We start from the raw sequence: 72,089 nt of genomic DNA on the forward strand, positions 1-72,089 counted from the left end.
CTCGTTAAAAGGTACTCTTCTGAAATACAGGACACATGCGAGAAGTGAAGTTTGATTAATGCTAACAAAATAAAACAAAAAAGGATGAAAATATAATAGTTTATGAACAAATTTGGCTATATATTTGCACATTAGGGGGGAGGGGGTAAAGCATAGCATATATTAAATACGTAACCTAACCTAATCAACCCAACTACCTCTAGCCTAACGTAACCTAAGCTACCTCTTAGTCCCCCTAAACCCCCAAAAAACTAAAGCTTAAATCTTTATCACGGACTGAGTAATGTCTCACTATGCAGCGGAAACCTGTTTATCAATACCGGCTTTGAGATTTCAATGTGGTCTTCCTTTCGTGTGTCCTGTTTTTCAGAAGAGTACCCGTTAAAATAAAACAGAAGAGAAACAATCCTGTTTCCAGTTTTTCTCCTCTCCTGTAAAATTCACGTTGTGTAATAACAGCCTTTTGAATCACAGCAGCCGATTAGACCTATCCGACTTTAAATAACTGAAATCTTTTAAAAGAGATCATATTGCATAACACTATAAAATTACATCCTTTAAAACTATCTGAAAAAAAAGTATTTTATTCATTATATCCTCGGGCCTATTCGATTTTTCTATAGCCTTAATCCAATAAAATTTGTCTTCGTGCTTATGGACTTCCTTCATGGAACAAAGCAAATACTGAGAAAGAGGGATGACATAGATTTTAAGACTCTTGAAGTTGACCCAGTTTGGTTTTTGAAATTTTTTGTAAGAATATCAGAGTGTCGAAGGACACAGGAAGTTTGAAAACGTTATGCAAGTAGCCTAGGCTGATATTATTTTGCTTACCATATTGTCAAAAGACTTCAGTTTTTTCAAGGGGATCAAAATTGAAATCCTCATTTGGAAGTGAATGTTTCTATTTCTCATAACATAAAAAATAAAAAAAGCAATGTTGTAATTAAGACTACTAAGAAAAACAACAAATGAATTAGGATTGAAAGTTTAATGTGCATATACTGATATTTATTCCTTAAAGTCTTATAATTTTGGGTTTAGTAAAGCTAGAAAAGTGAAAAAACATTGAAAAAACATATAAAACATTTAAAATGTATCTTGTTATCAGCAATGTGCATTTTATATTTTGGTCTTCAGAAGGCATGGGGGATCGTCAGTCGTACTCATCTTACTTTCTGCTCGCCATGAGTTTGAATCAGTTATTTATTGTAATTTCTGTTAGTTTGGGTTTCATTTGTTTATTGATGGAGATTTGTGGTAGTTTTACGCTTAAAAAATTATCTGACTTTATTTTGGTCTTTTTTGGTGGCTCAGTTTTGGGCTAATGTAGCTCTTTACCATTTTTGAAAATTTTATTTCGTAGAAAAAGTTTTTAAATTAATTTCTGTTCATTTTTATTGACAGAGTCCTTTTCATCAGAAAAGAAAACAATGTTTTAAATCTTGTCGGTTATTTTTTCTATAAGAATCAATAGTTTGGCGTACTGTTCATATTTTGGAAAAAATAATTTTCAACAATTTTTAATAGCATGCGCCCTTTCAAAAATCTGGACACACACAGTACTGTTTAATTTAGTTTTAAACCTCGTCAAGTTTCCCTGAATAACAAAACTTACTACCATTCGCAAATCTATGCTATTTGACAACCATTACACTGCCATTTCAATTACACTCATTTAAAATATAATTGTAAGATTGTAAGATTAGTTTAATTGTAAGAGCAGAAGTAGTATTAGTAGTAGCCCTGAAAGTTTCAATTTTAAACCCTCAGTAGTTCTTGAGATATCGCTGAGACATCTTATTGACAACCAGCATACACACTGGGCTTCACGATAGTTTCTACTTTACACCCTATTCTAGGGTATACCCAATGCATTTTGTACTCTATATTCTAGCAGAACTAATAGTAGTAGCAATAGGAGTAGTATTATTAATAGCACTAGCAGTATTAGTAGTAAGAGGTAATAGTATTCCTAATAGTAAGAACTATAGAATATAGTAAGAACACAGAATAGAATATAGTAAGAATATAAAATAGAATAATAGTAAGAACTTTTGATTTCCGATCGAACGAGCTCCTTTAAAAGTTTTTATGATACTGCTGGACTGTATATGATAATGCTTATATGTCCTTTTGAAACCTGCATTCATGTTGATTTTTTTGTTTAATTGAAAATCCCCCATAAATCTTCCCTTAAAGTTTCACCTTAATACCCTTAGCCTCACTAGTTATAGCAATTGTAGTAACAATATTAGTAGTATGCATATAGTGCCTTTTGGTTAGTTCAAAATCTGCCACACCATACCTTGAAACTTCCAATTTAATAAGATAAGCCATTACTGGGGTACTGTTGTTGCACTCTTTTGATAATTTACATCCTCAGATCTCGTTTTGATTTTATTCAATATATGCCTAAACAATCCTTGAAAGCTTCGCCTTATTACCCTTAATTTTAGTAGTAGCAATTGCTGCAGTAGTAGTAATATTAGTAGCAGTATGCACATAGCACCTTCTGTTTTTTCAACATTCCCCTCAACACACTCTGAAAGTTTCAACTTAATACCAAAAACAGTTCCTGAGGTATTACTGATACATTTTCTTGACAACCTGTATGCAGAAAGTGTGTTCCGGTTTAGTTCAACACTGTTTCAACATTCCCCAAAATTTTAACCTTAATATCCTTAGCTTTAGTAGTAGTTGGCGTACAAGTAGTAATCCTAGTAGTAGTAACAGTAGTAGCAGTAGAATTAGTAGCAGTAAGCAGTAGTAATAGTAGTAGAAGAGGTAGTAGTAGGATGCAAATATTGCCTTTTGCTTAATTCAACATCCCCCCCCCCCCCAAGAAGCCCTATAATTTTCAATTTCACACACCAAGCCGTTCCTAAGAAACTGTTAATACACTCTTTTGACAACCTGAACACAGACGGCGGGTTGTGAGGCAGTTCAGCTCACCCCCCCCCCTCAATGTTCCCAGAAAATTTCACCTTCATACCCTTAACCATCGTTGTAATAGTAGTCGCAGTAATAGTAGTAGTAGGAGGAGTACTAGTAGTACTAGTCATAGGACTAACAGTAATAACATTAGTACTAGTAGCAGCAGTAGTATTACATATTGCCTTTTGGTCAGTTGAACTTCCCCTCGTCAAGCACTGGAAGTTTAAATTTAATACAATTAGCCGTTGTTATGATATTGCCGACCTGTATGTTTATATTGTGTATTAATTTAGTTCATTTTCTCGCTCATGACTTCCTGAGAAATTTTCTTTCGACCCCTCCACGCACGATATTTTTTCCCGAAGGGAAAAAAATCTGAAATCTTGTTCGGTTAATGATACATAGCTAAAATACAAGGGGCAAAAGTTTGTAGCTGAACCTGTGATGGCAAACCTGATTTTTGCGGTGTTCTCAGTCGAGGACACTCTGCTTCGCTTGATCAAAATCGGCTATATTTTAAATAAAAAAAGTACAAAAAGCAAGTGCTGAATAAGCATACAACTAATCACTTAGCGTGAAATTCACCAAAAGAATCACGCCCATTGAGATTACACAGATGGATTTTGCATTTGAACACATTGTGCGAGTCTTCATAACGCATGGTGAATTCTTACAACGATTCTGCTTGCCGGTCTTTTCTGGCCAATGAGCCGTCTGGTCAAACCGAGCGCTCCGTCCGGGGCGCACAAAAATCCTGTTCCTTTTCATAGGCAGCTCGCTAAGACTTTCCTCTGTTTCGTCAGAATCCAAGTCATATGAAGTCCTTGGCCTGCCTCGCTTCTAGCCTGGATCAGCAGCGTGGGTGAGAGCCTGTGCAACGTCAAGACGAAAGGAAAGTAGGTCAAGGTGACTTTTGTTGCTTATTTTCAGTCGATCAGAGTCACTTGTGTATTCTAGCCATGAGTTACAAACAGCAAGATCCAGCATGTGGAAAATCATTCTGAGGGTCCACTTTTTTGATCGGATGAATATTCTGTAACAAGACAAAAGCTGGTCTATTTTGTGAACTCCACCCATACTTCTGTTGTTCTCCTTTATAATCTGTGGTCGTGCGATTTCTATCTTTTTCATTGCAGTCGTTGACCATCTGTCGACTTTACTGACCTCACCTCCACCCACATATGTTGAAGCTAGCTGCACGCTGTTGTTATCCAACCAGCGTACCAAGACAAATTCATCTTGACCCCCAACTACTTCAGAAAAGCTGCCCCTTCGTGTTCTCTTCGGGTCTTTCTCGGTTTCGAGTGGCAAACTTCGGATCCCATCCGCCGGTATAGTACCCGTGCAAAGTACTCCTTTTTATTTCAACTCTAGAAGAAGGTGGATTGAAGTAAAGAAATTGTCACAATACACTTCTGTGTATGGCGAGGGATTGATCGCATTCACCAGCTGGAGGACTATACCAGCTCCCACACCATACTTTCTAAAGTCTTCCAAGATTTGTGTGTTCTTCCCTTGGGGAACTTCAAAATTTAGCACGGTACCATCCGAAGTATATAAGAGAAAGACCTTGATGCCCTATGGACAAGGTTTACCTCTTATATATTGTTTTATTTCAAGATTGCCTGTATATGGTACCATCTGCTCGTCCACTGAAAGGTTTTCTGTTTTAATACTCTAAGCATTCGTAATAGTTGCAATAAAAGTAGTAGTTGAAGTAGTAGCAGTAACAGCGGTAGTGGTAATAGTACTAGCCTGCACATTGCCTTTTGGTCAATTGATCTTTCCGTTTAAGTATCAAACAATTAGTGGTAAAGAACTGTATAGTAATATTCCCTGAAAGCTCAAGTTTAATACCCTAATCCATTCTTGAGATACGCCCTTTTTGCAATCTGTAAGAGTAGTTACCTATATGCTGGTCCAAACCCTACAAGCCTGAAGCATGGATATGTGTGCAGTTTCAACGGTACATGCCTTACCACGGGCAGGCATCTATTACTACGAACGGTATATGCCTTACCCGACAGGTTTCTGAGGCAATCCTATTTTCTGAGACAATCAGAGATGTTTCTACTAACGGTACTCCATATACGATAACTTGATTAGTATAGTAATTGAATTCAAATATAAGGAGCGATTTTCAATGTAATTCATGTTAGTAAGAGAATTGAATTCAGAGAGAGAACATTTTATTATTATTTGAGAGGATATAGCAAAGAAAATGAGCAGTACGTTTACACTATTGGAGCTTGATGGTGGAGCAAGTAGCAGCAATGATTCAAGGGTGAGAGTAGCAAATGTGTCAGTGGAAATTTAACGAGGATGTAGACTAGGCCTTGAATGGGACGATATGTATGAAAGATATGTGATATCATTGAGCAAATTTAAATTGGAGGAGCAATTAAGCTTTGCAGCGAAGCTGAACATTGTAGGCATAAATAGACTTCAAGCTTTATTAGATACACTAGTGAAATATATCGAGGAAAATAAATTGAATCAGTGATTATTATTGTTGTAATTATATTCAATAAAATTGTTTCTAAATCGAAGATATTTTTCTCTAGTAGGTTATCGTATATTTTTAAAGTAGAAAAAGAATCCTGGTTAGTCTGAAGTTGGTTTTGAGAGTGTTTGGACTATAAAAAATGGACAGATTTGAGAAAAGAAAATCATAGGGAGTCTTGTGTTTACGGAAAAACGTTTGATTCTAGATGAGGATTTTCTAAAGTTATCAGTTCAAAGGAAAATATTTTCTGAGTGAATGCTTGTCAATGTAATGTAGACTGATTCTCCGTCATTAGACTATTCCATGAAGCTTTTACGTCGGGGTCCAAAGGCATTTACACAATTTATTGACATATTAATCACGACAAGACAAAATGAAATAGTGGAATTGCTTTTAAACACACACTAGCTTAGGCATTTAAGACTATAATTGTTTCACGAGAAAGATATTGTTCAAGGAGGCTTTACTCCTCTCTCTCTATCTCTATCCCACTCAATTTGTTGATCGTAGCTCAGTTTCATTTTGGCGGTGAGAGTGTCAACATATGAAAAAATATTCCATACATACCCACTATGCATGTATACACTGGGCAGCTGGTCATCATGTGAGAATTGTACAATAATTGATGAGTATGATGAAACATGCAGATTATGCAACCCGTGTAAATTGCATAGAGGATAAGCCGTACAAATTAAAGGTTGAAATTCCTGTTTTGAAGGGGTGTGTGACTCTCATCCTAGAGGACACCTATGCTCTAATTGCCAGTGATAAATGTAATCAGTGGGAGAATAAATATCCTGGTATGATTGGGAAGAATCCTAAACGTAATTTTAGTTTATTGCTAAGAGATTGGTATTGTCGTGGCCTTAGTTTGTTTTGGGATGAGGAGCCAAGTCTACGATTCAACTATTGGAACAGCCAAAGAATTAGGTTTCTACGTCATCGTTGTGAAGACAATGGCTACTATGATTATAAGCCTACTGATTTCTATTTGGCAGTTACGGAATGTGATTCACCACTTGACGACACTGCATGTGACATTGCTTCAAATAAGCAAATTGAAACAGGTAAATTCTACAAAATGCAAGAAAATAGTATCATCGACTATACAAAGAGATGTTAATGAATTAGATTACATTACAGTATAGGAAGCGTGTCCCGGACAACGCAGCATATTAGGTTCAGTTTACTAAGAATTCCGATGATCTACCCGCATTAGTTTTTCTTGAGAAATACACATACATAGCAAAAGAAGAAATCTATAGAGTCGAAGAGTTATGTTGATCATGTATATGCATTATCTTTATTAATAAACAATTTTACATAAATTTTTCGAACATTTTATTCGTAGGGCACTAAAATCAATATTAAACACACTTGAAAGTATATTTTCCACTGGAAATAGTCTTCATTGAAAAACATCTGAAAGTGTGTATTTTCCGAGAGGGGTTGTTGAGGACGAAATTGTTCATAGTAGCCATACTTGACACTGACATCAAAATTTTCAGCATTGAATAGATTCAATGAGGATCTGATTGATGGATGCGATTGTTTGTGGGGGAAATAGGTCATATTAAGAGAAGAAATCCTTCTTATATCTAGCAATCTTTTTCTTCTTCTTCTACTTATTGGTCTTCTTCGTTTAATTCCTCAAAGTCCATGTGGACATCCTTCGCTTCTTGCCTCGGTAGAGACTGATGAGAGAATGATGACCAAGCACCCTTTTTAACCCTTGCCCATTTTGCTGAAATTTTAATTGCTCGAGAACACCTCTTGCTGAAGATCTAATATTTTCCTTAACACTCTTGTTGAAATTGTTACCCGACCCCCAGTCCTGTAGTGTTGAGGAAGCAAAATTTGATGCAACAGGTACAAGATATTTTATGGCAAGGGGTAGTGCAGAACGAGATAGCCTAGCAAACCAGCTACCAAGATCATAGCCAGACATTGTAGTACGCCCCTTGTAATAATCCAATCCATCTATTTGACGAGGACTCAGAACACCAACATATCAGTCGATATCACCACAGACACATGGAATTCTTCTATTGTTCATCTTGGGCAGTGACGATGAGTCGAAAATGACATGTAATCACAGTCCAATCTTTTGATATTGCTAGAGGATCACCTAATTCAGTTCTTAGTGTTAACTGACAGAGTTCCAAATGTGGAGTGTTTACGGGGATATAGTGAAGGTGCTTTATATTGTAATGATGAATATGATCTTGATTGGTTTTTCGTTCAAGAACTCGTAGGAGAGGGACATAGCTATTGCCAACTCTGGATGTTTCAACAAATGCGGCATAGAGAAATATACAAGTGTCCGAGGAGAAGGCTGGTGGATACTCAGCAAAAACAAAATTAGTATTTCCGGCACTTTTACCACGGATCATATTGATTTTAATGCGAAGTATATATTGTAGAGTTTCATTGAGAATAATATTTTCATTGACACTGGGTGAACTAATGTATATCTTCCCCTCTTCCTTTGAATAGTTGAAATGAAAGGCTCCTTTTTTTGCGAGCGAAACTCGTTTATGGATAGAACGACATAAATCATTCATACAAGTGAATTCCTCGTATGGTAATTTAACATATGGATAATCCAACCAATTGATCTTTTGAATTTTATGTTGTTCGCACCGTCGAATTTTCAATTTGATAGATTTCACTATTATTTTAAAATTTTTTAGTTCATAGTCATAAAAGCCACCGAGAATCTCTTCATCTTTGGTGTCTCGTAGAGGACAAGTTATGGGTTTGGTGTCTAGGATTTTTGCCACTTTAAAAAGTTCAGTGGACCACAAGTTATTACCCTTTTCAAAAACATTAGTTGTTCTATTAATTCGAACAGTATCACCAACATTGATTTTTTTATTCACAATCATTTCATTGGAATACTGGTTAAGAAAAGTATCAAATGTATTATGATCAGAATGAGGGATTGTTGGGGTTGAGTTGGACAATGATTGATGGGGTCTTTGAATATAAATCAACATGATTCTGTGAAAAACATTAATAAACGCAGGTGTATTTTTCAATGTACAATATCTTGAAATTAAAAGTCGAATAGTTCTTATCAATCGTTCGGCCAATGCAGCCTTTCTAGGACTATGACTATGATAGAGCATTGTATTACATTTCATTAGTACTTTTTCCATATGTGGATTAACAAATTCACTACCCCGATCCGTTTGAATTTTTTTATATGAATCTTGTTCGAGAATACTTTCTATAGTCTGAGCAACTTCAACACCTCTCTTTGTCCAAAATGGAATGGCATACGCATAGTGACTATAAACACTGATTGCATGTAGTACATATAGACATGGTACATTGTGATGTATTTAGATCTCGTCTAGAATTATAAGATCGTCTTGCAGTATGTGTAGGGGGAAAAAGGCTTTAGTTTTTTAATAATGATTAGCACCAAGTCTATGATTTCTAAGTAGTGTGTAACTTGTTTCATTTTCTAGATAGTCTTGTACACCTTTAGTGTGAACACCAGTGACTTTGGAAAGTGGTGGGAGATCTTGAACTTCCCACTTCACCAATATTTTCATAAATACGTTTCAGAACTTCAGCCATTTTAAACGTAAACACGTAGTGTAACGTCCAACACCCTTTCGTATACTAGCGGGTGGTAGTGGTGGTGACGTTGAGTTGATATCAATACGTCTTCGCTTTTTTCTAGCTATCAGCGGTGTGCTCCTCCTCATCGTCAAATCAATGTTTCCACTAGGTTGGCTAGTATTTTCAAAGACTGATTTAAAATCTGCATCTTCTTCTTCGTCTTCATGTTTTAATATTGATGATGATGAGGAAGGACCATTTTCATTTATTTTTTTTAGAATTTGCCTATTTCTAATATGGTTTTTGGGGAAGTTTTATGTATTTAAAAAGTTGTCCAGATAATTTTCAAATGATATAAGTCTTTTACGAATTGTAACCAAATCTTAAATTAAATTAAGTGGATTATAGCTCTTCCCTTGAACTATAATTCGTTTCCCATTACTATAAACTTGAATATGGTCATGACCACTTTCCATGAGATATGTCATGACTCTTTTACTTTTTTCACGATTTGAGTGTGGCATTAGATTTCCAATGCTCGACACTATTTACTCCAAATCCTCCGTCTTTAATTGTGTTCCAGCAGCAGCAGCAGAAGTATCCTGAGATGCTCCTTTTTTATAATCAATGACACTCACATTGACTGGTCTTGCACGATAGGGCTTATGTTTGTCCACTCGGAGAAGTGCATCTTGAAGTAAAAGTAGTTTTTTTTATCATCGTCAATATTATCATAGTCAATGAATTAACTCAGATTGTCCTCAAAGTGTTCCACGGGTGAAAGAAAGAGTTCTATTGGGGTCAATTTATAGGCTCTAGCCATGTAGAGCAAACTGTTTACAAGTCCTGCAATTATTGGCAGCAAAAGTGAAAAAATCTACTGCCCACTTGAAAGAGATGTTTCCATTTAAATTTGTTTCCTTTCTTTTTACAGGTCAATGCACATACATTGAAACGGTGTTGCTTTGCCCGTTGCTTAACTACTTCTGTCAGTTGAACATTGCCCTCGGTTAAATTTAAACAAAGTTCACATATTTGATTAATGAAATCGTTATCAATACCAAGTTTTAGCATGGCTTTCCTAAGTATTAGAAGGGAAAATAAATGTCTATTTTCATGTAGTTTCTTCAGTGTCATGATGGCAACTAATAGCTATTTCTACTGTTCATGGGGAGACATACTGTAATTTCATTGTCAAAAATATCTGTACTACACGTAAATTCTCGGGTGTATTTTAATTAAGATCCAATAGGATGCAACTGTAAAGTTTACTAGTTCACTGTTTATACGCTGATAGCGCAAACTTGGGGACGCCGGGATATAAGTGTCTTTTGAAAATTTCTAAAGAACTAAGATAAGTAAAAACACTGTATATGATATGGCAAGTGCAGTTCAAAGCAAGTGTTCGCATACATTTGCTCTGATGAGAGCGAACAGTAAACAATTTTAGCATTTCCTGGGACTATTGTTCAATGGACTCAGCTAAATCATCAATAATAAACCAAGATTTCGGTTCAATAATGTCGAAAACATCAAGTTCCTGTATGAGGTGTATCTGCACCGACGTAGCAATAACTTTTATTTTATAAAAGCTATAGCAATAGCAATAGCAATAGCTTAAATATTGTAGCAATAGTAGATTTTTTTTGGCTTTTCCATAAACATTTTATCACAATTTTTAATTATTTTAGTTAAGAGTGTCGTTTTGCCTGACATTGATGGACCACACAGAAACGATCTGAATGGTGTTTTAAATTAATATATATTGCTGCTACCTTCAACAGCTCACTTACAGCTAACTGTAAACTATAGATGTCTAATGTCTAAATAATTTCCCCATTACTACTCCGTTCAAGAATAATAAGAAGAAGAACAAAATCAATAAAGAATCATATTTTCTTGTATTATTATCATATAAGCAACACTTTACAAACAATGCAATTATAAAAAAGCACTTTATATTTAATTAATGCACTTAAGGTTTTTTTTATTTATTTATTTATAAGAAAAACATAAACAACATTTGTTAGAAATAGGCACTAGGAAAAAATCGCTTTATATTTAATAAATAGACTTAAGATTTTTTATATTTATTCATAAGAAAAACATAAACACCATTTATTTTTATATATATTTTAATATATTTATTTTATTATATTTAATAAATATAACTTTTTTCTTTTTTTATTTATTTATAACAAAAATTACAACATTTATTTTAAATAGGAAAAAAATTGTTTTTATTAAACACCACTTAAAATAATATAACATTTTTTATTTGCAAAAAATACATTTTCAAATTGAAATGGGGTACCCCCACCTTCGGGAGGCGGCCGCTGCGGCGGCCAGAAGGCGCAGCGGGCCCGCTGCGGCGGGCTGGTGCCGGGAACATTAAATTATGAAATAACTGTATACTGAAAATTATGAAGAAATAACTCCTTGTGCCTTGCACATATTGAACATTTATTAATAATGATAGAATAAAAAAAATACCCAAAACACCCACCACCCACCCACCCACCTAGTACTATTAAAGAATTTAAGTTAATTTCTCCAGACCGAGTTGTTTTCTATAATCTACACATTCAACTCGGTCTGAAATTAGATAATGATCGTGTGGTAGTACCTTCACGCCATCCTCAAGTAAAAAAAAACTTTGACTGATATGGGCGACATGGCGTTTTTCTCAACTCTAGCTGTGTAGTTTTTAAATTGTAATGAGCGAATCGCCATGACTTTCACTCTAGGGACTAAACTACATTCCACACAGTTTCTATAAAAATTCATATTGAAATTTTTTTTTTAGAAAGTGTGTAGGCACCCCTTTGCAAAATTGTTTGATATCCTTGTTGTGCGTTTCCGCACAGTATACCTTCGGCCAAGGAAACACACCACTGGATATCTGATCGCTTCCCGTTTCAGATTTTAGCACTACCAATTGACTTGGGACTATGACTATTAGAGTCTATTAGAGTCTATGACTGTAAACGATGTGAAGTTTGGATCCGCAATCATTCGAGCACAGTCTTTGGAATTGTTTACAATGTCCCAGCGACTTCTGTTTCGTACGTCTTCGCACATTTTACCGAAGACTGAGTTCAAAATGAGTTTATAGATTTCCTTCTCAACCTTCGTTTTCGCTTGTGAACGTTTACTGACAAAGGTGTCCATAAAAGTTTTCATAGAGGGCTTTTGATCAAATTGGAGGGCTCTATGAATCTTTGTGACTTTGAAACCACTGGAAACCAGCCATCTCAATAGCACTGAACAACAATATTTTGTTTCCGATTAAGTTCAGCAATATGTTTTCGCTTTGAAGGTACCTAATGCATACTCCCATCCTCTACTAGGTAAATTGTATGGACTCAGAGTCCTCAAACATCGGTCTGTCTATGCACGGGGAAACAAAGACTTTTACCCAGTCATCGGTTTCCATGGGTATTTCAGCGTCAATTTCAAAAAACGTCCTTGCACCCCATTCTCCTCAACGGTAGCAATGTTGGGGAAATTTGAAGCACAAGGATCGTTAAGCCATTTGTAATTGCCACACGGCAAACAGTAGTGAGACATCGCCGACAGATAAAGGGAATTCATATCCAAAAAACTGCATCTGACTTTTCATCGGTGTCTGTCCGGTCGGATCACTTTTCATGATACGATCCCCGTGAAAAACATACCCACCCCTCATTTATCTCTCTACAAACAGGTTCTGATCCACGTCGGTGATCAGACCTATATCTTCTTTGCTGATTTTAGGAATCAAGTCCATCACCAGATGAGGAGTGGAAAAATAATACCCTAAATCCAACCCGAATTTCCCATAGATTTTATCCGTGTTTTTGCAAACAATTTCAAGAAGAGTCAATACATCACTGGCCAAGTACAGTTTACAGTAATCCCGCCCATTTTCACACCCTCTCTTTTCCCAAACCCTCTTGGCAAATTCATAGTCACCAGTGGTAGATTGACTCTTAGTAAGAGAATGGTAGAATACTTATACTGGTAGTAAGAATATCTCATTTAGCCTTGAGATAGAATTTTAGAAATCATATGCATATATTTTTTTACACGTACATAAATCAAGCATTTCATCATCGAAACCACGCTGTTTAAGCAGGGGGGAACTATCAAAACTGTCGCTTTTCTGTATCTGAACCAATTGACGTAAAGATTTAGGGAAGAAACTGGATGAGTCTAAGAAAAAGATTTTATTAAGGCACTTGTTACCCTTATCAACTGTTTTCGAAACGAATTCTAGGAAAAGTAGCTGCTCCGATGATTTGGGTATGATATTATAAGAAAAAAAACCATCTTTCCATGCGTTACCTACAACTCCCTCTTGGCAATGCGGGCCAACGCCGGTAAAATAAACTTTAAATCGTAATTGGAATTGTGTATAAAAACCGGTACGAAATATTGCTGTCTAACGTTTAAATTGCACGATTGATGTGCAACCCCTCTAAAGTTACTCCCTCCCAATGTTATTTCCTGGCATAAATGATCATGGTCGATCACCATTTTCTCCCTCTTTCTCCCATTCCCAATACCATAGTCCCTTGCAAACGCAACATATTTTACTATTTCAATGGAAAATCTGTCATCTGGTGATAGGAGCATAGGATAGTTTGTGTAGCGTAGGTGCGAAATTGTGCCATTCGCTGTTTTAATCAGACTGGTCAATGCCGTGCACATGCGGTCTTCAACACCCAGAGAATCAACTAAATCAAAAATTTCCATTGTATTACTGGAGTCTCATTGTGCATGTGCGAAAGAGTCGCCGATGGCTTCATGTATTTTAACACGATTTGGATTTGACAAATCGTACACGTCTGTGAGTTTGGCTTCGCAATCCAAACCGGGCTTATTGATCTGTAGGAGCGTGTTCTGAAAGTTTTTAAAACGTAAGATCGCCCTATTTCTGCTAACCGTTTCCACAGCCTGGTATCCATGACGTTTAAAGTGTTTCATGTGATGCTTTAACTTTAAATCGGTCCAAAATCGGGACAGGCATGTTGGACAATAGTAACGTACCTCATGATTTTTACCCTAACATTAAACCCTACTAATATCTGTAATTGGATTAAAATTTCCTATTGAATCAGGCTCTGAAGTAGGCATAGATAGAAGCCAGACCCAATGCTGCACTGATTCAATAGACGGAGCCCTAACTGGAAAAAATACACCCTTTTTATCAGAACACTGACCCTCTTCATATTCTGTGTCGTACTGTAGCACCATAACACCAATCTTTAAATGTTCATTAGCCCGCTCAAAAATATCTATCCCTTTTATTGTTACGGGAAATTGACCCTTTAAACAATTAAAATCTACTTTAGGAAACTTTGACCCATCCCCATTAGCTGCTAATTCGTCCAACTTTCTCTTAGATGCATATTTTTGCAGAGGTCTAAAGGCGGCAATCAAAAATGCATATTTGAAACACTGTAGCCTTACATCGAAACAAATTTGTTGTATTCCTTTACAACCCTCCACATCTGAATTATATTTTTATTCAATAGCCCTCCCTCCCCCAGCACCACCTCTTAAAATAAAATCTTTTTTAAATCTACAAATATTAACACTTAAATTCTCAATAAATAAAATATCTGACCCACTACCCCCCTCATTTTTATTATCCAGTTTAGTTACGATGTTGCTTACCCGATCTAGAAAAATCTCCTCACAATTTGCCAAATGCGGGCGAATTGCTAACATTTCTGTATGTAAGTATATTGAGTAAAGTTCGCTCGCATTTTCATTTAAATAATATATTTTTAGTGCTATTCACGCTTTTAAACTATCCCCCCTCCCCACGCCCCCATCTTTTTGTGCAAGAGGGGCTCGAATATTGTTAACATAGGAGTGAGTAATAGCCAGGGGGTCTGTTACTATACCCCCAGACATTAAAGAATTAAAGGGGTCAGTGAAATTGGCCGTGTATACTTTAGTATGGTACAAGGCAGAGTCAGATAAGAAAAAATCTGGTAGTATAAATGCTGGTGGGTGTAATGTTTCACTACTCTCGTCAAGCTTTATAGTGGGGGTGGCATAGAATCTTCAATAGCACCACCACCTGTCTGTTCAATTGCATTAGTGATGCGTGCGGTGAAATCACCCAGTTTACTAAGCATACCTTCCAATGTGTTTGGGGATAGCTGATCAGCTATTGCGAATTTATCCTGAATTTAATTATTATTCATTAAAATAGCGGGGGGTGGGTTTTATATTAACCCGCGAGTAAAATCGTCCAAAATATTACATGTGTGTGGCGATAGCTGATCAAACCACCCAACATTGTCATTTGGTATAATTGGATTTTTATGACTATTACCATGCAAAATCGCTTTAGATGGACTGGGGGGTTATCATCTAAATATTCATTTATAAAGGTATTTGACCACTCTGGATCCTCAGTCATATCTATATCACAGCTGAAATCATCTAAACTAGCTATATCACCAAAAAGATTGTTTAAGAAACCCTTTAGCCCCTCTAAGTCAGTATCAATCACACCACTATCCTGAAACTCCATTGGCGATGTTAGGATTTGTGAAGGCTCTTCGAAAATAAATGTTCCTTGAGCTGATGTCGATGGAGACGAAAATTCATCGATGTTAATCCATAAAAACGGGATTTATTTTCCATATCTAATATCCACTATTTTATAAAATGAAAAAAACTGTGCCAATTTTTGCACCACACCGTCAAAACTTACTTTTTTCCTACTATTATACTGACTAAATACTTGTCTATTAAAATCATATAAATTACCTTCAGACAACATAACCAATTGTATATTTCCCATTCTTACGGTATTAATTTCACAGAAAATAACTAAGCCAAAAAAGCATAGTACTTATTTAGCAGTTGGTAAGCATACAAGAAGTGAAGTTTGGCTAATAGCAATGAAATAAAAGAAAGTACGATAAAAAATATCTATCACGGAGTTAGCAATACCTCACTAGGAAGCGATAACCTATTTTTTCATATAGCATCTTTCAGATTTCAATGCGCTTCTAGTCACGTGTTTACCGGCTACTAAATAAGTACCAAAGTCATTTAATGTATCAAACTTAAAACATTATCTGATAAAGATTGAAATAGTTTTTTTTTTTGGCCCCATCCCACTCTTTTTTCTTCAACAATTACCCCATGAGTAAATACACACACACACACACACACACACACACACACACATACATACAACTAGCCGATTTAAAATCATTAATGGGACAAAATAGGATTATGTAACGTAAGACTGATAAGCCAAATAACATGGCATTCGTCTCGTTGATTTTACTTAATTAAGATTTCCATGAAATATGCATAGATTTCACGGCAAGTGCCTTAGATCACGTTTTGGTGCGTAATGTATTATTTACATGTCAATTAGAATGATAACAATCTCAAAAGAGTCTATTGAGCACAATCACAGAAAGAAATAATTTCCGAAATTATCAAAATAATAGTTTCAGGATACCTACCCCTTCTTGTTTCGTAATTGTAGATCTAAAGCTTTGATGATAGTTTTTTTTTTAAAAACGCGCGAATAAATAATATCTATTTTTTAACTCGAGTTATTTCCTCCGACGAATATATATCTCGTTTACATCAATGACAACCAGAAACGGGTATTCGTACGCAAGCAAAGGACTGCTAGAGGGCTCCGTCTCTGATTGGTTAAGGCGCAAGGAGGTCGGACTACCTCGAACAGTGCACGAGACTAGAAGTTAAACGGGATTCAACAGGATTAATAGGGAATTTGCAATGCGAAACTATAAGTGCGTTATAAACTTGAATAAAAATTATGGGGATATTATCGATTTTCATTTATGTAGAATGGAATTGTGTCTTTTTATTGCACGCTCACCGCATCCTTCGTACCCACCCAAATTACACAAAATTATCTGATAAAGGCACTTACGTCAGAAATTGCAGGTAGCTCATTAGAAATGCCCTGCCTCTCCGACGGGGGCGCATAGCAGATTACACCATGTTCACCATGTTCAAAGATCTGATTAGGTCCATGTCAGTGGCGTCAGTCCTTGCATCTAGCTTTGATCGCTTTTGGTCAGGCAGACTTTGAGCATCAATTTCCTGGAATGAAAATTAATTTTCAGTTTTTTCGCAAGGTAAGTGTCCCAGATAACTTACAGGCTTATAGGCTTAAACACGTAAAAAAGGAAAGAATTCTACTAGTCCTAGGAGTAGATAAGCTATCAATATTTAAAATATGAAATACGTAAAAAATAACATAATTTTGCGGCGTCGTTCCCCCCTCTCCAAAACAAAAGCTCAATCCGACACATAAAATTACACCATTTTGATTATTAGGTCCGTTCGATATTTATCCAAAATATTAATGGGGACACCGTTCTCCCTCCTCAAAACCAAAGCTCACCCCAACACATAAAATAACACTATTTTGATTATTAGGTCCGTTCGATATTTATTCAGAATATTAATGGGGGACACCCCTCCCTAAAACCAAAGCTCAGTCTAACATATAAAATAACACTATTTTAATTATTAGGTCCGTTCGATATTTATTCAGAATATTAATGGGGGACACCGTTTCCCCTCCCTAAAACCAAAGCTAACCCAACACATTAACGATATTGTATATGTTTAAAGGAAACGCATTGATCAATTTTAGTCTTAAAAATGAGATATTTCTGCAATGTACTTAAGAACAATCTTAGGCCAAATACCCTATATCTGAACACGTGTCATAAAACATGTGAATTTGCTTAAGATAATTGATCCAAGATGACAGACAATTTTAGTCTTAAATATGAGATATTCCTGCAAGCGTTCTAGCCAAAATATCCTTATACCTAACCAGCTGTTACAAAAACATATAAATTTTCCTTAGTTAATTGCAATAGTTCGCTGAAACCCAGATGAAAGATAGTTAAACGGTAAGTATGGAAAAGATCCTTTTTTTGTTAATACAAGAATAAAAAATATCCACTTACCATAATCCTTTTGGAGTTTTCCATTTTAAAAACGAATAAATTTAACAAATATGAGTATCTATTCAAGTTGATTTTTCAACTGATCTATAAAAGCTAATTGCATCTTCCGGCTGAATCTAGTATTTTTACAAAAAGACTATTAAACTCTTGAACGATATATGAAGATTTTTCGTTCTGAATATTGAACCTAGAAAAATCTGTCTGAAAAGTCTTATACCGTCTGTATTAATAGATGACTTGTCCGTGGTAAGCCATGTACCCCTGAAACTGCACACATATTCATGCCTCAGGCTTGTAGAATTAGTATCTTATTCATGGATATATAAAGTAACATTGGTAGAAACATCTCTGATTGACTCAGGAAATAGGTGTTGCCACAGAAACCTGTCTGGTAAGGCATGTACCGTTCGTAGTAATAGATGCCTGCCCGTGGTAAGACCTGCCCGTGTAGGGTTCGGACCAGCATATACGTTACTACTTGTAAGCACATAGTGTATTTTGATTTAGTTCAAATTTCCCGTCAACATTCCCTCAAATTTTTACTTTTATACCCTTAGCCATAATAGTACTAGTATCATAGTGGTAGTGGTAGCAGTAGGAGCAGCAGCAGCAGTAGTGTTGTATTACTAGTAGTAGCAATAATGGTAGCAGTAGTATTAACAGCAGTAGTTCTATGCACAAGTTGCCTCTTGGTCATTTGAAGATCCCCCTTATGATGCCAAGGACGTTTAGCTCGACACGGTAAGCCGTTCCAGTGAAAATAATTCAAAAGCATATATTAAATACGTAACCTAACCTAACCTAGGTACCTCCCCCCCCCCTAAATCCACAAAAACAACAGTTTAATATCGTAAACGCAGTAAAAACCATGCTATCATTGCCTAGTTTATAGCGGTAAACATGTCAAAAACGGGTTTTATCATTGCCTACTCTATAGCAGTTAACCCGAGAGGCCCGCATAATGCAAGAGTACCGATTTTTTTCTCTTGGGCAGGGTATTCGATTAAGTTGTTTTCTATGCTTTAGTTCCGTGTATTCAATCTAAAAAAGACTTTTCTCAACTTAGCGTTTCAATAAAAGGTAGCCAATTCTACAGAAGAGGCATGTAATTTATTTTCCGTAATATTGCAATTGCGGGTGTTTAAAATCTGTTTCTTTTCCTTTTCCGTAGCCCACGACCAGGAAAATCCTAGAAAAGGACTCCTTGCTCACTAAAATAGGATATTTCTTTGATTTTCGGACTTAAACCTTCTCATTTCAAACTCTAAGGGGGAATTTGAAAAAATATCCATGTGATACTGGTTATGAACACCTTCATTTTCGTTTTCTACGACCTCAATAACCCCATAGAAGACATCCCTTTCTGTTCATTATCACGAAATATGCTTTTTAGCTTGTTGCACCCTCCTCCATACTTTAAGGGCAAATTCGGTCCATTTCGCCTCGGGGTTGCGATGCCAACTTTGAATATGTTCATAAGCTCATTTTTCTCTATCGATTAGAATTAAAAACATTTTTGTTGCAATTTTTTCAAGGTCTGACCGTATTTTGACTGTACTAAAAGACAAGCAGCGCTCCTGGTCGAATGGTCACTAAAAGACGGATTAGGCTCCTATTTGAAAGTTTCTTATTTGCCAGCATCCAAAATATTAAATTTTCTAAACGGTGATTCAGTGCTATCAATGCCTATCTATCATAGCCATGGGATCGTGTCTATCTGTCAATCTTATAGCCTCATTTTACAGAAATTGGACTCCTAAAATCGTAACTAAAATTATTCGCCCAAAGAAAACAACCGTAATTTATAGTTGTTTCACCCACAACCATAAAAAGCAAAATTACGGAATAATACAGTTGAAGTAAAAACATGACTTTCTTTGAAAGAATATAATTAGATGAAGCGTTACTGATCGGTACTCAGACGCCAGCATCCCTATTTTGTAATTACGAATATAACAATTAATGAAACAAATTTTCTGGCAACTAATGTTTATTTCATAACTTCTTTCTGGGTGGTGGTGGTGGATTCGGGTGGTGGAATCACTATCCATCTGTCTTTTGGATGGAATGTACACGATTTTGACTTAAGATCAAAAATACCTGTAGCCCATATAATTGCAATATTGAAAGGTTCCTTATGTCTAGAAGGCTGGGTGTTTTCCCATAATAAGAACCGAAAAAAACCTATTTATTGTCAATAGAAAAAGCGCGTGCAATAAAAATAAACCAATTTATTTACACCAATGACCAGGAAAAAAAAACAGACAAATGACATTTTATTCTTGTTTGTCCTTATATATAACAACACCTCTTGCTATTAAATCTGGAATTTCCACGGCCATCCAAGGTCCAAGCTAAAAAAAAAAGAAAATCCTTTACATCTACTCTCTTTAAGCGAGCAGCATATACATATATATATATATATATATATATATATATATATATATATATATATATATATATATATATATATATATATATATATATATATATATATATATATATATATATATATATATATATATATATATATATATATATATATATATATATATATCTAAGGGGACGGGCAGTCGATAGTGTGATGGAGTTTTATCAACTGCTTTTTCAGCCATATCTAATGTAAATTTGAAGGTCTAAGGGGGGGGGGGCAAAGAAAACTATCAGAGTTTTATATTAAATATTTTTTAATACTAGAAACCACTCCGTACTTAGAGTTTCTTTTAATACTAGCTTTAAAAAGAACAAACAGAGATAAATAATTAGATTTGCCTGAAACACCAACAATAATTATTAGTATCGTAAAAAAATTCACATCGACAGTTGGTAATACTAGCGTCCCCCTTCTACGTATTCTTGAACGAAAAACCAGTCATGAACGCATTCACCACTACAATATTGAAGTGAAAAACAATCAACTTACATCAAATTGAGCATTCATCTGAGCATTCATATTAGTGTGCATATCAATCTCAAATTCAAGGTCAACTAATGGCTACGATCAGAGCCTCTCCTCCTCCTCACGAGTATATAGTATATTAAAATTAAAAATAAATGATTTGCCCATCTAAATTCGCAATAAATTTTCAGCAATATTAATAATACAATGCACAGTGTGTCATGGTTTTGGATGGCCGAGTTGTACCAGATTGGAGAAAAAAAAATGCGCAATCTGATTTCAATTAACCAAATTAGTTTTCCTAGAACTACTTTCTAAAGACAAAGGTTGAGAGGTTCTAAGTAATCACATATGATCCACTGATCTTGATTATCTTACCAAACTAAAACCTTTATGAAATGGAAAGTTAAGGGAGCAATCCAATTTGAATAACAAACAAGTCCAAATTTCCTCAGGTTAATAGTGTTCAGTAGTTGCCCAAACAAATTCAGTTTATTAGTTTAGTTTGGAAGAAGAACTGTCAGAGTAAAAAACCTAACTAAGGATTTTCTTCAAGTAAGGAGAATATACAATTTTGATATTTGCGTTAATCTATTATTTATTTCGCTTACAGCAATTTAAAAGATTATATGCTATTTGCGCATATATAAAGCTAGGTGCCCACAGAAAGCGAATTCGGTGACGCTTGGCGAATTCGTCGTCGTCAGGCGAATATTTTCAGCTTCACACGTCCAAAAATCGCATTCGCACCTTTCAACTCAGTGTCGAATTTTATTCGCGCGATAGATATTCGCAAGACGAAACACAATCAACTTCTAAAAACAAGAAAATAAACACCCAGAACTTTCTTGATCGTTTCAGGTTATCTCTCCGACGTCTTAAAGACAAAAGCAGTGACAATCCACAAACCTTTTGTTCTGTCTTGGAAATCATATTTGAAATTTCGTGTTCTGTGAGGCATACCACGCGAATTCACTGCCGTGATGCGAAATCACGAATTCGTTAGGAAAAAAAATTTCGCTTTCTTTGGGAACCTAGCTTAACACTGCGTAAATATTACATGTAAATGTCTTGTACATGTATATGTAACTGTGTACATGAGAGCTGGAAAACATATTTCCAGCGTTTCGAGTACTATGAAGTCCAGTCGTTGTATTTTAGGCTACAAGGTGCGAAAACAAGAATTTTGGTGTTGAAGCTCCAATTTCCAAATAATTTTGCATGTAAGAAAAGGTAATATAAGACATTTAGAAAGAGTAACTTCTAACTGTAAGGAGAAAAAATTAGAGCAAGGGAAAATAGACTGGACCAACCTATCGGAAATGCTGAGTTTAAAAGGGTGGACTAGAGATGTTAATTTTCAAAAAATATCACATGACACCTTTTGAATTACTGTAGCCGATTTACAATTTGGCGAGGCAACAGACTGACTCGTAATATTCCTAAATTTAAAGAATTCTGAAAAACTAACGTTTCACCAAAAATACAAAACTGACGCAACAAAAAAGAGATATTACAGTCGTGGTGGCAACTGTAATATAAAATATTCAACATATTGTTCATTTGGACTAGATTTTTTGTGAATTAAGTTTATTTTTCCCTTGCATAGTTTAGGGGCAGGAATTCACAAAGGTAGGGGAATTTTTTTATTATAAAAAAATCGATTTTTTTTATTATAAAGATACAAGAAAGGCGTTGCGTTCGAATGAGCCCTCTCCCAATGTTCTAGGACCATTGGTTGGATCCGATTACCCTGAAAAAAAAAACACAAATAAACACGCATCCGTGATCTTTCTTCTGGCAAAAAAACAAAATTCCACATTTTTTTGCAGAAATGAGCTTGAAATCTCTACAGTAGGGTTATCTGATAAATTGAATTTGATAGTGTGATTTTCCTTAAGTTTGTTTGACTTTTAGGGGATGTTTACCCATTTTGTTCAAAAATCAGGCAAATTTTTTCAAGCTCGTAACCTTTGATGGGTTACACTAAACTTAATGAATCTTATATATTTGGAATCAGTATAGGCTAATAAGCCAATTCTTTTGACATATCTATTGATATTAAAATTCCGTTGTTTCGAGTTTCGGTTACTATTGAGCCGCGTCTCTCCTTACTTACAGTTCGTTACTACGAACTGTTTGATTGGAAAATTATTGACTTAAAAATCTATTTTTCAGGCTCTAGGCACAATCCGACTGGAACAACCAATACTTTGAATTTCAAAGCAAATTAAATAAAAAAAAAAGTTTTTTTTCAACTGAAAGTAAGGAGCAACATTAAAACTTTAAACGAACAGAAATTATTGCATATATAAGGGGGCTGTCCCCTCCTCAACGCCTCAATCTTTACAATAAAGTTATTTAGTACTTAAAAAAAAGAAGTTTCTATTGTTCTCATCAAACGAGCGTTGTGTTTCTAGGAGTCGTTCTTAAAAAAGTCAGGACAGAACTCGAACTTTAGCGTAAAGAGCGAGGCATTGGGGAGTGAGAAACCCCCCACATATACGTAATAATTTTATCATTTTGTTTTTTTACATTTAATTTCTGATCTTTTTTTTAATTAATGCCAGGAAATCAGAATCCATCTCCACGAAAAATCCCTCCTCCCGACGGATATATCCCCTTGACAATTCAATCGTGGTAAACATTTACCCCGGACAATTACCCTTGACATCTCCACGCGTAAAATTCGAGTCGGCAAAGAGAAAGCAATACATAAGAAGAATTCTGTATAGGAATTCTGGCAAATTAACCCAGTGTAAAATTCCCTATAACAAATACTATACGTAAACAATGGGCAAATTTTATAGTTTAAAGACCTTTCCCCAGGGGCACTGGGGGGTCGTGTTATCTCCAAAGGCATAGTTGTTTGGCCTTTCAACTATACTGAACAAAACGGCTATCTCTATTTTGATCGGACGATTTTGAGAAAAAAGGGCACGGGAGGGGGCCTAGTTGCCCTCTAATCTTTTTGGTCACGTAAAAGAACACTACAACACTTCCTCATCCATTGCTTTTAGCCTTAAAATTTGCTTTTTTGTTCTGATTCTTTAAGAACAACTCTTTGAAACACAAGGGCCGTTAAATTTGAATGAGAATTATTTCTAAAGAGCTTTGAGACTTTAACAAAAAAGCAGGGGTTGAGGAAGGGGCAGGCCCACTCATATACGAAATAATTACTTTTAGTTTCAAATTTTAATGCTGCTCCTAACATTCAGTTGAAAAACAAACTTTTTTTTTTATTTAATTCGACAAAAGAAAGGACTAGAATATTTATCTCACAAACGGCTTGATCTTGAAAGAGAGTGCAATCCCCAATACAAATGTCAATATTTAGCAAGCACTTCTCTTAAATTTGACTGGGACTTGGTGTTGGAGAAAGTTTATGTGATGTGCTAAGTTTTATTCTATTTACAGCCATTATGTTATATATTTCGGATGACCTACTTATACTTGCATATAGTCCTATATTGTATTTCTGCTGAATTGTTATTTGGTTGTACGAAAATTTGAAGTAAATCGTTAGGCATTACTGTATTGAAGAATTTGTATTGACCTTCTCAAGTAAACAATTTGACAGGGTAATAGAACGATTTGTTCTTCCTTGTGAATAAAAACAGAAGGAGAATTCCTCCCTAAGATTGGTCTCTTCCTAAGATTGGTCCGTTCAAATGAGCCCTCTGTCGATATTCTAGAACCACTTGGTCAATACGATCACCCCTGGAGAAAAGAAAAAACAAACAATAAAACACGGATCCGTAATCTTCCTTCTGGCAAAAAAGACAAAATTCCACATTATTCCAGATAAGAGTTTGAAACCTATACAGTAGGGTTATTTGATGCGCTGAATCTGATGGTATGACTTTCATTAAGATTCTATGACTTTTAGCGGGTGTTCCCCCTTTTTCAAAATCAGACAAATTTTCTCAGGCTCGTAGCCTTTGATGGGCAAGACTAAACTTAATGAGACTTATATATTTGGAATCAACATAATAAGCCAATTCCTTTGTTATATCTCTTGGTATCAAAATTTGTTTTTTTTTAGTTTCGGTTACTATTGAGTCGGGTCGCTCCTTACTTACAGTTCGTTGCCACGAACTGTTAGACTATGTCATACTAAACACCAGTGAATGGAGTTTCAGATAAATAGTCTCCTTCAAATGAAGCTTTTAAATTAACCCAAGCAGTTACGTATGTCAATATCTTATCCTCTTCCAATCTATAATGGCATGCCCAAGGGAATGCTGTTAGGCCCAATTTCATTCCTTGATTAACAGCCTCAGCGTTAACTCCTTGAACAGATGGAAAAGTATTGATCTTTTCGTAGTGACTTACAAAAATTTAATTATACCCCAATGGACATCCACTACCAGGCGTATCAAATAAAGCTATTAGTAACGATATGACAGTCAATTCTTCAAAGTCAACAATTTGAGCAACAAACTTTCTTGGTTTAAATTCCCGTCTTTTACTCACCCTTTCCCCCTTCCTCATTGAAATGCGATTACCTTATTAGCGATATTTAACACCGCGCATTGTTCTGGCCTCGCTTATTGGAACTCATCAGTGAGTTCAAAATATTCCGACATACGCATTAAAAGAATCAGCTTCTCATACTGACTGAAAATTTGTTATTCATTCAGTTTAAAAATACCAATAAAAAGGTACCAGCTAAAGCGACTTTGCCTCAAAAACCAACTACTAAAAAATGACGAAATCTTGTTGAAAATTACACCAAATTCCATATATCTGAGCACCCTTTAAACTCCCTGAACTACGAGACTTTCATTTTTCAAGCAAAACGTAGTAACAAACAGTAGGCGAAGGTCACCTGTACAAAATTTATTTTGATGAACTTATATACATAGAAGAATCAGTATGCTGTGTGACACGATCACAACTGGCATTAGACCCCCACTTTTTTATTATTGGTCAAATAAGCAGGTTTATGACTATCTAGATAGGTTTTTCAAAGATGCTGAATTTAATTATTTTATTTTGTGGTATTTTTACAGTTTTTTGTTGTTTTTTATGCTACGGCAATAGAGATTTTCTGATGCTTGAAATTCTTTATTTAGATATATTAAATAGTTTTTGTTTTGAATCGCAGATTTCTTTTTTTACATACAAATGAGTATATTGTTAAAATTCAGCTTTTTATAGTTTTGTTTTCTATTGCGTCTCAGATTTTAAACTATCGTAAATGAGTTCTATAGTTTGAATGATTCTCCTAGAGGATTTTTATTCATTCGCAGAGGCGCGTTTACTTCATAGGAGATAGGGATAAGTGGCCGTGATTGGGACTAAAATTAATAGAAAACATGAGATAAGCCCTATCGTTTTGAGTGAGGTAATATAATTAATATTTATTTCTGATATTCAATATTTTTTTCTTTTTTTTCTGGGGGGGGGGGGGTAACTCCAGATTTCATTAAACACAAAACAGCATCTTAGAATCATAATGGAACCATAATTTTAAAAAAAAACTTGGTGAGTCATTTGGTATAAACGATTCTGTACACCCTTTTGTTTCTCACCCTATAACCCTAGTAAGGGTTCGAGCCAGGGTTGCCAACGCTTTGAGATAAGCCGTTCCAGTTTTCCAATTAAAGTTGTACAACAAGCGATTAATTTTTACTATCCGACCATCGGGTTAAAAAATTTGCCCCTCGTGTCGCATTGCGTCAGTCACCGGCAGTAATGTTTAATTTGACTTTGCTGTGAGCTGAGAAACAGTTCTATGGCAAGGAAAGGAAGAATAAACCTAAGAGAGTAGTGACTCCCTATATGTGTCAGAAACAGCCTTGCTTCTGCACACAATTAGAATTTCGGTAATACTCAATCCCTCTTCTTTGGGAGGTTTGTCAAAGAAAATAGATTGACTCAACAGTCGTCAATTAGGCACATACAAAGGAAAACTTCAAGCTTCTGGTCTCCCAAAAATGTTGAAATTTCTGTAACTTTCTCTCCAACATCTACCATTTTCCGTAAAATTACCCGTTTTATAAAGTTATTTCTCATTCCTAAATGCTTGCCATCTCCAGGCCAAAATCCTCCGTACGTGCCTTGTGCTAATTATTGAAATCTTTAGTTGTATCAAAACAAGCTCAAAACTTAAGAAAGGTGTGTCATAAGAAAATAACTAAGTAATTGATTGAAATCAATACTCTAAGTCAAAGGCGGCACTTGAGGGGGGGGGGGGGTTACCCCCATAGAATGTGGAAAATGCAATGTTTGGGTTAAAATAAACTTTTGTTTTTGTTATAGAAAATGAAAAATAAAACAAAATACTACGGTGCGGGGGAAGAGAGGCGAATTTTCTGCTATTTTCCACAGGGAAAACTTTCTATGGGGAGGGAAGTTTCAGGGGGTGATCTTTTCAGGGAAATTTTCAAGAATTCCTATACAAAAACCTTTCTATTTGTCTAACTTTCTCTTTGCCGACACAATTTTACGTATGGAGATGTTAAGGGTAATTGTCCGGGGTAAATTTTCACCGGAACTGAATTGTCTAGACTCTAGAGGATCTCTCCATGGGAAGGGGGGTGTTTTTCCTTGGAGGTGGAGCCGGATTTCCCGGCAATATTTAAAAAATCGTCAGAAATTAAATTAAAAAAGTGATGTTTCAACTGAAAGTAAGGAGCAACATTAAAGCTTAAAATGAACAGACATTCTTAGTACATGAAGGGGGTTGCCCCCTCCTCAACCCCTTGCTCTTTACGCTAAAGTTTGAATTTTGTCCAAATTCTTTAATAACGACTCCTGAAACACAATAGTTGTTTAATTAGAGCAATAATAAGTTTTTTTAAGCACTAAAAAACTCTAATGTGAAGAGCGAGGGGTTGAGGAGGGGGTAACCCCCTTAATAAACGTAATAATTTACGTTCGTTTTAAGTTATGATGTTGCTCCTTACTTTCCGTTGAAAAAAACTTGTTTATTTATTTATTTTCTTGCGAGAGGCTCTTCAGATAGGCCCAGATAGGCGCAAAAGGCGCTTGACATAGGTTAACTGCTATTTTTTTCATTAGCGCCACAAAAATAATAATTGTGCCTAAAAGCAGGCCAAAATGTCAAAAAAAAAAAAAATAAATAAAGGGACAGCCAGAAATGCGGAAAAAAATTATTTCGTGGGAGGGTGCAAGGCCCTCTACCTGCATACTTCAATTGGTTTAAAGTGTGCAAAAATATTGTAAAAGCCCTGTTATTGTGCAATCTACAATTTACCCATAACGAATAAATAAAAACTGACAAAAATTAATAAAAACGTTTTTATTCAGGCATCCCTGTAATGCGTAGGAAGTTTTGTTTGTTTCAAGCTTCGATCGCTCTTTGATTAGAAGTAAAAAAACTTTATTTATACGGCGAAGGAAGGAACGCTAAATTCTAATGAAAATTAGAACTAATTAGTGTTACGAGAATAATTTTATGCCAATAGACTGGTAATACTGTGTCATTGCCATTCTAAACCCAGCCCCACAGTTATCCACATACAAAGATAACATTATTCGTATCTTTCTTAGCGCTTCATCCATCCAAAACGGAAAAAGAAATGAAAATGGGAAAGCAGGAAGTCCGCGGTTGGGGTGGGAGGATGTCGTAAAGAAAGATCTAAGCAAAATAAAAATTTCCTGGGAGGGTGTAAAGAGGGAGCCTTTTAATAGATCGGGATGGCGGAGGGGCGTGTGTATCTGTATTGGCCCTAGGCGGCTTAGTGCTGCGGTGAGTTGTTAGTAATACTAGTAGTATATATCACATAGCAGGCAATATTTGTGATATCTTGCTTCATTTCTCGGATTTTTCTTTTCTGTTCATCACATCTGTATCGTTACGAGTCGGAGAAAGAGTCAATACTTTATACCCAACTCTAGGAAAATAACACGAAAATTATTTTTCGTTCTCTTGTCATTGTCCCCGTACTGCTCACAACTGGCGATATAATCTTGGAGACTCCCTGCATGGAATTGTCTATCAATTTTGACCAAATCGGGCAACAAGACTATGTTGAAGCTGCTTTCTTGTTTAGACAAGTCTACACTTTTATTTTACAGGACTAGAACATCACCGATTCTACTTCAAGAAGAAAAAGGGACATGCAAGAGGATTAGGGATATTAGGGGCAGACAAAAATATGTATCTCCTGATTTATTCAAAAGTTCAGCACGATGTTATTGAAAATTGTATTACTGCCATTTTCTGAAGTATCACATATTCACTAAAGTGCTCATCATGACTGTGTCAGTGACAACAGTTGCAATCTCTAAGCTTTCAATGACTTTTTGGCACATTGTTGGACTTATTTCACAAATGCCACTCGAATATTCCTCTTCAAAAACCCACAAGAAAAAATTGTAAACTATCAAATCAATTGAGCAAAAAAGAAAGCATGCTGGCTTGAAATTACACGGTTTTGGAGTAAAACTGAAAGCCTCACTTTGCTTTTAGGCCGAGCAAATTTCAATCATTAAGATTTAAAGTAATCGCGAATTGTAAGACATGAAGCGGCGGCTTCAGTGAAATTTATTACAGCATGATTCAGTTCTTGTCACAAAAAGCCATTAAACTTCGATCCATGTTGACACCATTGACGATTTCAGCAAGAGCCATATACAGTTCCGTACATTATTCGCAGAGAAATGGGGCGCCCAGAGAATAGCTGATCATAGACTTTGTCTAGGTCTAGGTCATAGACTTTGTCTACTCAATTTAGAGCCTAAACTTCTAGCTCGAGATTGTTTGGCCATCTCTTGGATACGAGCCTTAGCTCACGGCGTTAGGCTTCTGTTATATATTTAGAGGTTTTTTTCTTTTCGTTTATAATATAGTAATGCATACACAAGCAAATAATTTACATACATCATAGATTTAAAAAGCCGACTACTGCAGCAACTGGACAAAACACTGCCTAAACGACAAGTTTTATTCCTTGTAAACATTTCTTTGATCTTTTCAAGACAGACAACAGTGCCCCTATGAACGACAAGTAAGATTAAATTTCTCAACTATTACTGACCTTTGAATTAGCACGAGAAGGTCTTTTTGTGACCAGACCTTTTCCCCATTTGCAGCATCAAAGCCCAACCTTTCTTGCTATAAACAGTTTGGCCAAGTGAGTCTATCGCCACACAGTTCAAGCGAAAGACTTCAAACTTCATGATGTAGGATTAACACAAATAATCTTAGAAGGGGTAACGATGGTAAGGCATGACAGAAGATGATGATGATGTTCGAGACACTGTTCCAGCTCTAATATGAAGTATTTTAAAAGAGAAATAGATAGATACTGGAGTGAGCGAGAATATCAGGATCGTTTAGATGCAAACTCGTTTCATGCCTTTTTCTTTGGGTCCTAAATTATTTTGTTATCCTAAAATATTGGCAATATGCTGACCTTCATTGAAAAAAGAACCAAAAATTACTGCAGAATTTTATCGCTTATCTATTGTTTTAGAAAGAACACATGTGTTTGCAAGGGGAAGCCAGATTACAGTCAGTCCATTGAAGAGTCTTGCACATGGGAGGCGTCAAACAAAACAGTACTTACCCTACATTAAAACTCACAACACACTGTTCATGTCCAGTAATTGCAATAGTTTTGCAGACGCTGTAGGACTGCTCTTTTCAGCAAGAACTTGGAAATAGTGCAGATAAGGCAAAGTACAAACTTTGTACTGAAAATATTGAGAAGAAAACCTTCCTTTAAAGGACGGTCAATTTTGTTGGGTTCAATACATAAAATTTGGATTTCGTTTCCTAAAGCATAAGTTGTGGAACCATTGATAATAGCGAGGCAAAACGGGGAGGATACTCATAATTATTAATGTGCATGGGAGCACTGAACTAGAATATGGACACCATTGTAATATATCATGCACTCGATAATATTAAAACAAATGAGCTTGAAAAAATTCCAGATAGTTTTTTCTTAGAAACAACGAGTGTATGAATGTTTATTATTCAGACACTGTTATCGTTCCTTTATTTTAGACTACTGAAATGCTGAAGCATATTTTACTAGCAGTTTTCCTGTTGATTCAAATAACTACTCAAAAGCCAATATTTTCAATTCTTGGAAACGATTCAACTTTTCTTCCGATGATAAAAATTGACAACAATAGTCCAGTTAGAGTAACAGTCCAGAGTGTTAGAGGAAGACACGGCGAAGCTAGGGATGTTATTCGCGATACATCTTCAGGAACCGGGGCTGAAACCGAGGCCGGTGACTTCAGCGAACTTGCAGAAGAAGCTGGGGATATGGTTAGCGAAATATCTTCAGGAATCAGATCATTTTTTAGCGACGTATTCTCGTGATTGTTACAGTTTCTGTATCTTATTGTTTAATAAACTTATGTTTCCCAACTATTTCAAATAGAATTGTTCTCGTCGCCCTCAGTATACATATAAATTCAGTCACATTAACAGAGCCAAAAATGTAATATATTATAATCGTTGTTAAATTTTGACTTATTATTGGTCAGGACGAGAACATACAATGCGTAACAGTGCACTTGACAACTAGCTAAAACGTTTGTACACAAAGCCGAACTTCTGAGACTAATTTTATTTTCAGGTGCAACTTCAGTAAAAGTGCTTCAAAATAAATAGCATCATCGTTTTTGCGATAACATCCAAACGCCCGCGCAATTACAAAATACATGTAGAATAAACTCATTGAAAAACAATATAATCGGTATAATAAATCTTTTTTTTTCTCTTTTAGAAATGTTCAAATATGTCATACTAGCAGTTTTCCTGTTCATTCAGATAACTACTCAAAGGCCATCATTTTCATTACTTGGAAGCGAATCAGGATTAATTCCAACTATAAAACTTGACAACAAAAGCCCAGTCAAAGTATCAGTCCAAAGTCTTAGAGGAAGACACGGCGAGGCTCGAGATGGTATTCGTGATGTTTCTTCAGGACTTGGGTCAATTTTAAGCGACATTTTTTCATAATTCACAAATTGATTATGTTAAATTCGTTCAATAAGGCTTTGTATTTTTTTTATATTATAAAATGTTTCAAATACATCTATATTGTTTCAAAATGCTTAATTTTTTAATTTTTTATTTGTTTAAATGTTTAAAATGTTTCAAGTAAATCCATATGGATAAAATACGGATACTGTGGCTGCGTTGAACCATAGACAAAGAAGGAGAGACAATCGCGAACCCTCAAGGCATAGTCATTTTAGATGGGTTTCAGGCTCGGTTTTCAAATTCCTATATATTTCTTTTTGTGATTAAATTTTGATTTGACCATTAATCAAAATTAAGTTACCATTTCTGAAACAGCTTCAAAAAGCAATTTTTCTTACCAGTTTTTTTTTTTTTTTTAACGCGTTTTTAAACTTTCGGTTACGATGGGCTGTGGTTTGCTCTTTACTAGGGAGCTAAAGAGGTTGAGAGGGGTATCCCTAATAAGAAGAGATTGCAAACCTCTAATTATTAGTTTTCGACTACTTGGATTCGCATGGTACCCTTTTCATCGTTTCCAGCATTTCTACTCTAGGAACCGTAGTAAAAAAAAAAAATGCAACTTTTGGTGCCATATGGGACTACGGTGCAGTCATCGAGATGAATTTACAAAGAACCCGCAGATATGATCAAAAGCTTTAAAAGGGGTCATTAAACATCTGTATGATGTTGCAGCAGCTTGCAATTTCTGCTAGTCAGCCCTTGGTTTATGAAACTACAAAGGTATGGGAGGGAGATTTTAAAAACGGGGAGGATTGTGAAACTCAGTTTTAAGGTTTTCCACCATGGAGATTATGACGGTCGCCTTTTCATACCTCCTAGCCTTTCCACGTCGACTAAAGCCATTTTTGGCGCCATATGACATTTATGACGGTATTATTAAGACGAATTTATGTAAACAAAAAAAAAAAAAGATCTTAGCTTTTAAAGGTGATCTTAAACAACTCTCTATGGTTTTCAAGTAGCCTGCTAGTTTTTGCTTGACAGCAGGAGATTTATGAATATTGAGAAAGCTAGGGGGAAAATATACAAGAGGGTTCGGGTTATTCGTAATTTTCGACTTGGATATATTGACCATGTTGTAGCATCGTCTTGGCTGAATGTGTCTCCTGTTTATGTCCTATTTGATTATCAACTGTCTGATCATCTGCCTGTTGTGACTTCTCTTTCCCCTTGTTTCGACGCCTTTTGAGTACAGAAAAATCCGCAGCGCCTACCAGACGAGCTCACGCGGAAATAGTTCCAAAATAACCTGATAACTGGCACTTGAATAACCTGGCACTTGCGCAAGTTTGTGCTCCCGCAAAATTTTGGTCGAGCCTATGGAACCAATGCGGCTGCGCCCCCAAAGAAGTTTCGTTAATTATGTTCGTCTACACATTAAAAGAGACTTCGCTCAGGAATTAGCAAGCCAACGAAGGTATCTCGCTTGAAAATTTTCATTCAAGGTTCTTTAAATTGAAATCTGCTCTGAAAGGGGCGTCATAAACCTTATTACTCCCCATCAGTTTCTCCTTTTGACATACCTAATGCAAAATGGTATAATTATTATACAGCTCCCCAGCTTAGGTCAAAATTTGAATCTAAACTTCAAGGGCTCTTAAGCAGGCATCAAAGTATATTTCAAGACATTGTGGTTGTGGCATCTGCAGTAGAATCAGATACTAATAGGCTGAAAACAAATTTGGCTTCTGCCATTTATGGGGTTAGCGGTTTGCAAATCAAGCATAGTAGCCCCTTCCTCGTGCAGAATTTAACATTGATCACTCAGTTGATTCTTGCCCTGAGGGTTGTCCCCTCGTCCTTATATATTGGTGATATCATAACCACTTCCATGAAGGGCAAAACTGCTGTCTGATGCAATTTGTTCAGGCGTATTTCTATTGCAGCGACTCTGCGCAAAACCTTCTATTTATGATTATAAATGAGTTTGAGAGTAAGCGTTATGCTTCACCTTATCAGTTCGGCTTTCAGGGTAGATTTGTTTGCCCTGAGGCCTTTTCTGTTGTTGCCAACTTGCTCGTTGAATCTGCCACTTGTGATCTTCCCTTTTTTCTTGGAGGACTTGAATTTCAGTTGAGTCTTTTGCTCCCTTTTTCTTGTAGCAAGGCTCCTTCTTGCTGCTAAAAGGGCCTTAAATCTTTGTATTATTAAGGCTTTCTGTGATTCCTACCTTAAAATCTGTCTTAAGGTCCCTCTTCCGAAACCTAAGTAGTCATTTCTCCGGTGAAAAAGAATCCCAGTCCGAAGAGGAGCCAGCCAAAGCGTAGTTTCTTCAGTTCAGTTCAGTTCTTTTTAACAACTATATTATAGAGCACCAAGAACAATGTTCATTTTCCTGCATGTCTAATTAAACCAATGCCTCTCTTGCGTCATATGCTGATGATATTTTTAATATCAGCCAAACTAGTGAGCACTTTTCTGAAATTTTGGTCTTGAATTTAACTCTGGGAAGTATGAGTTGATTGCTTTCAGCTGAAACAAAAGCAGCGCCGTCCTATCAGTATCTCTTTGGTTCTCCCTCTAGTTCAGCCAGTAAGAAGTATAATATACCTTGGCCTCCAATCAGTTCAACTCTCTCCTACCCGTAAACATTTAATAAGCCACATCTCCCGTAAAACTGCCTCTGCGTCTTCCATCTGTTTTGCAGTAGGACTCTTTAAGCCAATCCTGAGCTAAGATGAAATTGAAAAATTGATTTATGAAATATAAAAACAGAATCTCGAAATAATCCGTAACCAACTAAATTTGTGTAACCAATAATCCGTAACCAACCTCAAAAAATGTATGTTCCATTTCAACCAAATGTTTTTCATCTCAATATCGCCATTGAGCTTGCACAACCTGTTTTATTTATAAATCTCTCCGTAAATGGCCGAGGAAAACTTACAAATAGGAAACGGCTCAGCTTTTGTAACTGCATGTCTAGATCCCTTTACGAAGAAATATTTTCCAAAAAGATTTTTTGTTATTACCGCTTTTATTTTTGTTTCCTGAGATTGCTTTTGGCTCAAAATCTAAGAAAAGAAAAAATACTGGTTTCAAATAAACAAGATTATTCAATCTATATAAAAACTCTGAGTAGAAAAATACTTCTGAAAAAGAATTGCTTTTTATAGGTGTTTGCTATATTTCACTGCAATTTGTGCAGTCTAGACCTGTTTTCCTTCTTTCAATGAAGCAATCAAATGGAGGAAAAAGAAAGAAAAAATGGTACAGATGAAAGATACGTTGTTAATATTTTATATTCAAAAAGGCAAGGTTTTATAAATAGATAACATAGAGTACGTCTTTAAAATTTTCCATTTTTAGGAGAAATCAATGAAGCTCCCTCTCAATTTCTACCTTTGGCCTCTTGATATGTGTATTTTTTACAATTCGAGTTATTTTTACAGCATAAACTAACCAAAGTTAGTGTTTTCAAGATAAAATAGCTTCTAATTGGTTAACTGTTTCGGCTCATATTAGGAGCCCCCTCCCCCTCCCTAAACGAAATCCTACATACGTACCTGATATACTCAATCGTATTTTAGTCACATACAGTTTTTTTTAAAGCAATATAATCATGGTTTTATTACTAATTTTTTTCTTGTAATGTGCATGACGATTCTAGTTTTAAGTACAGCATTACTGTCGAATAGTTTCATATTTAGCTTGCATTGGATAAGATGATCCTAGCATTAAACACACCAGTTCTATTACAGAATTCTCTTTCGTTTCTTTTAGAATGATTATTAGTTTTACCCTCACCCTCTCCCGTAAAAGTCACTACCACCTTGTTTTACCACCACCCCTAAAAGTCAACCCTGTAGGGACCTATCCTTTGCAAAGGAGATAGCATTAAATCATTAAAACTGTATAAATGGTATTTTTATTTGAATAATAACTTACTCCCAAGGCCATAGCGTGTGCAATTCCAAACTTTGGGACATTCCTGGCCCACAATGGTTTAAAATGATCCGTTAAACAAATTTTTCCGCCTCGGTACATCTTTGCCGTCTTACCATCAAGTTCTGGAATGGCTATTTCAGGAGCTGTTGTGGGATAATTCACAGGTACCTTAAAGAAGAAAAGACACAATTATCCAAAACAGTGGTGGACTCTAACAAACTTTCATTTCAGCAGAGATATAATTGCACAATGAGCCAAGGTTGAGAAATGAGAAATAGAAACACTGAGTCTTGGCCAAATACCTTGATTTAAGGATAAGGAACGAGCAAAATAAAGTCTCTCTCCGATTCAATAGAGCAAACGAGGGTCTTAAGGCCCAGCTTATAACTAGATATTGGGAGAAACTCAGCTTTGAGAGCAGATCATAGAATATAAAATAATAAACGAGAGACGGCAAGCCATTTTCATTAGGATGAGAATAAGAGACTACTTTTGAATTTCACAACTAACTTACTTAAACTTAGTCTTCCCACGCCGGCTGTCGCATAAGGCGACAACGGTGCAGTCAGAACATATTACATGTAACTTTAGCACACATATGATATTCGCCATCATTTCTGCTTGTGTAATTATATTTCAACATGGATCGTTTTTTTTTTTTTTTTTTTTTTTTTTTTTTTTTTTAGTTGCTACAGAAGTTTCGAACATGATAAAAGAGCTTAGAAGTAGAGGACAGAAAACTTAAACTTTAACTTTTCACGCTTTTTCATCCACACCTTTATTATCAAGTTCTATAAAGGATATCGTGCTGGTTAGGCGATGAGCATGCAAGGATACACCTTTACGAAAACTCATTGTTGATTAAAAATGCTCCTCCAGGCCATCCCCTTGAGATCAGCGATTGTTATACGATTACTGCCTCAGCTACCTATATTTTTGATGCTACTTGCCAGTTTCTGTCCCTTTTCCAAAATTTTGCCCTCCCTCTAAAATAAATATCTGCGTATGTGCTTGTGTTCAGTTATTTTCAAGTGGCTAGCAATGGAAACCTTTCAAAAACATCCTCAAAATTAATCAGAAAGAGGATCATATTTGCCATACATCCATAAGACGATATTTATTTTTCTTTTTGGATTCGCTTTTACTGTCACACCGTCCGGATTTTTTTTTCTTTTTTTTCAATATTTGACAATTACATCCGGATAGAGGCATAGCTGGATTATTTCGTCCAGATATTCTGTGGGTTCTTTTTGCCTGTTGGTAAACAATCAATTAAGAAGAGAAGACAAAAAAAAAATAAAGACGAAAAAGGGTTGAGCATAGGCAAGGAGGGGGAATTATATTTTTTGCACCCCCCCCCCCCAATATTTTGAAAAAAAACATTTTTGGTAATTTCATTAAAAATATATCTTTTTGGTATTTTTATTGAAGAAACAAGAAGATTGCCCCCTCCCAGATTTTCAAAATTATATCTCATTCTTCGCCCATACATTTTCGTGAACTGAAACCCCAGATCATAAGTTAGTATGCTTACGTGGAAACGCACCACAAGGCCTTAAAAAAAGAAGCAACATATTTATTCTCTACATCAGCAACCAAGCCCGAAGCAACCAAGGTGCTCTTAATTAAGACAACTCTCTTCAATTAATCTCATTCGGGGAAATTTTCCTTCCTGTGTTTAATTCATATGTTAAGTTTATAGCATTTCTTTATTCAGGTCCTCAATCAGTAATAGTCTGGTAGCCACTTTTACAAAAATTACCAAGATTGTAAACCATAGCATTTTTTAGTTTTGGTTGCTTTCCTTTTTATAAATATTCAAATATTTGTTTTTTTTCTGAATTTTTGCTTTTGTGTTTACCGATTTCAGGATTCCCAGTTTTAAAGTTTTTAGCTTTTGCCTGGCTTCAGTATACCTTCAAAAGTATAATTCGAACTTTCCATCTGCAATAAGTATGCCCGATGAATACAGAATCCCTAGAGCCCAGGATAATAATTACAAATTTTGGGCCCTCTTGGATCAAAAAATGTTTTCCTACTTTATCAATTCTGGCAGATTATCACTTAAATGAGTCCTTAACCCTACTCACCCATTCAATCCTAGGCTATACCATGCAAGATATCCTTTAGGATAGAACTGGAATAGCTTACCCTCCCCCTCATCATAAATAGTCCTTATAAGCCAAATAACCCCAATTATACCTAAGCAGTTTCTTAGGCAGGAAAGCAATTTTGGGCCTGAAATATTTCCCACACATTTTGAAGCTGAATATGGTACCACTATTGTAACTACTGAAAAAAAAACACTCAAGAATACTTACATCAAATTCTATTTCAAATTCGTATTTAAGCAAGTCTTGTATATACCAGCATTTCCCAAACCATCTAGTGCCATCTTTGTTGGACTCAAGTCGAAACCAATCATTATCTGCTGCTTTGTTGTTTTCCACATACTGTTAGCAAAAAAAAAAAACAATTAAAAATATTGGAAATAGCTGAAATTACAGGCCTTCACTAACACGAAACAATCTATAAGTGACGAAAAAATATATGAGCTTGGAAACTGAAGAGTTTTAAAATGATAGTAGGTCATTTTCTTTTCTTTCGACATTATTTTAAGACTAGTGAGTATCACTGGAGATAAAGATGGCTAAGTAAGATAAAAAGCAGCAAATAAAACCATAAAATGCACAATCAAGAAGAGCTTTACTCGTTGCTGAGGGCCACTCTCCATTGCCTAAGGGGTAGAAGGGGGACAACAGCCCCCCCCCCGTTTTGGGTGCAGATTTCACTTGCCATTACGATAATCAGTCAATAAGAAAGAAAAACAAAGTAATCGAAACGCTAGTCCACTATTCGTTGAGCAAAAGAAAGGCTGAATGTGCTCAAAAGTCTAGACCATCCGTCACTCCTCCGAACCTGGATCCACCAATGATCCACATTTAGTTGTAATTCAACTACCATTACCAATTTTGGCTTTATTTATCTGTCGAAGAAAGAATAACTAACTGCTTGAAATTTCAAGAGAAACTATAAATCATACAAACTTCACCATGTATTGGTCTTTGTTCAGCGGAAGAAACCTTACCTTTGACCTTAGATCCTCCTGTGCCTCCAGAGGCGCTTAGGGCATCCAGGAAGAGTCGCCAGTCATCTCCCATCGCTGCGGCCGCCCAGACATCTTCCCATTCAGGTTGGATTGAGGTTTGCAAGGTCAGCCTGGTAGCTGCGTCTTAGGGTATTTTTGGGGCGTCCTCTTCTTCTGGTACCACGTGGCTGCCACTGAAGGACGACCTTCGGTAGTCAAGTTTCGGACATGCGCATCACATGACCAAGGTATCTCCACTTCCTATATTTGACCACTTTGGTTACCAATGGCTGAGATGTCTTCTGTCGTATAGTAGCGTTTGTTACTTTTTGGGATCAGTGGATATTTAGAATGCGCCTTAAGCACATGTTTTCGAACGCAAGGAGTTTCTTTCCAAGTATTTGATCTATGTGCCAAGCTTCAGAACCATAGCAAAGCGATGAGAGGACTTTGCTGTTGAACAGCCTTAGCTTGAGTCAGAGAGAGTACTTCTAGCTGCGCCAAATTTGAGACAGTTTCCTGAAAGATGCATTAGCCTGGCCGATTCTTAACTTGACATTGATTCTTAACAGTTGCTAAAAAGATTTTTATTTACTTTTTGTCACTCTACCTCCTTCTCTCTGCCAACTATATGACAGAGATGCAAATCAGAAACCAGCTAAAACATTCGGCACAGCGTGAATTGAGATCAGATGGCATTCCTAAGCTCCTGGAAATGAATCCACCCCTGAATGAATAATATTCTTAGTCTCTCAGCTCTCAGCATGAATAACATATCTGTTTGTTTCCAATTTGTTCTCATTTCAACATTGAAGGTATGGCGATTTGGAAGTCTCATGCATCGGTTTCAGCAAATTTTTGATTTGGGGAGACGCATTTTTTTTTTAATTTAAGACAGTTGCTTGAAAAAATGTCGCTACTGGCATGAGAGTTGAGCCCAAGATTCCAAGGTGACTAGACAAGGCTATGGACCCTAGACCAACAGGCACGCCAACCAATTTTTCATATATTTTTACAGTAGACTTTACCGTTACCAGGTGAGTAAGTCTATAATAAGAAGCTGCAAAATAATTTACCAGAGGAAAAAAGATGAAAAAACCAAAAAAAGGGAAAAAAGGAAACAAAATTTAAACTGAGCTCAGAAAATATGTCACTAGTTTTTCTTAGTGTGCCAAACAAGTGGCATTTGCAAGTGGACAGAGGTATGGTGTTCCAAACAGTATACTTTCTGTTTGGAACACCAATCAAAGAATTAAACTCTGATCCATAGATGATTTTTGAAAAATCTGAAAATAACATAAGTTACAAAAATGATACAGAAGCCGATCACAGACAACAATTCTTGGGAAGATTGACCTGTAACTAAAAAAAATGTATAAAATAACAGGTTAGTTCACAAATAAATTGCTTTTTTGGAGAGAGTTTCTTGCTGTATCATTAATCTCTCAAAGCAACATTAGGAAAGAAGACATCCATGTTATTGGAATCTAGCGGGCAAAAAAAGGAAACCCTTAGAAAGACACGGAAATAGGAATAAAAGAATCAATCTGGAGTATATCAATAAATGCAGAAAACTCAAAGGGCTGCACATGCATGCTGTGTTGAATGATTTTCCCGAAAACCAAACTTATAATACAAAAAAAAACATATATAGAATCGAGAAATGCATTAAGAAGAGAAAGCATTGCCCCTTCTAAAATTGCTAAACACAGACAACAGGAATATTGGCCAGCAGCTTGTTGAATGTTTCAGAGGTCAGCCTAATAAAGGCTGATCAGCTAATACAGCATAATGCAGAGGTCAGCACAACTGTAATGCACAAATGAAAGCTTGAGAAAATACCAGTCTCAAGAGATAGATTAACGCATTTTGATAAGGGAGAAAAAATAGAAGGAATAATGACCTTAACTACCTTTATAGGAAGAACAAATCAGGACTTAACAAAGACGAATACTTTAAACACTTAGCAACCTGAGTCTGTCCAAGATATTATCTAGTTATAAATACATAAGGTATCTAAATATATATATGAGAATGACCACTAGTATGCAGTAAAGGTAGTAGCCAATATATACATCTTAATAGTGAGGTTAAACAAAAAGTCTGTAATACATAGCTGAAAACTGTTTTTCATCTATAAGTTGAAGATACCAAGTAAAACTGATAGCTGTTACCAATATCATTGGATGTATCTGTCTTTTCTACAATATTTATCAGAATTATCTTTGGAACGATCTGAGCGATCTTTGGAACAATCTGAGCGAAATGATAGTGAGTTCACCATCCGTTGACACTTTCAAAGCGCATTTCGATAAGGAATGGGAGACCAAACTATGGCTCACGCAATGGGATGACGCTGATGTCCCGCGGCCCTATCATCATTAACTGGCGTACACTGGACTCGTCCATATCGCAAGCAAGTGCGGTTTAAGGTAATTTATAAGGTAATTATATATGTTAAAGTGCTAGCTACTTTAGCAGTAGGCCTACATATAACCAGAAGAACTGGGCTTATGCCTGACCCACAATTAAGGTATATTATTGCTTTTCAGCAGTCTTCATCTGTAGTCAACTCTAAAAAGAAAGCTAAAAGAAATTCAAAAAGTACATAGGCCTACATCAAAATAATATGATTTCCATTCTGATTTCAAGTATGTAATATTTATTGAGGCTAGAGTTTTCTAATAAAGAGCATTATCACAGTTCTGAAAAAGGGAGAAAAGACTTACTAGAAGTGCTACAATCTTGGTTGTATTATTTACCAAGCATAGTATATATGATAAATATGCACCCACAATCTGGGCCATCTACCGGTTGGATCTATTTACTATCTATTTCTACATACTTATTTGTTTTTTGTCTAAGGGAAATAGAAGAGAAACATTGTGGGCAGGATATTGGAACTGCTTATTTATTACATAAAAAAGGGGAGGGGCGGTAATTTATAAGGAGATTTTCAGTAGTCACATAGGCTAAGCTAAATGGCTTCCAAGAAAGTAGGGATGCATTTTTTTACAAAGGTATTTATGATTTTGTGACAAGGGGGGTGAGGGGCACAAATGTTCCAGAGAAGCTCCGGCTGGACAAACAATCAGTGGAAATTATGGACTAATAGGGTTATTATATTGACAAGTGATACTAGTTCTAAGGCTAATGAGCTTAGGGTCTTGGAACTTGAATCCACTTTATATGTGATTCAACTATTCACAGCTTACTTTGATAAGCGCTAAATATTCTTCTTTTAGTCTGCTTGGCCACTGCTGAGTATCTCTTGGCCCTGCTTTAGTTCTCAGCAAAGGGATTTTACTAAGTGTTGACTTAGTTGCTTCATCGACCATTATTCAATAATATGAATACTAAACATCAAAATTTAAATGTCCACTTTTATTCCTGAAAAAAAAAGAAAAATAAGTTTTGAATAAAATACAAAAAAAAAACACACGCTGAACAACAGATAATTAGCAGCAGTAAAGAACTTTATTGTTCTGGCAAAACACATACATTGGACTTAAGTTTTCCAGGCAGCACTGATCCTCCTTCTTTTTCAACCAGGGCTAGCTGGGTAATGCAATATCAAAGAGAGATTTTCAATGGGATGGGAGAGCTTTTAAGCCTGTTATATATGTTCTATTAACTGTAAAGCTATATTATTGTTCAGTCTTAGTTTTGACTTCGCCAGGTGTGCAAAAAAGTTCCAAAGCTGCCAGTAGCAGAATTCCAAAAGCTGCCGACATTTTAGCAGCACAACTTGCGTTTTGAAAGCTTTGCTTTGAGCAAAAACTATTTTTTACGCGAAATTTGCAGAAAAGTAACAAATGTAACTTAGTATAGCTTGCAGTTAGAAATATCAATAGTTTTCTGAATTACAATTAACAAAGTAATCTAATTCAGTTGCAAGCTAGCCATAAATATCATTCTCCATAATTTTTATTTGTACTATTTTATCAAAAATACTGTATCATATTTACTCTAATACTACAAGTGGAGTACAGTATTCAAAGTCTGAAGGATACTGTATATAGCTTACTGGTATTACTTTATAGATGAAAGTGCATACTCTAATGGTATTGGTAATATTTAAGTAATACCTGCCCAACTGCTTACTGGATACTCATTCATGACTATACTACAACTATAAAAATCCCCCTTTGACTTCTTGGGATACCAATTTTGAATGGCAGCCGGGCGGTGATATGCATTATGAAGCTGTGGTATTAGTTTTGCCCTAATCTAATCCCCAAAATAAACAGAAAATTGCTGCTACATTTTAGTGTGGCTGTTTTAGGCTGCTAATCTGCCACGTTCCACCTTTCTCATCACCTGCTTTAACTGTAGGTACGACATGATAGCAACCAGCCCTTGCAAGATTCTTTCAACTGACGAATAAACAGTTTTGAGATAATTTGGCTATTTGTGCAAGATTTGGACAAATATTAACTTCCAGTTGAAGAGAAATGGAGTGAAAAACTTGTCCACAAGGAAAAAGGATAACACCAACTTAAAAGTAAATTTTCACATAGCGACATTGAAGCTCAACGAGCTTTTAGTTTGAACAGGTTTTAAAAGCAGCACACAAGATACATCTCTTCTTGCAGAAGAGAAGAGATACATACATCTCGTGAGAAGAGATATTTCATAAGAGACACATCACCTGGTAAAAAAAGAATATCAAAAACAAAACAGCTCTTTTTTGTTTTGTAACTTTTTAGAGTTTTGGTTCCTGTTGGGTCGAGTTACTTACAGTTCATTACCACAAACTGTTTGATCAATCTTCAAACATTGATACCAGGGAGCAGAGCAAGAAATAAAGACCAACCGTTTGTTAAAAAAAAAAAAAGAAAAAAAGTCTGAAAAATAATATAAAACGTTACAAGAAAACAATCTAAAAATAATAGCCGAATTTTTACTTTCGGCTGTAACCTACAATATTTTATGAATCATGTTTTTGGGTCGCCTCCATTTCAAGAAATTCCCCGAATTTGAGTATAATCTATAGCTTAATATTGTCTCATTAAGAGGGTCAGAGGGGAGGGGCTGCAATTTCTACGGTAAGAAGATTATATCTAGGAAAAATTTTTAATGGCAAATCCAATTCTACCACAGTCTTTTTATTCTATTGTTTTTATCTCAGGATTAGCCTAGATACATGGTTAATAATTGCTCAAGCATTAGAAGTTTTGGAGGTAGGCCTAGGTATTTAAAAAAAAACTTCAATGCCTCAATTTGAGCAGAATATATATTCCGTCAAATTTCATTCACTTACTTAACAACTTTCCTAGAACGGAAAAAGATCCTACACTGCCGTTGAACAACTTAATTAAGCATGGGAGACCCACCAAAAATATTGCAGGGGGTAGGGCACCAAAGTACCAATGGTGAGGGGAGGAGGAGGAGGAGCGTACATTTGAAGATAAAAGGTTATATGCAAAATAAAATTCTCAAGGAAAAAAGAAAAGTACTCAATTTTTACATATTAAATTAAGCAAAATGTAACAAATGTTTAAATGGAGAAGATTCGTGGCAAAAAGAACACTTCCTTCAATCGGTACTTATATATTATTAATCAAAAAAAGAGTGAAGTCCCGCCGTGTAAAAAGTGGGGTAGCAAAGTAGCAATGCTACTTGGCAGTTTTCAAATTTGTTGGCATATTTTGTCTAAAAATACCATTTTACATAGAAGGGTGGGTGGGGATTTTGTCATAAATTTGGAGATATTTTCATTATCAAGCCATAAATTAGATGAACATACAACTCGAGACCATTTTTTTGCTCTTCCAAAATATAAGCGTCATTTTACTTAGAAATTACATGGACCCTTTAAGATGATACATTTTTCTTTTAATTTCTGCAATTTAGTTTGAGTCTTATTTTTTTTTTACTCTAGGTTTTGGGCATAATATGTTAATCTTAAATACATAATAATCGAATGCGCGATAGATTAAAAGGTACTTATGTATTATACCGCCAACACTCAAGTTTATGCTGTGTAAAACTCGAGACTAAAGCGGTTTTATCTTTCTGTATTAAGAAACAATTAGCTTATGCTCTGTGGAAGATAAGTTGTAGGTGACATAATACATTGTAATTATATAATTTAGGCTATATATTTGCAAATTAGGGGTGGGGGTTAGGTTAGTTCAGGTCGGGTTATCCCCCCCCCCCCCCTGATGTGCAAATATATAGCCCAAATTTATTTCTAAAGTATTATATTTTCATCATGTTTTTGTATTTTTGATTAAGATTAATCAAAATTCACTTCTTGAGTATTGGCGGTATCATAGGCAGCGCAATCACGCTGCCTAAGTAAAGAACGATGTTGGCACAATGTATTCTTTTTTTTTTGGGGGGGGGGGGTTAGACCAGGGCACTTCGTATCGAATGAGTTATCGTAGAAACTTCGAAAAGGGCTCATTCGATTGGAAATTGGAGTGGCTAGTGCCCTTTTTAATAGTTCAAATTGATTGGAAGGCAATTAATACCCTTTCCACGCCCACCTTTTCCCCAAACACATCCAATCATAATTTTGAAATAGCCAATTAGTTCAGTGTAGTTGATTTTCAGATAGAAACTATTTTTTTGAGGACAATCCCCCCCAGCCTTCGGGGCAAGGGATGTAAGTTATGCCCTAGGATCATATAAGTTTTGATAGAAAGCGTTGTCGTAGAAACTTCGAAAAAGGCTCATTCGATTGGAAATTGAAAGGGCTAGTTTCCTTGCTAAAAGTCAAAAGAAATTGGAGTGTAGCCGACCCCCCTCTCACACTTACTATACTCCAAAAAACCTATACTCATAATTTTGAGATAGCCATTAAATTTGACACGATCGAGAACCCTTGAAATTAGGTCTTTGATGTTGACAACCCCCCCCCCCCACAGCCCTCAGGGCAAGGGTTATAAGTTATGCCCTGGAGGCATATAAGGTTTTCATAGAAAGTGTTGTTATAAAAACTTCAAAAGGGGCTCATTCGATTGCTTTGACAACTTTTGCTTTGACAGCTTTTCTTTGAGCAAATATTATCTTTGTATGTAAAATGGTATTTTCAGACAAAATATGCCAACAAATTTGAAAACTGCCAAGTAGCATTGCTACTTTGCTACCCCACTTTTTACACGGCGGGACTTCACTCTTTTACATCCATCAGAAAAACTTTGTTTTTTAAATGAATCATAAACCCCATAACACCAAGCTATATATATTTGTATTTTGGGTCTAAACTAGAATACAGAGAAGACATTTACAAAATCTAAAATACAGCAAAAAAATTTTTTTCTGTTTAGAAATTGTACAAAGCTTTCAAATAGGTGCCAGAAGGAAAACATGAGGAGCAAAATACGCTTTATAAAGGTGGTCAAGCGTTAACTTATCAAAGTGACCCTTTACTCTGGAGAACTCTCTATAACTTTCTCAGTTTGTCCTTCAATATATTGATAGTTAGTAATTTTGTTGCATCAATGGAGAAACCACATGAGATCCCAAGATACTCAAGCAACAAAGAACTATAAATAATAGCAGAACCAACATGGATGTTGGAGTCTGGAGGTTAACAGCAACCAAAAACAAAAAAAAAACTCAGTTATTGAAGAGCAACTTATTACCCAATATAAATCAAATGCGTATAAAGGCTGTCAATAGCATCTATTTTATGAATGGCAGATCAGATTGCATTGTTGAAAATTGCAAAATTTTAACTCCAGTGCACAAAGATATTTGACTGCAATGGAAACTCTCTGCTCATGCATGAATGGATGCTCTCTAGCACCACTCCCATAGAGAGTTGCATATGAAAAAATTCATTTTGTACTGAAGAAGAGCCAATATAGGATGCAAGTGAAGGACCAAGTCAAACACTGGATATATCTATGGCACATACATTTAGTGGTTTATCCAGTTTTTCAAACTCTAGAGCCAAAAAAGTGCATGAGCATTTGCAACACTTAGAATCTGGGAAAATCAAAACTGTTGATCACCATGATCACACCTATTTGAGATCTCTAACACCTTGGATATATCTATGGCACACCCATTTAGTGGTTTATCCAGTTTTTCAAACTCTAGAATAGAGAAAAAAAGTACCATGAGCATTTGCAACACTTAGAATCTGACAAAATGGAAACTGCTGATCACCATAATCACATCTATATGAGGTTTCTAACTTAAGGATCTGTTGAGACAATTTTGAAATAAACTGACCAACGTGTAATCAGGCAAAAGGAGCTGCAGGATTAATGTTCTTAATTCTTTTTTAGACTTACTTAAAATTAAGTTTCTGGAAAAGAAGTTTTCAAAGGAAACTAAAGAGTCATGTTAAATTTAGGACCAGCCAAAGCTAATTATTACAATAATTCCAACTCAAAACAACCAGAAATTACTATTAAAGAATAAATAAAATTCAAAACAAACAAAATTAAAATAAAACAATTGTAGAAAACATAGAGATAACAAGTAGTCATACTAACATAAATGAATTAATAAATCTTAAAACAAGTAAAAATTAAATTGAATGTTTTAAGTCAAACTTGCAATGAACAAAAATTACCAAAAACAGGAATTTGGCTAGAGTTTATAAGTCTAGAGCTTGTTATGTAATTTGTGTTTTATTGAAACTATAATTATCTTGAACACTATGCTTTTATTTTTCAAAACACATAAATACAAAAAACATAATATAAACATGAACAAATAAATGTCACTATAATAATCAAGGTGACTAGAATTAAATAACAGAAATAAACTGAATATTTAATATATAATGATATTAATCCCTAGAACATCAGCAATTAAAAATTTTATTGTACTGTAGTTTCTGTTTTTATTTTTCAATGAAGTAAATATAAAAGAAAATATTTGTGATATATTTCATTTTCTGTAAAGCACAAATGAGGCAATAAGCTTTAGACTTTTACAGGGAAAGAGGGAAAAGGGATAGAAGCCAAACTTTTGTCTAAAGTAATTTTTGCTTGTTTCAAGTTTGACTTGTACATTCAACTTAATTTTTACTCATTCTAAGATTGATTTATTCATCTATATTAATAGGCCTACTTGTTATCTCTATATTTTCTATAATTGTTTATTTTAATTTATGTTTGTTTTGAATTTCATTTAGTCTTTAATAGTGATTTCTGGTTGTTTTGAGTTGAATTATTATAGGAATTTATTTCTGTTGGTCTTAATTTTAATATGGCTCTTTACTTTTGTTTAAAAACTTTTTTCAGAAAGTTTTTTGTTATTAATTTCTGCTTGTTTTGATTGTCAAAGTTTTGTTTTTGGTTAGGGTGAAGGTACTATGATTCAATCATAGATTCAACAGTTTTTGTAAAAAAAAAAAAAAAAAAAAACACTTTTTCTACTCCAGAAGGTTTAATTTAAAGACTTTTGATTTGAAAAGGGTTTCAGTATGTAGAACCAATATCTACAAATCTAACTGTTTGATTAAAAGTTTGAAATTTTATCAGAAAAGGGTACAAAACTCCGATTTTCTTAAATTGGAGCATTTTCACCAATAAATTTGACATAACAAAAAAGCTACCTGTTTTCAATGTAAGTTGGAACCCAATTCAACATATGTCGAAATACTTGGGGAATACTTGTGGGTGGGTCCTGGTGGATTTGGCATGCCTATTCTTTTTACTTTATTTCTTTGTTTCTTTTCAACTTTTTAAAATGTGTAAATGTATAAAATACTATTCAGATAGTGGAAAAAAAAACTGAAAAAATTGCCTAAAGTATAGGGACAAAATTGAATAATCATGTGGAGTGTAATTGTGTGACCTAGGTTTCCATAATATATTGTGTGATGCTAATAGTGTGATATAGGTCTCTTTATAAACGCTATCTGGAATAGCCCACTTTGTCTCAGCTTTAATGGTCCAGCAATGATTTCTTTGTAGTTCACTGTTAAAGTGTTGTCAACATTTGGCCATGTCAAATTTAATCTGCCAGTTGAATCCACTTTTAACAAATTTAGTTTTGACTATCCTTTGTTTGGAAAGTCCAGAATTCTTGAAATATGCATGTCTTACTTAAGATTATTAGAAGTTTGTGACACCAAGGAGTTTAACATGTTTCATAAGCATTTTGGGTGGGGTAGGAGTTCCACACTAATTAGGGAGGGGTTTAGAGAGAATATTTTGTGCTTTACAGCTTGGGATCTATTTGAAAGAAAACATGTATAAAATTTACTAAGAGAGGGTGTACTTCAAATTCAGTGATAAATGAATTAGGTTGTCGTGATCAACCAAATCAAATGCTTAAAAATATGAACATAGCATGAGGCCAGGTGGCAGTGCCTTGGATGAGGGAAAAATTTGGCATCTAGCATAACATCAGTAAAACTATAATTTAAAAAAAACAAACTGTTTTTAATGTTTTTATCATGTGAAATATTATTACAAATAAAATAACCATCATAATCTCTTGTTGCTGAGAAAGTACCCATAAATTCGACAACTATATTTCTGCCAGAGGACTCTTGAATTTTGACACCCATTGATTCTCATCTGTTTTACATGTCTCAGAGAAGTTTTGACAGAATCACCTATATTTTGACAGGGTCTGTTGCTGTCTGTCCATAATTTCGACAATGTTACTACAAGATATTCTCAAAAGAAATGAATCTCATGATAGAAGCCAATATCTAAATTTGAATTTGGCTGAAGGAATATTATTAGTTGGTCTGGTATTCCACTACATCAGACAAGAATTTTTGACACTTGGAACATAGTTTTGTCAATATAACATTAGCTGTCATTTCAACTTAATTTTATCAAGAAAAAGCTAATATGGCTACATTTTAGAAAAGATCAGATATATCTTGATGAATTGGTGCTGATCTCAACTTTTTTTTGCCAAAAATAACCAAGTAATGACAGTTTGAACATTACATAGCTAAAATACTGTCAGGATTTCATTTTGTCTCAAAAACAGGAAACTGATTGAATTGAATATCCTTTTCTTATCTGGGTGTATCAGATATAGTGTAAACATTTTGCATTGTCAAAATATAACAGAGGCGTCAAGAGATAGTGTTCCAAGACACGACTAAGCAGACTTATCCTATTTTGAAGGAAAATTTTGACAGTGGCTCCAAAATTGCACTGTCAAATCATTGGTGCCTTTACCCTATTATAATTAATATTTCCCCAGTGTTTCTTGTTTCTGATGTAAGAGTTAAAACGACCAGTTTTAATTTAATAGTTTTAATTTGTGGCATTTGATTTATTTCAACGCCCCTCTCAACATACCCTGAAAGTTTCCACTGAATGTCCTCAGCTGCTCCTGAGATTTTGCTGATACACCCTTTTGACAGTCAGCATGCACATAGTGTGTTTTCATTTTGTTCAACAACCCCTAATATTCCCTAAAAGTAGTCAGAAGCAAATGTAGTACCAGTTCCAAGCAGTCACATTTATGAGTTGTTGCAGTTGGAAATAGTCACTGTTGCAGTCACAACCAGCCACATTTACAGCTGCAGTAGTGGTGGCCGTGAAAGTTTCAAGTTCATACCCTGTACCTGTTCCTAAGACATTGCAAATATGCCTTGTTGGTAATTTGGATGCAGACAGTGTCTTTTGATTTAGCTCAACATTACCTGATAATTTCACCTCTATGCCCTTAGTCTTTTTCAACAATCAAACCCTCTCTCCTACCCCAATGACAAGTCCTGTATGTTAAAAATGAACAAACTGGATAATTTACAATTGCTGCCGTAAGGTCTGTAGAGGCATGGCATTCCTGGGGACATAGCAATTAGACCTCAAGATTTTTTAGGATTTCAATCAGCATAGAGAGAAGCATCTAAAAGGGCAAGAGGAGGGGGGTTGGTTGCCCTACAGTACTTTTTCAAGTTTCCTTTCAATATGATTTTAAGTTCCAACTAAGTACCCTAAGCTGTTCCTTAGATATTGCTATTGTACTCTTTCGAAGCCCTCTAACATATGATGTATACTGATTTTGTTTGCCACTCCTCTCAATAGTTTTGAAAGGTTTTACCCTACAACCCTTGGCCTTTTTGGAGACTCTGGATCAAACATACTCCCAGTTCCCAATAACCAGCCTTATAAATAAACAGCAGGTAACTTATATAATGTGCAAGACTTGACCTAAAGGCTGTGGGGGGTTTTTGTTATCCCTGGATGCATAGTTATTTGACTTTCTGACTGTTTTGAACAAAATTGCTATTCCAAAATTTTTAATAAATGTCTTTGGGGACATTGCAGCTAAAAACGGCAAGGGAGGGGGACTAGCTGCCCTCAAACCACTTTTCAACATCCCCCTACCCTCCCCATGCCCTGAAAGTTTAAACTGAATACTCTCAGCCATTCTTGATATATTGTAAATATGCCTTTTTGAAAAAATGGATGCACATAGAATCTTTTGATTTATTTAAACATATCCCTCAATATTGCCTGAAGTTTTGCCCTAACACACATGACCTTTTTTGACAAACTCAGAATCAAATATTCCCCTTTGGGTGAAGGTTGAGAATAGTGGTTCTTCAGAATGAGACAGGCAAGGACAAAAAGAGACACTTTTAGATTGTTAATTTTATGTTAATTTTTTTTGGTTTTGTTCACTTTTTTGACAATATCCCTAGCCCCTCCCCCCTTATGGTCCCATATATTCTTAAGCTATACAAAAAACTGTAGCAATCAAAAAAGTTATGGAAGTCTTAGTTCATAATATACAGCAATAATAATAAATCACAGGCTATTCTCTTGTCTTTTTTCTAATTCTTATCTGTTTTAAAATCTGTTTTCATCAATTATTATGTTAATTTTTATTAAAGCCTAGGACTATATGAAACCATTACAGAGCGGCTGGGGATAAATTGCCAAAAAGATGAACAAAACTATAGCCTAAACAAATTAAGAATCTATCAACTAGATTTGCTAGATTTTTCCCAGAGAAATTGCCTACAGATTGTTCTGGGTACCTGGCTGACTGACTGTAGTTCAAACAACAGGCTGTTTAAAAAATGTGGTTCAATCCTGCTTTCTTGGGCTATAATGAAAGAAAGGTTGAGACAGCTAGTGCACATTCTGCAGATGAAAGATGACAGGTTGCAAAAGATTGCCTAGGGCTATCTTTGCCTAGGGCATAATTGTCTAGGGCTAAATAGAAAGCAGGTCATCTTTGTCTGGGATGGGAGAATGACATAAAGAAATATTAAAATGAAATTGGAACTTCCTGGGTGGGTGTAAAGAGGGAGGCCTTGAATACATTGGGATGGAGGAGTGTGCATAGCTGTGTTGGCCTCACGCAGTTTGGTGCTGTGGTGAGTTGTTAATAGTGAATTAGTAATCCAGGCCTTATCTAAAAGTATCTCTCTTTTTGGGTAAACTTCTAGTGGGTCACATAATTTAGCTAAGATGAAAGTGAAAATGCCATTTGATGCCTTTTTTTATGCTCTTTTACAATTCAATCATCACTTCTGGGGCTAATTGCATCTTGAGCCCTTAAAGGGGAACCAAAGGTATATCATTTTTGTAACTCCACAAAGAAGTTATCAACACTTGTAAAGTTATTAAAATGTGGTTAAAAACATATCACTAGTTAATAAATAAATTGTTCAAGATTAATATATTCCAAAGACACTTATCAATAACAATTGAAACTTTATTTATTAGGCAACTCAAATATAAATCATTTTTCTACTGTTTCAAGTTTTTCAAATGCAATCAATAAAAATAGCACTGAATTTTGCAATTCAAAACTTTGCTTTCAACAGTTAAGGGTATATTTCAATTCAGAGTATATATTTGCACATTAGAGGGATGTGGAGGAGGTAAAGTTCATGGTAAATTTGCATTGGGCCATATAATTCAGCTAGGCAAAAGTGAAAATACCATTTGATGCTTTTTTATGCTCTTTCATAATTCATATAAGATACCTTCAGGGCCTCTTTAAGGGCTCAAGATGCAATTAGCTCCAGAAGCAATTAATGAATTATGAAAGAGCGTAAAAAAGGCATCAAATGATGTTTTCACTTTCAGCTTAGCTAAATTATAAGACCCATTAGAAATGCACCTCTTTTTGTTCTACCATATCTCTTTCTGAATAACCACTATTCTATTCCTTTACTGGAGTTGGCAGTAGAATTCTACTTTAGCTATTTTTGGCTATCTTTGAAAGGGGTTAGGTTAGGAAAGTAAAACTTTCAGGGATGGGTCTACAGGCTAAAATATGTCCTGGGAAGGTATTTGAAATACATACCTCCACTCCTTCTCCCTCTAGTGGGTCCTGAAATTTGCCTATATGACAGGCAAATTTACCATTGAAATTTTGACAAAACAACATTTTACCTTAATTTTCAGTTATCAGTTTCTTCTTCTCTGGCTTTAGTTCTGAAAATGCAATTCCTATTATTTGAATAGAATTTTTTTCAGAATTATTTCAATAGATTATTATTTGGAGCCATATCAACATTTTTTTCAAAATTTAGGAAAATGTATTTGCATATCTTTAAAACCTAATAAATTAGGATTGAGCACAGTTGTGGAGCTGAAAACAATTTTCTTGTACTTGATTTAAGCAGAAGACCTATTTTAAAAGGTTTCACTTTCATAGCACACAGATTTTTAAAGGTCATCAAAGGTCATGACCCTCTACAGGGAGAAGGAGTGGAGGTAGGTACTTCAAAATACCTTCCTGGGACAAACTTTAGCCTGTAGACCCATCCCTTAAAGTTTCATTTTTCTAACCTAACCCCTTTCCAAGATAGCCAAAAGTAGCTTAAGTAGAATTTTATGAAGTTGGCTGTCTATGTTCAGGACAGATGCATTTTTAATCAAGATATTTGTATAAGATTAGGCTACTCACCTTCAAAATACTAGGGATGTTCCTTAATCTGATTAACACAAATGTGTTGCATTTTATAAATTGAAAATTTCATTTTTCTAGTGTTTGATATATTACTAGGGATAGATATATGGGTAAATTTTTTGTTATTCATATTATTGACTTACAAATAATGTAAACATACCACTCAATGCCTTTTTTTGTGCTCTTTCCAAATATAATAATCATTTTTTCAAAAATGAATTTTACCCCCACCCCTATATTTACCAATTCAGGGTATATATTTGCACATTAGGGGGATGGGGAGAAAGTTTAAACTTACCTCTCATTTACATCAGAAATAAAATTTACCCCCACCCTGTAATGTGCAAATATTTTCCCTGGGTACTATCCCATTATGTTGACCTCTTGGGTTAATCACTATAGAGTAGGCAATGATAGCAAGGTTTTCATTGCATATACAATATTAAAATGTGGTTTTTTGGGGTTTAGGGGGGGGGGGAGGTACTGGTAAATATTTACCAAATCATATTATTGAGTTACAACTAAAGTGAATATACCACTCGATGCCTTTTTTATGCTCTTTATGAATATAATAATCATTTTGTCAAAAATGAGGTATAAATTTAGAATCGCGTCACCTGATAAGGAGACATCTAAAGAAAACAATTCTTACTTTAAAATATGTATAATAATCCTAGTTCTTATATTATCCAAGAGGAGAACCTTTATCATCAAGTCTTTACTCTAAAAATCCTTCTTTTTCCAGCTTAAGAGAAAGTTTCCTAAAATTTACCACATTGAGATTCAATGCCTAAGTCTTTTGAAATTGCTACCAAATAAATTGTTTTATAGATAGCATTCAGCACATGTGACAGGTGTGACATAGCACGTGTTTGAAGAACAAGAATTGGTATATTGAAATTATGGAAATTGTGAATTCTGTTTGAAATCATGCCATTAAAAAAAACTCATTAAAAAGTAATAATTTTGCTGTAAATATACATATTCATACAGACTATATACCCCAACCCCTCTGATGTAGAAAAATATACCTGTTTTGGATATATTTAGGGGTTGGGGCACAGTTCATTTGGTTACATTTAGTTTCAGAATTCAATTTTTGTTATATATTTGCACATTAGGGGGGTGAGGGTATATACTCATATATATATATATATATTTATAATAGTATATTTATAGCAATATTTTGATTTTCACCACTGCTATTAATATTTTGTATTTGCGCCACTGCTCATTAAAAAAAAGTATTAAAAAGACAGTCATGAACACTATCTATAAAACAACTCATTTGGCGGCAATTTCAAAAGAATTAAGAATTGAATCTCAGCCCGGTGATTTTAGGAAACTTTTTCTCTTAAGCTGGAAAAAGAAGGATTTTTAAAGGAAAGACTTGTTGATAAAGGCTCTTCCCATGGATAATATAAGAACTAGGATCATTATACATATTTTAGACTAAGAATTGTTTTCTTTACATGCCTCCTTATTAGGTGCTAGAATTCTAAATTTTTACCAATTTTATTTCTGATTCTTTCCCCCACCCCCCTAATGTGCAAATATATACCCTGAATTGGTATATATAGCAGTGGGGGCTAAAATTCATTACCAACAAAAATGATTATTATATTTGTAAAGAACATAAAAAAAGGCAGAGTGGTATATTCACTTTAGTTGTAACTCAATAATATGATTTGGTAAATATTTTGGTAAAGTTCTATAAAATCATATTATTGAGTTAGGAATAAAGTGAATACACCATTTGATGCCTTTTTTATGCTGATTACAAATATAATAATCATTTCTATTGGAAATGAATGGCTGTAGAAATATATACCACTAGGATTAGGCTATGAAATATAGGCCTGAGTTGGCAGAGGGGGAGGGGCTGAAATTCATTTCCAATAGAAATGATTACTATATTTGTAATCAGCATAAAAAAGGCATCAAGTGGTATATTCCAATTTATGTGTAAGTCAATAAAATGATTTGGTAGAACTTTACCACCTAGGTTAGGTTAAATATTTAATATATGCACTGCTTTACCCCCTCCCCCTAATCTGGAAATATATAGGCCAAATTTGTTTCTAAACTATTATATATTCATCCTATTTTATTTCATTAGCATTAACCAAACTTGACTTTTTAAAGAGGCCTGCATAATGGGATAGTAACATACCCTGAATTGGTACATATAGGAGTGGGGTTAAGATTCATTTCTGACAAAAATAACTATTATATTTGGAAAGAGCATGAAAAAAGGAGTAGAGTGGTGTTTACTTTGTATTTGTAAGTCAATAATATGAATAATGAAAAATTTACCAATCTATAACCAATGTGATGGGAGGGTTGGGTTGCATTGTCAGAAAAGACACCATAATATATGGAAATGGAATAAATAAGGAATCTAGCCTAATAGTACTGACTTTATTTATTTAGCATGTTTTCTTCAGATATAACTAACTACAAATAATTACCGAAGATATATTTTAATGAAGATTTTTGCTTGGGATTATACACTTGGGATATTACCCTAGCCTACCTATAATTATATTAGACATTATTACTTTCATTTGCATATACTGTTCATGTTTAATAGAAACAATTTTTTTTTTTGGATCTTTCTATTATTCATGTTGCTAAATAGAAAAAATTACAGTAGGCCTACGGCTAGGTGTTCTACAGAATTATTACAACGTGGTAATGATTTGAAGTTTCCGTAGAATTAAAAGGGACAAGAGCTTAGTAGCCAACTTTCAGGTCCTTCAATGAGTCCTCAAACATCCAAAGATATGTCTTACTTAAAATCTCAAAAACTGGAGATGGATTTTTTTTTTTGCCACTTGCATTGTTGACCAAAAGATGCATCAAAAAACTCTTTCAAAACAATGGCCCAATATCAAATATGATGAAAATAAAAAGTTCACCTTCAACATCAACATAAAATGACTACGTGCGGAAACACAAAACATATGAAAATACAGTAAACAGTAAAAGACTATTTGTGGGAAACTATGGCTTAATCTTTTAACGAGAATTACTCTTGGCCGGAGTAATTGGCATCAGTGTCAGTATTTCTACTTTCTTGGCTAGGTTATTGCCGATCGGGGTACTTCTTGCGCATGTCAGGAGGTCCAATCTAGTTACTAGATTCGATGATGTCCGAAAATGCCAATTAAGTTGCAAGCATTTAACAGCTAGTTGTTTTCATTAGAAGGCAGATTCATAATTGGGGCTTGGAGTTACTGAGTAGCATGGGCACCCATATAAGGGGGCAGGGGGGGGGGGACTCCCCCCCCTGGCTGAATGATACTGTCTTATTTTTATATTTTTGTTGTGTGTTTTCTACTATATAGCATTAAAAATGCCAATTTGATGCGGTTTGCCCCCCCCCCCCTGGAATTCAGCTTATGGGCACCCATGCTGAGTAGAAATAACTGCCACTCTGCAGCTGCTGATTAAGGTGGCAGGCGAGCATAAAATCACAAATATCCTTGTATTTTTATTATACCTTGGTGTCCTGAATTTTTCTTAAGGCAGCCCAGAAAACTAAGGAATTGCTTCTGCAGTGGTTAGGCGTTTTTTTTTTTTTTTTTTTATTTATTTAAACACAGTTTTACAGTTTATTAAGATTGATCTGTAATTTCTATCGTTCAAGTTCCCTCTCCCCATGCAGGTTGGAAAACTAACTGTTCAAAGACATTACTATCGTGTTCTTCCTCATAGACAATATTAGGATCCAAAAGTGACAGTGCCTATAGTATGTCGTCTTCGTGGTCAGTTCTACTTTTGATCAGACAAGTAAGTTAAAAATTGTACCCTAAAAGACTCGGACGCCACAGCGTTTTTTCGGTGGTAAATAGCTGATTTGTAGCAAAAAAGGTTCACGTCATTTGGTGTGCTATGGTGCGTCATGGTGCGCCACCGAAAAATTTCAGCACACTGCCGACTTTTCGTATTCTTAGGAAAGAGTTTCAAATCTGTTCAATAAATGTCCAGGGATGTATCATTCAAATCCGAAAAAACAGTCGAGTCTGTTGAAGCCCTATAGAACTCTGATGGCACGTGCTTCACAATGACACAAGCAAATACAAGGAAAGCACGACACTAGCAAAAATGCTTAAAAAATCTGTGGGATCAGTAATCTTTTTCTAACTTTTTAATTTCTTGCTTTTTGAAAAAACGGTAGTTTTTGCTTTCTTTTATGTCTGTGGTTTCATAATACCTGTTGTTGCAATAATGAAACCCAGTAGGCACAGTATCATACTTTTAACTCAGTGTGTGTCACAATAGTGAAACATGTTTTGTTCTTCGTGTCCAGCAGAACACAGATGAATCTAAGGACTCTAAGAAAAACAAAAAAAGACAACGTCTTTCAAATACTTTATAGCATTTAAAGTAGACACAGTTTGGAGGCCTTAACTAGGACAAAATTTTAATAATGAAAGCCGTAAGGCATGTAAAAGCAAGCAGATGCTGCTTTTTGTCTCCGTTCTAGCAGGCAGGAGCGTCACAAGGAGGGGGGAGAGTAGCTCCCCCAAATTTTCCAGACTCAGTAAAAACTTGAACCATAAGTCCAAAATTTTTCTCCCCCATAAACCCTTCCTCCGACCCCCCCCCCACCAGAAAAAGATATCTCCTGAAACGTCTGTATACTTCCCATTAACCAATACTATATGTAGACAATGGGCAAAGTTCATAACTTGCAGTCCTTCCCCCAGGAACTTTGCAGGAATTAAGTCATCCTCAAAGACATATTTATTAGATTTTCTGCTATTTTGAACAAAATGGCCATCTCAAAATTTTGATTGGGTGACTTCAGGGAAAAAATGAGGGTGGGAGGGGGTCAAGTTGCCCTCCAATTTTTTTTGGTCACTTAAAAAGGGCACTAGAACTTTTAATTTCCGTTCAGATGAGACCTCTCACGATGTTCTAGGACTACTGGATCGATACAATCACCCCTGGGGAAATAAAAAAACAACAACAAACAAATAAACACGCATCCGTGATCTTACTTCTGGCAAAAAATACATAATTCCATATTTTTGCGGATGGGAGCTTAAAGTTTTATTAATAGGGTTCTCTGATACGCTGAATCTGATGGTGTGATTTTCATTAAAGTTCTATGACTTTTAGAGGATGTTTCCCTCTTTTTTCAAAAATAAGGCAAATTTTCTTAGGCATGTAGCTTTTGATGGGTAAGATTAAACTTGATGAAACTTAAATATTTGAAATCAGCATAAAAATCTGATTCTTTTGATGCATCTATTGGTATCAAAATGACGGTTTTTAGAGTTTTGGTTACTATTGAGCCGAGTTGCTTTTGAGCAGGGTCTTACTTTCAGTTCGTTACTACGAACTGTTTGATTCCAACATCCGGTAAAGAAAGTCCAAGATACAGTAGTACAATCTACAAACTTCGAGAAGGAATTCTCTTAGTGATACGTTTAGTTGTTAAATATATATTAAGTCGGATCAAAATCTAAAATCGTTCCGCAAGTTTGAAAAAAGTTGGGGATTTGGCTGAATTTCACACAAGATCTTAATATTATTCCTTTGTCTTTTCCGAACCCCAAGTGAATTTTCTGGGACCAATATCGTAAGATAAGAAATTTGTTACCTGTGCATTTTCGTAGTTTCGTTAAATCGGCCCAATTTAAACTACGTCCCTGCAAAAAAAACTCCAATCCGGCCCCGTGCCTAGTCGATCTGGCCCTGCCTCCTTATAGTTTCACTACAAACAAGAGTTTGGCTACTGCCCCCTTCCCTAACTGTAAAAGTCTGAAGCCTACTGCGTCATTGGCGCTTCAGGGAAAACGAATTATATTAAAAATATTTTTGTTTCTAGTTATTACAGCATTGAAAATGAAAAAAATTACTGTGAAATAAAATCTTGAATTCATGAGCTTTCATGAATTAATATCATCATACATTAAATATTCAGCTTGACTTTTTTAAATATTTCCAAGACACACAGTTATCATAGATAGTATGCTACCATTGCGTAATAAAAGAACAATATGGGTACAATTTGTTGTTTTTTTTCTCTATACCAAGGCACGTTGTGTAGAAGGAGTCGTCGTAGAAGTTTCGAAAAGAGCACGTTCACTTTGAAATTAGAGTGACTCGTACGCTTTTTAGTATTTGAAAGTGATTGGGGGACAACTAGCCCCCCCCCCACACCCATCAGTCCCCCAAACACATCCAATCAAAATTTTGAGATAGGTATTTTGTCCAGCGTAGTTGATTTCCAGATAGAAAATATTTTTTGACCTCAGGGCAAGGGTTTTAAGTTATGCCTTGGGGACATATAAGGTTTTTATAGAAGGCATTGTCATAGAAACTTCAAAAAATGCTCATTCGATTGGAAATTCAAATGGCTAATGCCCTTTTTAATAGTCGAAAGTGATTGGAGGGCAACTAGCCCCCCCCCCCCGCCCATTATTCCCATAAACACATCCAATAAAAATTTTGAGATAGCCATTTTGTTCAGCGTAGTTGATTTTCAGATAGAAAATATGTTTTTGAGGAGGACACTCCCCCACAACCTTCGGGGCAAGGGTTTTAAGTTATGCCCTGGGGGCATATAAGGTTTTTATAGAAGGCGTTGTCGTAGAAACTTCAAAAAAGGCTCAATCGATTGGAAATTCAAAGGGCTATTGCCCGTTTTAATAGTCGAAAGTGATTGGAGGGCAACTAGCCCCCCCTCCTCCCACGAGTTTCATTCCCCCAAACACATCCAATCAAAATTTTGAGATAGCCATTTTGTTCAGCGTAGTTGATTTCCAGATAGAAAATATATTTTTGAGGAGGACACTCCCCTACAATCCAGGGGGCACGGGTTTTAAGTTATGTCCCGGGGGCAGATAAGGTTTTTATAGAAGGTGTTGTTGTAGAAACTTCAAGAAAGGCTCATTCGTTTGGAATTTCAAAGGGGTAGTGCCCTTTTTAATAGTTGAAAGTGATTGGAGGGCAACTAGCCCCCCCCCACGCCCATCATTCTCCCAAACACATCCAATCAAAAGTTTGAGATAGCCAATTTTTTCAGCGTAGTTGATTTCCAAATAGAAAATATGTTTTTGAGGAGGACACTCCCCCACAACCCTCGGGCAAGGGTTTTAAGCAATGCCCTGGGGACATATAAGGTTTTTACGGAAGGCGTTGTCACAGAAACTTCAAAAAAGGCTCATTTGATTGGAAATTCAAAGGGCTAGTGCCCTTTAAGGTTTTTACAGAAGGTGTTGTCATAGAATCTTCAAAAAAGGCTCATTTGATTGAAAATTCAAAGGGCTAGTGCCCTTTTTAATAGTCGAAAGTGATTGGAGGGTAACTAACCCCCTCTCACGCCCACCTTTTCCCCAAACAAATCCAATCAAAATTTTGAGAAAGCCATTTTGTTCAACGTAGTTCAAACTTCTGGAAATTAGGTCTTTGAGGATGACACCCCTCACAGACCTCAGGACAAGGATTGTAAGTTATGCCCTGGGGCATATACAGTTTTTATAGAAAGCGTTGTCGTAAAAACTTCAAAAAGGGTTCATTCGATTAGAAATTGAAATGGCTAGTGCACTTTTTAATAGTCGAAATTAATTGGAAGGCAACAAAGACCCCTTCCACGTCCACTATTTCCCCAAGCACATCCAATCAAAATGGTGAGATATCTATTTTGTTCCAAACAGTTAAAGTTCAGAAAATTATACCTTTGAGTAGGACACTCCGCTCACAGTCTTCAGAGCAAGGGTTATAAGTTATGCCCTGGGGACATATAAGTTTTTATTGAAATCTTTGTTGTGCAAACTTGAAAAGGTGCTCATTTGATTGGAAATTCAAAGGTCTAGTGCCCTTTAGTCGAAAGTCATTTGAGGGCAACTAGCCCCCCTCTCTTGTCCACCTTTCCCCCAAACACATCCAATCAAAATTTCTAGATAGCCATTTTGTTAAGTGTTGTGGATTTCCAGATAGAAATTATGTTTTTGAGGAGGACACTCCCCCACAGCCCTCAGGGCAAGGGCTGTAATTTATACCCTAGGGGCATCTAAGGTTTTTACTGAACGCGTCGTCGTAAAACGTCAAAACGGGCTCATTTGATTGCAAATTGAAATGGCTAGTGCCCTTTTTAATAGTCGAAAGTGATTGGAAGGCAACTAACACCCCTTCCACACCCACCATTTCCCCAAACATATCCAATCAAAATTTTTAGATAGAAATTTTGTTCCACGCAGTTTAAAGTTCAGGAAATTACACCCCACAGTCTTCAGGGCAAGGGTTATAAGTTATACCCTGGGGGAATATAAGGTTTTTATTGAAATGATTGTCGTAGAAACTTGAAAAAGGGCTCATTCGATTGGAAATTCAAAGGGCTATTGCACATTTAATAGTCGAAAGTGGTTTGAGGGCAATTAACCCCCCTCTCACGCCCACCTTTTCCCCAAACACATCCAATCAAAATTTTTAGATAGCCATTTTATTCAACGCAGTTGAAAGTTTTGGAAATTAGGTCTTTAAGGATGACAACCCATTCCCCCCACAACCCTCAGGACAAAGGTCGTAAGCTATACCTTAGGAGCATATAAGGTCTTTATTGAAATTGCTGTTGTAAAAATATCCAAAAGGGCTCATTCAATTGAAAATTGAAAAGGCTATTGCCCTTTTAATAGTCGAAAGTGATTGAAGGGCAACTAACCCCCCTCTCATGCCCACTATTTCCCCAAACACATCCAATCAAAATTTTGAGATATTCATTTTGTTCAACGTATTCGAAAGTTCTGGAAATTAGGTCTTTCAGGATGATAATCCCATCAGAGCTTTCAGTGCAAGGGTTGTAAGCTATGCCCCGGGTACATATAAGGTTTAAATAGAATGCTGTTGTAGAAATTTCAAAAGGGGCTCATTTGACTGGAAATTGACATTGCCCTTTTTAATAGTTGAAAGTGAGTGGAGAGTAATTAACCCCCCCCCTCTTATGCCCTCCATATCTCCAAACGCTTTCAATCAAAGGTTAGAGATAGTCACTTTTTGAACGTAGTGGAAGGTTCTGAAAATTATGTATTTGAGGATGACATACCCCCCAGAGCCCCCAGGGCGAAGGTTGTAAGTTATGCCCTGGGGGCATATAAGGTTTTTAACAATAAAGTTGTCGTAAAAACTTCAAAAGGGGCTCATTCAATTGAAAATTGAGAGGGTTAGTGCCCTTTTTAATAGTTGAAAGTGATTGGACGGTAACTAACCCACCTCTCATGCCCACTATTCCCCCAAACACATCCAATCAACATTTTCAGGTAGCCATATTGTTCGACATAGCAAAAAGTTCTGGAAATTGGGTCTTTGAGAATGACACCCCCCCAGCCCTCAGGATAAGGATGTTAATCTATTCCCTGGGGACATATAAGTTTGTATTGATAGCACTGTCGTAGAAGCTTCCAAAAGGCTCATTTGATTGGAAATTGAAAGGGCTAGTGCTTTTTTTAATAGTTGAAAGTGATTGGAGAAAGACTAACGACCCTCTCACGCCCACCATTTTCCCAGACACATCCAATCACAATTTTGAGATAGCCATTTTCTTCAACGTAGTAGAAAGTTCTGGAAATTCGGTCTTAGGGGATGACAACCACCCTCACAGTCCTTAGGGAAAGAGTTATAATTTATGCCTTGGGGGCATATAAGGTGTTTATAGGAAGTGTTGTCGTAGAAACTCAAACAGGGCTCATTTGATTGGAAATCGAAAGGCCTTGTGCCCTTTTTAATAGTCGAAAGTAATTGGAAGGCTTGACACTTTTATAGTAAAAATCGATGTGGGTATAATGTATGATGTTTTTGCTGTTGTTGTAGTTTAGACCAGAGCACTTTGTATCAAAGGAGTTGTCGTAGGAACTTCGAAAATGGCTCATTTGATTGAAAATAGAAGGTTGATGCCCTTTTTAATAGTCGAAAGTGATTGGATGGAAAATAATCCCCCTCCCATTTGACTTTATGTTTAAAAAATAATTGCTGGCATAAGGTCAAATCAAAATGCACTGTTTTAATGCTAATTCCCAATAAGGCTTCTCAGCAGTATCCCAAGAAAGACTGAGGGTTTTATGTTCAAACTTTTGGGGCTGCTTCTGCTCTTAAAATTTAACCAAATCAAAATAGCGTAAGTGTATCTAAGCTATCAAAGAAAGTAAACAGATTTTTTTGCGAATAGTATCAAGTTTTCCTGAAAATGTCAATATAAAACAAACAGAAATTAATTAAAAAACTTTTTCCACAAAATAAGTTTTTCAAAGAAAAGTAAAGAACTCCATTAAACCAAAAATGAGCAAAAATAAAATCAAATGATCCACCAAGCGTGAAACTACCACAAATCAGCATCGATAAACAAATGAAACTCAAAACGAAAAGAAATTACAATAAATAACCGAGTGCAACTCAAACGAGCAGAAATTAACATGAGTTGGGCTCAAAACCCTAATGCCTTCCCAAGGCCAGAACATAATTTGCACTTTGCTGAATAAAATATAAATTTTTTTACTTTTATAACTTTAATAAATCAAATAATATTAAGATTTTGATTACTAAATATCAGTATATGTATATTAAACTGAAAATGAACATTCATTTGTATTTTTTTCAGTAAAGTGCAAATTATGCTCTGACCTTGGGAAGGCATAGGGGTTTTGAGCCCAGCTTATGTTATTTCTGCTCGTTTTGAGTTTTACTCGGTTATTTATTGTAGTTTCTGTTCGTTTTTAATTTCATTTATTTATCGATGCTGATTTGTGGTAGTTTCACGCTTTTTAATTGAATAACCGTTTATTTCTTTCAAACTCTCTGTGACTTCTGTTAAACTCTCGTTCTAGAAATTTTCACTTTTCATGCTGCTTTTAAATGTTTGATCAGATTCTGAAAGTTTTTGTTGTATACAAATAAGTTTGCATAGTGCCCAATGGAGGGGAAACTGGTAAATAAGTAAAAGAAAGTACCTTCTCATGCTGGGTTGCCACCCTGACCTGGAAGAATTTACTAAATCTGAGAGGAAAAATTTACTAAATCGCATCTGTTTTTACTAAATGCTAAAAAAAAATTTCCATCATCAACCATCAATTTGTACTATAGGAGGATAATCAATAGGATTTTCACAATCTTTTTTCTTCTTTTTTTCTCTTTCTCTTTTCTTTCATTTTCATAGTATGATTGAAAAGTCCGGAAACCTTTAAGTTCAAAAATCCTTTTTTTGGATTATTTGGATGTACTACTGGATAGGCTAAATATTTCAGATGCGGTGTATGCAAGACGTCAAACAGTAGTCTTGAATCTTGGATTCTGGAAATTCTGCTGGTGAAGCCGGATCTAAATTTATCAATGGGCTTCAGGTCATAAAATTCAGATATATTGAAAAAGTAAAAAACAATCAACGAAGAAAAATAGCTAAGATTCATAATCACGAAGCAACTCAGGCGATGGAGTGCTTAGTGCTTAGATGGAATGCTTACAAATCATGACTTTTTACTAGATTTCGGGAAATTTACTAGATCCTCTAAATTTACTAAATGTTTTTGCTGTTGTTGTAGTTTAGACCAGGGCACTTTGTATCGAAGGAGTTGTCGTAGGAACTTCAAAAACGGCTCGTTCGATTAAAATAGAAAGGGCTGATGCCCGTTTTAATAGTCGAAAGTGATTGGAGGATCCCCCTCCCATGTTCACCCTCCCATTTGACTTTATGTTTAAAAACTAAATGTTGCCATATGATGAGATCAAAATGCATTATGTTAATGCTAATTCCCAATAAGGCATCTCAGCAGTATCCCAAGAATGACTGAGGGTTTTATGTTCAAACTTTTGGGGCTGCTTCTGCTCTTATAATTTAACCAAATCAAAATAGCGTAAGTGTATCCAAGCTATCAAAGAAAGTAAACAGATTTTTTTGAGAATGGTATCAAGTTTTCCATTTCAGGTCAACTAGACGAGGTATGAAACTAAATTAAACACTTCTATTTATATCCAGATTTTTAAGAAGGGTGTGTGTTGTTAAAAATTTCTGAAAATTTTTCTCCATCATACAAATAGCATGACAAACTATAAATATTTAAAAAAAAGAAAAGATTTAAATTATTATTTTTATTTTTTCTGAAAGACTATGTCAATATACATCGAACATAAATTAATTAAAAAAAACTCTTTACACACAATAAGTTTTTCAAAGAAAAGTAAAGCACTCCATTAAACAAAAAATGAGCAAAAATAAAATAAATAATCTACCAAGCGTGAAACTACCACAAATCAGCATCGATAAATAAATGAAACCCAAAACGAACAGAAATTACATTAAATAACCAATTCAAATTCCAAAAGAGCGAAATTTAACATACGTAGAGCTCAAAACTCCTATCCCATCCCAAGGAGAGGTAACAATTTGCACTTTAATGAAAAAAAATAAATGTTTTTAATTTTATAGATTTAACAAATAAAATAATATTAAGATTTTGATTACTAAATATCAGTATATGTATATTAAACTGACAATGCACATTCATTTGTATTTTTTTCAGTAAAGTGCAAATTATGCTTCTAGAACCCCAAATTTGTTATTTCCCAAGGCAAAGAACAAGGTAAGGTAAAAGTATGGAACAAGTTAATATCAAGACATGGAATCGCAAATACAGCAAAGTCTGGGAAGAAGATAACGACCTCAATGGATTTATTCCAGGATCACACAGAAAAAAGACCTGGTGCTGTTTCTCTTTGAAGAAGCCCAAAGGCTGTAACACACATCCAGTATTTCTGAGTTTAGTGTAGACCACATGGGTGTATAGTCTGACTTAACCAACAATCAGATAAGGCTGGCTGCATGGCTTGCTAATGAAGACATACCTTTTCTGAAGGCAGGCAGTGTATTTTCAGTTCTCAAAGCTTGTTCTCTTGATTCCCAAATTGTAAAGGCTATGAAGATGAAAAGAACTGGAATCCTTAAGCCTCTTCTAGCTCATCATTAAAGAGAAAAACCTTGCAAGTTTCTAAGAGTCTCGAAATTCTCTCTTACTATCAGAGGCAACGCTATAGCGTTGCCTATATTAAAGGCCATACGGCTCCAATGTTGTTTGTTTTTTCCAGAGGCGCTTAATATGGAAGAGTTCGTCGTAGAAACTTCAAAGAGGGCTCATTCGATTGAAAATCGAGAGTTCTAGTGCCCTTTTTAAGGGTCAAAAGTGATTGGAAGGCAACTAACACCCCTTCCACGCTCACCAGTTCCCCAAACACATCCAATCAAAATTTTGAGATAGCCATTTTGTTCAACGTAGTTGAATATTCTGGAAATTATATCTGTGAGCACTTCCCCACAGTTTTCAGGGCAAAGGTTATAAGTTATCCCCTGGGGGCATATATGGTTCTTAAGGAGGGTATACTCTTATAAACTTCAGAGGGCTCATTTGATTGAAAGTTCTAGTTCTGTTTTTAACGTCAAAAGATATCGGAGGGTAACCAGCCCCCCCCCCCCCCTACGCTTTTTCCCCCAAATGCATCCGATAAAATTTTTTAGATAGCTATTTTTTAAAAGTAGTTCAAAGATCATAAAACAAAACTCCGGCGTCGACACAACTTTCAGCGCCCGAGGTCAGGCGTTGTAAGTTATGCCCTGGGGGCATATATGGTTCTTATGGAATGGGGGCTCGTATAAACTTCAAAAAGGGCTCATTTGATTGGAAATTGAAAGCTATAGTTCACTTTTTAAGAGTCAAAAGAGATTGGAGGAAACCTAGCCCCCCCCCCCCCTCCACGCCCTTTTCTCCTCCTACCAATGCGATAAGAACTTCGAGACGGACATTTATTTAAAAAGAGTTCAAAAACCATTTAATGAAAACTTTGAGATCTAGACAGCCCCCAAGGACCCGAACGTAGGGGTTATAAATTATGCCCTGGGGGAATATATGGTTCTTATGGAAGGGATGCTCGTAAAAACTTCGGAGTGGGCTCATTTGATTGGAAATTGAAAGTTCTTGTTCACTTTTTAAAAGTCAAAAGAGATTGGAGGGCACCTAGCCCCTCCCCCTCCTCCACGCCCTAAATGTATCAGATAAAAATTTTGAGATAGACATTTTGTTTAAAATAGTTCAAAGTTCAGATAACAAAAAACTCCAGTGTCAAGACAGCCCCCCAAGGCCCGGGGGTAGGTGTTGTAACTGATGCTATGGGGGCATATATAGTTGTTATCGAGGGGATGCTTGTATAAAACTTCATTGAGGACTCCTTTCATTAGAAATTGGACGTAGTACTTGAGTTATTAAGCGTAAAAGTAATTGGGGGGTAACTAGCATCCCCCACACTGTATTTATTTTATTCCCAGAGGCCCTTCGTATAGAAGAGGTCGTCGTATATACTTCAAAGGGGCTCATTCGACTGGAAATCGAGAGTTCTAGTGCCCTTTTTAAGAGTCAAAAGCTATAGGAGGGCAACTGCCTCCCCCCCAAGCCCGTTTCAAAAATATACCTGATAAAATATTTGAGGTAGCTATTTGGTTAAAAATAATTCAAAGATCATATAACAAAAACTCCTTTACATATGGCCATTTCGTTAAAATTAGTTCAAAGGTCAGATAAGAAAAACTCCTGTGTCGACAACCCCCCCCAGGGCCCGGGGCAGGCGTTGTAAGTATCGCTCTTGGGGCATATGAGGTTCTTATGGAGAGTATGCTCGTATAAACTTTGGAGAGGGCTCATTTGATTGGAAATTGAAAGCTCTCGGTCGCAATTAAATTGTTAAAATAGATAAGAGGGCAACTAGCCCCCCTCTCCAAACCCTACTTTCTCAGACGTATTTAATAAGAGCATTAAGAGAGTCATTTTTTCAAAATAGCTCAAAAGTCAGATAACAAAACTCCGGTATCGACACATCCCCCCAGGGGGATGTGTACACATCCTTGTATTCGTTAGTTTCAGATTTATCCACTCACCGAACCAGAATTATGATATGATTATAGCTTTTTTCTTAGAAAATTGTCTAATCTTACTAAATAAAAGGAGAAAAACCATGTGGGGAGGAAGGCGTAGAACTCTAGGAAGGGCGAGAAAAAATAATTGACTAAGCCAAATCTAAAGCTGACTAGAAAAACCTAACCCTAGAAAATCCGGAGCCCCCTTCATAGAAATATCCCTTTCCCCAAAGAAATATCCTCCGTGGAAAGATACTTCCCCGTAACCGGGGGAGGAGATTATTTTTTTCAAAAATAAGGCAAAGTTTCTCAGGCACCTAATTTTTGATGGGTAAGACTAAACTTAATGAAAGTTAAATATTCGAAATCAGCATAAAAATCTGATTCTATTGATGCATCTATTGGTATCAAAATGCCGGTTTTTAGAGTTTTGGTTACTATTGAGCCGGGTTGCTATTGAGCCAGATCTTACTTACAGTTCGTTACTACGAACTGTTTGATTTCAACATCCGGTAAAGAAAGTCCAAGATTCAGTAGTACAATCTACAAACTTCGAGAAGGAATTCTCTTAGTGATACGTTTAGTTGTTAAATATATATTAAGTCGGATCAAAATCTAAAATCGTTCCGCAAGTTTGAAAAAAGTTGGGGATTTGGCTGAATTTCACACAAGATCTTAATATTATTCCTTTGTCTTTTCCGAACCCCAAGTGAATTTTCTGGGACCAATATCGTAAGATAAGAAATTCGTTAGCTGTGCATTTTCGTAGGTTCGTTAAATCGGTCCAATTTAAACTACAAAAATACACCATTAGAACCGCCTTGTCCGAAACCCCTGTACAGTAAACTTTCTGTTATTTGGCTTGAACAGCAAGGGAAATATATTGGCTTGATATTATAAGGGACAAACTTTTGCCTATACTAACTTGTATATGCCACTTAACTACAGTGTATGCCTGTACAGTTATATTTAAAGGCAATGTATTAAAATTCCCTACCACTGGGAATTGAACCCCAGTTACCCGCGTCACAAGCGGGTGTACTTACCATTGTCAAACAGTTCGTGGTAACGAACTGTAAGTAAGGAGCGACCCGGCTCAATGGTAACCGAAACTCTAGAAAACGGGTTTTTGATACCAATAGATATATCAAAAGAATCAGATTTCAATGCTGAATTCAAATATATAATTTTTATCAAGTTTAGTCCTACCCATCAAAAGTTACGCGCCTGAGAAAATTTGGCTGATTTTCGAAGAAAGGGGAGAAAGACCCCCTAAAAGTTATAGAACCTTAATGAAAATCACACCAACATATTCAGCGTATAATAGACCCCTACTGTATTGGTTTAAAGCCCCTATATAAAAAATTGTTTTTTTTTAAATTTTTTTCCATAATAAATAAACCGGTTTCTTTTTTTTTTTTTGGTTTGTTTTTTTTTTTTTTTTTTTTTTTCCCAGGGGTGATATTTTAATACCCGTGGGGCTATAAAATCGTGGTTGGTGCCATTGGAATGGAAAATAAAATTTATATTTGCATTTTTAATTTAAACAAAAAAATGGAGGGCAACTAGGCCCCCGCCCACGCTTATTTTTTTCCCAAAGTCACCCGATCAAAATTTTGAGATAGCCGTTTTGTTCAGCATGGTCTAAAATATGATAAATATGTCTTTTAGAATGACTTAATCCCCCGAAGTTCCCAGAGGGAGGGCTAAAAGTTATGAACTTTACCCAATGTTAACATATAGTATTGGTTATTGGGAAGTATACAGAAGTTTTCAGGTGGTTTTTTTTCTGGTATTGGGAGGGAAGGGTGGGTCGGTGGTTATGTTGGAGGATCTGTTCATGAAGGAAGTTTTCATGGGGGAAGGGAAATTGCCATGAAGGGGGCGCCGGACTTGCCAGCATTATTTATTGGTTATTGGGAAGTATACAACCATTTTCAGGAAGGATTTTTTCTGGAGGGGGGGGGGCTAGACGCGGGGGGTAATCTTGAGAATATTTCCGTGGAGGATGTTTCTTTGGGGTAAGGGAAATTTCTATGAAGGGGGCGCCGGATTTCCAAGCATTATTTGAAAAACGATCAGAAATTAAATAAAAAAAAACAAGTTTTTTCAACTGAAATGTAAGAAGGAATATTAGAACTTAAAACGAACAGAAATTATAACGTATGTGAGGGGTTCTCCCCCAAGTCAATACCTCGCTCTTTACGCTACAGTTTTTTTTAGTGCTTTCAAAAGAGCTATCTATTATAATTAAACGGCCTTTGTGATTCAAGGGTTTGTTAATCAAATTTTTTTTTAACTTTTAACGTAAAGAGCGTGGTATTGACTAAGGGGAGAACCCCTCATATAAGTAATAACATATACGTAATAAAAAAAACAATAAAAAAACAAGCGATACGGCTCAATAGTAATCGAAACTTTTAAAAACGGAATTTTGATGTCAATAAATGTATCAAAAGAATGTGTTTATAATGCTGATTCTAAATATATAAATTTTATTAAGTTTAGTATTACTCATCAAAGGCTACGAGCCTGAGAAAATTTACTCGATTTTTTAAAGAGGGGGGAAACATCCCCTGCATTAACTAAAAAACGATCAGAAATTAAATAAAAAAAAACAAGTTTTTTAAACTGAAAGTAAGGAGCGACATTAAAACTTAAAACGAACAGAAATTATTCCGTATATGAAAGGGGCTGTCCCCTCCTCAACGCCTCGCTCTTTACGCTAAAGTTTTTTATTGTTTTAAAAAATAAAGTTGTGAGACAGAGTCAAACTTTAGCGTAAAGAGCGAAGCGTTGAGGAGGGGACAGCCCCTTTCATATACGGAATAATTTCTGTTCGTTTTAAGTTTTAATGTCGCTCCTTACTTTCAGTTTAAAAAACTTGTTTTTTTTTATTTAATACTATCAGAGACACACATAAAAAAATATATTACATATGAGATTTGAAAAATGTAAAGGGTGACATAATGTTTGCAGTGACAGTTAGCTATCTGGGCTATAATGTCATTTTCTCTCAGAGACGAGCCACTTATCTCTCATCATATATATTTTAAATATCCAAACAGAATACCTTGTAGAAGCAAAGGGGACACTGCCACGTCTAGAAAAATTTCGGGACTGAGGTTCGATCCCAGCTGTTGTAAGGAATTTACGCTGAGCTTGAGCTTGCTAAAAATATCCGTTTCAAAACCTTCAATTATTGCGTTCATAATTTTTTCAAACTACTTGCTTTTCAAAAATAAACTATAGATCTTCCTAGACAAAGCTTGTTTTTATGTTATGAATGATGTTATTGAAACAGATTAGAATGTGATTTTTATGTGACGTCATTTACAGATGTAACATGAATGCAGCTTTTTACATTAGTGGATGACGTCATTAAGATACTGATGTATATAAACATGACGCCAGTCATATGTATTTCCCCCCAAAATTAAGGCTCGAATTCTCTCGAACTGGTGACCTATATAGATCGATTTTTAGGCCAGGAAATCTTAGGATGTCAATTACCCCACAAAAA

General features: G+C 35.6%; 2 protein-coding genes across 3 annotated transcripts; one reads left to right on the plus strand and one right to left on the minus strand.

Annotated features, from left to right (window-relative positions):
* Nucleotides 1-20,192: 20,192 nt before the first annotated feature.
* On the minus strand, nt 20,193-56,609 carry Ufc1 (Ubiquitin-fold modifier conjugating enzyme 1). Of its 2 annotated transcripts, none has more exons than XM_089095965.1 (5): nt 56,589-56,609; nt 42,063-42,237; nt 38,081-38,212; nt 35,760-35,927; nt 20,193-20,348 (listed from the first exon to the last, which is right to left on the minus strand). In XM_089095965.1, exons 2-5 carry the CDS (start codon nt 42,183-42,185, stop codon nt 20,271-20,273), a joined length of 501 nt encoding a protein of 166 aa, XP_088952091.1. In that variant the 5' UTR covers nt 42,186-42,237; nt 56,589-56,609; the 3' UTR covers nt 20,193-20,270. The 2 variants fall into 2 exon arrangements, with proteins under 2 accessions (XP_088952091.1, XP_088952087.1); XM_089095961.1 differs by lacking the exon at nt 56,589-56,609 and adding an exon at nt 56,319-56,379.
* Nucleotides 20,736-31,272, plus strand: LOC148956624 (uncharacterized). Its single transcript, XM_089095973.1, has 2 exons — nt 20,736-21,448; nt 30,879-31,272. The coding sequence occupies exon 2, from the start codon at nt 30,888-30,890 to the stop codon at nt 31,200-31,202; it is 315 nt and encodes a 104-aa protein (XP_088952099.1). The 5' UTR covers nt 20,736-21,448; nt 30,879-30,887; the 3' UTR covers nt 31,203-31,272.
* Nucleotides 56,610-72,089: the final 15,480 nt, after the last annotated feature.

Source organism: Artemia sp. Qi Xiang Cuo, chromosome 1, assembly GCF_049724085.1.
Source record: "Artemia sp. Qi Xiang Cuo chromosome 1, ASM4972408v1, whole genome shotgun sequence".
In the NCBI taxonomy this organism is placed as follows: Eukaryota; Metazoa; Arthropoda; class Branchiopoda; order Anostraca; family Artemiidae; genus Artemia; species Artemia sp. Qi Xiang Cuo.

What these genes read in the sequence shown, in the direction of transcription:
- LOC148956624 (XM_089095973.1), top strand. Translation starts at nt 30,888, where the DNA reads ATGCTGAAGCATATTTTACTAGCAGTTTTCCTGTTGATTCAAATAACT.
- Ufc1 (XM_089095965.1), bottom strand. Translation starts at nt 42,185, where the DNA reads ATGGTCGATGAAGCAACTAAGTCAACACTTAGTAAAATCCCTTTGCTG. An exon ending in AATATTTAGCGCTTATCAAA is followed by an intron (nt 38,213 to 42,062) that starts GTAAGCTGTGAA and finishes TTTTGCTAACAG; the next exon opens with TATGTGGAAAACAACAAAGC. An exon ending in CACACGCTATGGCCTTGGGA is followed by an intron (nt 20,349 to 35,759) that starts GTAAGTTATTAT and finishes TTTTTTTTTTAG; the next exon opens with CTTGGACCTTGGATGGCCGT.